Genomic DNA, 72089 nt, shown 5'->3' on the forward strand with positions numbered 1-72089 from the left:
CATGCTATCAGATAGAAGACACTATTCCCAGAGGAACAGGGGAGGAAGACAGAGTTTTGGGGTTTATCTGGAAACAGAATTGGTGCCATAAGAAAGGGAAGGGATTAGTCAGGGAACAGGAAGAAAGGTAGGGTCTCTACGGGCCCTGATGGAAGCACATGGCCGTTTCTTGTTATCATTGTTCTTAATCCTACAATTAGATTGTACAGATTTTCTGGCCCAGGAGTAAAATCAAATCAGTTTACTATGTCAAAGACTTTGAGGCAGCTGTTTTGTTACCTTTATCTACCAAAGTTTTGTTTCCCTCCCTGCACCACAACACCCCATATTTACTTAAACATTTCCTTTATTTAATGTCATGCTTTTGGCCATGATACAATAAAGATGTCACTGACTAGCAATGTGGTTTGGAGGGTAATGTTATAATATCTGATATAATCCCAGGATAGAGAGACTGTCATCCATTTTTCCCCATCTGCTACCAAACAAGAATTCCATTGGAAAGGTATTAAAAAGTTGTTTGCTTCATCCAACACATAATCAATAAAATGCAAGAATAAAATCATGAGTCTCTCCCTGATTGAAAAAGTAAAAGTGTTAGTCATGTCCAACTCTTTGGGACCCCATGGACTGTATAGCCCACCAGGTTCCTCCATCCATGGAATTCTCCAGGCAAAAATACTGAAGTAGGTAGCCATTCCGTTCTCCAGGGGATCTTCCCAACCCAGGGATCGAACCCAACTTTCCTGTATTGCAGGAAGCTGCTTTACAGTCTGAGCCACACTCCTTGAACCTCTAGTAAAAGCCATAAAAAGTAATATAGGATATTGTTTTCTAAATATGGCACCTTAAACCTATGTTTAATGATGTCTTTACCCATCACTTCATGGGAAATAGATGGGTAAACAGTGGAAACAGTGGCAGACTTTATTTTGGGGGGCTCCAAAATCACTGCAGATGGTGACTGCAGCCATGAAATTAAAAGACACTTACTCCTTGGAAGGAAAGTTATTACCAACCTAGATAGCATATTCAAAAGCAGAGACATTACTTTGCCAACAAAGGTCCATCTAGTCAAGGCTATGGTTTTTCCAGTGATCATGTATGGATGTGAAAGTTGGACTGTGAAGAAAGCTGAGCGCCGAAGAATTGATGCTTTGGAAGTGTGGTGTTCAAAAGACTCTTGAGAGTCCCTTGGACTGCAAGGAGATCCAACCAGTCCATTCTAAAGGAGATCAGCCCTGGGTGTTCTTTGGAAGGAATGATGCTAAAGCTGAAACTCCAGTACTTTGGCCACCTCATACAAAGAGTTGATTCATTGGAAAAGACTCTGATGCTGGGAGGGATGGGGGCAGGAGGAGAAGGGGACGACAGTGGATGAGATAGCTGGATGGCGTCACCAACTCCATGGACGTGAGTTTGGGTGAACCCCGGGAGTTGGTGATGGACAGGGAGGCCTGGCGTGCTGGGATTCATGGGGTCGCAAAGAGTTGGACACGACTGAGCGACTGAACTGAACTGAACTGAACTTAGGTTTAAAGGGCGAAACTCTTCAAATACTTCAAAATCCAAAGGGAACAATGGAACTTGGTAGAAGCAACAGCCCATTTCTACTTGTCACATACTCCTAACAAAGGAGTTGCTGCCAGGGAAATCACTGGATCCGAGACACTGGAGCCAAGAGCTCCTTCTCCCATTCACCTCCTGCTCACACCTACACAGGGTCAAGGAGATGAGTATCCACTCTCAGATAGTTTATTAATAAAAGATTCTTAAGCTACCTGACCAAATGCTTTATTTCAAATTTCTTCTCTCACCAGAAAAGGCATATGAATTTTGATACCAATCTAAATAATTAAGGGTTTTTAACATTTTTTCCGGTCACATATAAAAGGTTCTTCATCCCTCTGGCAAAATAGTTACCCTCAGGGGAAAGAAAAACAATATTTATAGAAGAAAAAGGATAAATGATGATGTGATATTAAGATCTGCCACTGGTTCATTCAAAAGGCCACTGCTTCTTGTTCAAGTTACCACATGAATCTATACTACTAAGGAAGAAAAATTTCCATGGCTCAATGATGAGATAATGCCAGTAAGCAATTTATTAAAGAGTCTGTCATCCATCACTGGAAATTTGGAACAATAATGATGCATTGAAAATAAGTATTCATCCCAGGTTACTTTTCCTCCTCACAAATTCCTTCAGCTCCAATATCTCTTCAGTAAATTAATAGAATTTTGGTCTTAGTCTTTTTGGAAACAAGCCCAGGAAGGAGAAGGCACCAGCAGCAGCTGTCACAAACCCAATGGTACTTATCGCTCGGCTGGCCTATAAGGAAAAAGGAATCAAAAACACATCTTATTCTAAAAGCATCTTAGTGTCCTAAACCTCAGCTTTAGCTTGTTTCCTAAATCAGAGACTCATTTTAATGTACAATGGATGAACTTAAAGGTGAATGCAAAATTAAAATTTTGTACGAAGATGAAATAAATTTATAATTATGACAAAGATATAAATACACATAGGTTATTTTTATAGCCTCTGACAGTTTATAAACTTATTATGCCACAATTCCTAATAATCATCATGGTACACCTGGACAGTATAGCATTACTGTTTTATACTATTTGAGAAGTTAAAAGTGATTTGCCCAAGGGAGGCAGTAGCACCAGGGCATTTAGATATCGTTTAGTCCTGAATCATGTGTCCTCCCCCTATACATCCCCCGCTCCTAAGCACATACTCATTTGGCTGGGTCTATACCAAGGTGAATAGTGTGTGCATCTATGTGTGTGCATTGGTCGAGGGAGTGTAGACAAGAAAGCAGAGTACTCACTCAAGAAGTCTATTAAAAAGATGACAGCATTTGGATGGACGTGTGTGTGCATGTGTGTGTGTGTTCCCTGACTTAAAGCTGTTAGGAAGATAATTCAGGAATGTGATCTGAGGTAAATACCATACACTCTTACTTGGTAGATACACTTTATATTCCAATAAACAAACTTCAAGATAAGTCACTACTAATGTTAACTATTATGGCAAAAATTAATTTCTCATGTAGACAAACAAAAATAAATCACTCTCAAGTTCAATTGTCCATAAAGGAGTTCAGACATTTATAGCTTTAAGGGTATTAATCATCATCCTGATGAGGGAACTGATGAATATTCATGGTTGCATGGCACTCAACTAATATTACCTTCCATCTGCAAGGGTTTGAGTGCAATTTTATGACCCAAAGGTCACATTCAGATACTTCAGTGTCATCAGGTATTTGGAAAACAAGAGTTGTTTTCTAAGAGTTAAGAGTCAGGCTTTCAAATAAAGCTAAATATTTTTCCTAAACGACTCTGGGGACCAGCCCAAATGCTGAAAAACCTGACCCAGGTAACACTGGAGTGTGCCCTCTGTCTAACCCATAGCCCTCCACCACTGAGCCTGCCACCCCCATATGCAACATAATGCTCCCTCCCTAACTGAGGCTTCCCTGTGGGGAACAGGCAGCAAGGGCTCTGGCCAGGAAAGCAGCACAAAGAGTATTCACTTCATTACACCACCCTGTGGTCTGTAGGGACATGGCCTATAATTGTAATCTCTGCTCTGCCACCATCCCTAGTTGCCAGGGAGAATGACATTGGCAAACAATGGAAAAATCCTATTTTAGTTTACAACTCTTAATTCTATGTATTTGGTTGGTTGGCTATTTCTTTTATTTGTAATTCTTAATTAGTTGCTACCTAAATTGTTTTCAAGCAGAATTCACTGTAGCAGAGAACTACCCATATAGGACACAGGGAGCAAAAATGGGGTGGGAGATACAAGATACCTGGCAGAATTCCAAAAGGGGGCAGAATCAATAATCAGACAGGGATCAAGGATTACAAACCAAGCCCAAACCTCATGCAATTCCAGGCAGATGCTGAGATCCCAAGGAGTCTGACACAGGAAAAGTGGCAGGCAGTGAAAAAACTGGAAGGTGTAATTGGTGTCTGTAAACAGAGGTGTCCAATGGCAGCAGGGGACAGCCCTGGGAAAACCTGCAGGATCCTGGGGGGAGGGGGACAGCTAGATGCAGTCCTAACTCACTGGATGTCTTTCAGCCACTAGAAACAGAACACGTGAGAGAAATCTCTACATCTAAGAGACCTGGGGAGAGGACAGACAACTCAGTCCTAAATCAAAATTCCCTGAGACTGCACAGGCAAGATAAAATTATAATAAACCACTTCCAGTGTGCAGTTCCCCAAATTCCAAACATTTATTTCAAGTTGCATTCTAAATGGAAAAATCCCACATAATTTGGACAATCCCTTAGAGTTATGTGTAACAGGATCGATCTGCAAGATTAAAAAAATCCCAGGATGTCTATGGTGAGCCAGCATGAACAAGAACTTTTTGTGACTGATTTAGAATTATCAGATCACCAAATCCTATCCTACACACTTTGTCCTATACAGGGCTTTCAGGTGTGTGTGTGGGATGGGGGGCAGGCATGATTCTGAGGATCTATACATGCCCAGTGAAATGTTAGCTACAGCTGAAGCAGCTGGGTCCGGGTACCAGTGAAGCTGGGTCACAGACAACTACAGTGGTTATCAAAAATCTCTCTTCCCCCAAGACTCTAAGGCTACAGTGCTGCAATGAAGCACAGTCAGGTGTACTGCGTGTCAGCTCGCACAGGCACACTCAAGGGTGCTGCCATAGTGCACAAAAACAGGCGTATTTAGTAACTTGTTTAGACTCACAGTGAGAAATGTTGATTTTAGGAATTTATAAAAATAAAGACAAGCCACAGGCTGGAAGAAAACATTTGCAAAAGTCATATTTGATGAAGGACTGTTTTCCAAAATATGCTAAGAACTCTTAAAAATATGAAAACAAGTAAGCAACCCAATTAAAAATGGGCAAAAGAGTTTGAGACACATCACCAAATATGATATGCAGATAGCAAATAATATATGAAAAGATGGTCAACATCATACATATTTAAGGAATTGCAAGTTAAAACAATGGTGATATCACTATGTACCTATCAGAATGGCTGACCTCCAAAACACGGACAACGCCAAATGCTAAAGAAGATGTGGAGCAACAGGAACTCTCATTCATTACCGGGAATTCAAAATAGTACAGCCACTTTGGAAGCTAGCTTGGCAGTTGTTTTTTCTTTTAACAAAACTAAACATACTCTTACCATATGATCTGGCGATCATAATTCTTGGTGTTTATCCAAATGAGTCAAAAATTTACATCCACAAAAAAGCTGCACACAAATGTTTCTAGCAACTTTATTCATAATCACCACAACTTGAAAGCAATCAAGATATCCTTCAGTAGGTTAGTGGATAAATACACTGTAATGCATCCAGAAAATGGAATATTATTCAGTGATAAACAGAAATGAGCAATCAAACCATCTAATGAAAAGACATGGAAGAATTTTAAGTGCATTTTGCTTTGTATGATTTCAACTATATGACATTCTGGGAAAGATAAAACACACAGCAGTAAAAAAAAAATTAGTGATTATCAGAGGTTTATGGAGAGTGAGGAATGAATGACAGGCAGAGTATAGAGATATTCAGGGCTGGGAAACTATCCTGTATGATATTGTAATGATGGATACATGTATTATATATTGGTCAAAACCCACAGAAGGTACAACGCAGAGTGAACCCTAAAATTAACTATTCGAGGAGAGGAAAATTCTTTTCTTTACCCATCTTAAGTTCTCAGCTGAGGTTCTGTAATAAAAGACAAATTAACAAGAGGAAAATGAACAGCAGTTGATTAACATGCACGTCTCATACACTCATGGTAGAAATTCAGGGAAGAAGTAACTCAAAGACATGGCTTAGAATTCAGACTTATAGAGCATCTTCACCAAAGAAAAATAAATTTGTAGAGAAGTGAGGGAAAAGTGGTTCCTCTTCCAAGGGCGACAACCTGTGGGAAGGTAGGAAACTAATGGTATATAGAAGCCTGTGAGTAGTTTGTTAAGTAGATTCCTCTAGTGCCCTCTCCAGGCTGCTAAGGGTCTTACATTAAACACGGGTTGTCCCGGGTGATTACCTTTTGTCCTTCCTGGTAGAGTGGGGAGGCAGGATACCTTTGAAAGTTTCTGTCCTACTTTTAGAAAAATAGGGGGAGGGCAGCGAGCTTTATTTCCTTCTGCTCCTACTCAATTGCTTCTCAATTGCTCAAAATAATCCTTATGCCAAAGTAACATATTTGGGGTGGTATGCTCTGGTTTCCTTCAGTATGAACTCTGGTTGATAATGATGTATCAATGTTGGCTCATCTTATATAACAAATAATCCACAGTGCTATGGGATGCTAACAGTGGGGAAGGATATGTGTGTGTGTGTCGGGGTGGAGGGTACAGAATATGTGGGAATTCTGTATACACTTCCAGCTCAGTGTTGCTGTGAACTTAAAACTCTAAAAAGCAAAGTCCATTAATTTTTTTAAAAAATACAGAAAAGTACAAAGAAGAAAAGGATAGGGCCCACAATCCTTCCACCTTTCTAATCTTTTTATCATTTACCGTTTTTTGTTTAACTGGGAAATAGATGGGGAAACAGTGGAAACAGTGAGAGACTTTATTGTGTGTGTGTGTGGGGGGGGGGGGCTCCAAAATCACTGCAGATGGTAATTGCAGCCATGAAATTAAAAGACTCTTACTCCTTGGAAGGAAAGTTATGACCAACCTAGACAGCATACTAAAAAGCAGAGACATTACTTTGCCAACAAAGGTATGGTATGGTAATGAAAAAAAAAAAAATACTGAAGGACGGGGGCATTAAGACAGACAGAAAGACATGGTCTTGACTCTGCTTCAAGTCCCTTCTAGCCCCAGATTCATGACACAAAATGTTCTCATCTGTTTGGTCATGAACTTTCTGAGTGACCTTGGGTAATTCAATTCCCTTCTTTGTCCTTCAGTGTTCTCATATATTCTTGTTCTTTTCCATTTGTTTGAGGTCTGAAAACTTGATCAAGACTGGGTAGTTATTATCTTCCCAACGTAAGAAATTTTTATTTCTCCTAAAGAAAACTCACCTGCTCTGAAACTCCTTCTCCGTATCGAAGCAAAGTCACAAAATGCTCACAGTTGTTGACAAGTATGTCATATTCCACCTCTTGCCCAATAACAAACTCTGACCGTTGGATAACTTCTTCAACAGGGAGAGGGGGGTATGTATCATCATATTTATTGTTTATTCTGTATGTGTCTTTTCCAACAACATCCTTCAAAAGCTGCATCTTCACCAGGGCCTTTCTGCTGAATAGAGACTTGGCACTTGTAAACGATGGGGAGATGCCATCCTCTATAAGGAGAATTCTGGTTAGCAAAACACAACAATCCAGCCCAGTGAACTCCAATGCCATCCTAAGTTATCCTCAAACCAGAAACCACTTAATCTTACTAACCATCAACACTCATTCTCTAATTTACCAATAACACTTATTCAATACTCTAAGACTAAGAATATAAGAAAACTTTTTGAAAATTTCTATCTCCCCATTGGGCTTCCCCGGTGGCTCAGCAGTAAAGAATCTGCCTGTCAATGCAGGAGACATAAGAGATGAGGGCTCGATCCCTGGGTTGGGAAGATCCCCTGGAGCAGGCCATGGCAACCCACTCCAATATTCTTGCCTGGGAAATGCCATGGACAGAGGAGCCTGGTGGGCTACAGTCCATGGGGTTGCAAAAGAGTCGGACACGACTGAGCGACTAAACAACAACATATAGAACAAACTGGGTGTGAAAAATCTACTCATTCTTGAGGTGTAAGTTCTCTATCAATTAGTATTATTATTAGGGATCTTGGCATATGTTTCTAACATAGTACAGAGAAGATCACTGCCCCCTTTTTCTATAAAGCCCCTGTTTTTTGGTATCAGAACTTTTCTAAATTAGTATGCTTGGGCTTAGCAGCAGAGTGTTAAGATTGATGCTCTCCTCTTACAACTAAGCTGCACTTCTTACAGCTACCTCTCTGCTTTTACACTTATTCTTTTAATCAGGCTTTACTTTGAAATCTGCTGGGGACCCTAAGCATTTGACAAGGTCAGTTGGGATCAGCTGGGGCCCTGTCTTTGTTTTGCTAGTTCCTTTAGCCAAGAAACTAAGTCCTAAAACTAAGCCTAATGCAGTAGGCACTATCCACTCTATGTGGTCCTTTGCTGTGCTCCACCCACCTGTCACAACGCCCTGTGCCCCACCACTCCATCTTACTGCCTCTATTGGTAAGCATTTGCCTGTTGCTAAGTCGCTTCAGTTGTGTCCAACTCTGTGTGACTCCATAGACGGCAGCCCACCAGGCTCCCCCGTCCATGGGATTTTCCTGGCAAGAGTACTGGAGTGGGTTGCCATTGCCTTCTCCCAAGCATTTGCCTAAACAGCCCCAAATCTCTGTATCCTGACTTGCCATGGTTGTTATCTGAGATTGGAAAAGTGATTCCTTAGTGTTCAGCTTTAAAGCCAGGCCCTAGGCCCTCTCTAGCTGCCCAAGATTGCTATGCTTGGCCATTGTTGAAGTAAACCATGAGATGAAAGGCTGCTATATAACCAGTGTTTAGACACTTTTCCTTTCAGTAATGACTAAAAGCAAACTTTTTTTCCTACTCCTCTTTTTTTTCACTCCTTTGAACTCCTTTTCATTGGAGTAGCATTTTCAATACCTTACATATTCCAAATTCTTACACAGTACAAGTTCATAGAACACGTATATCCTAGTTAGAATTACTCATCAACTAGTTTGAAGCAATCAATTTATTGATGACAAAATCAAAGTGTGGAGAGAGAAACTGGCTTGCGGAACATCACACAAGTAGTTAACAGAAACAGGAATTTAATTTCAGTCAAAGCTCAGTGCTTGAACCATATCAGTATGGAGCTTAAGATGTGAAAAAAAGGAAACAGCACAAAAGCCTCATATTGTTTTTTAAATGTGAAAGCTGCAGAGATAATATAAAGAATTCCTTAGTATTAATCACTAGACTCTACAGAATGAATAGCTCTGTATCGTAAATGCCATTTTATTTGCCATTTCCATTTCCAGTATTCCAGAACAAGTGGCAAATAGCTCAAAATCTCGCAAAAATCACTTCATTAAAAGTTCTCAGAAGCTCTCAAGATAGTAAAACTTCAACCTGTAAACACTTCTTTTTAAAGGTATCTTGAGGGAAAAAATATTCTAGGCTCTTTATTTGCATACATTTTTCTTAATAGCTTGTACTCATTTCTAAACATGTAGAAAATACAGAAAAATACAGCATAAACACTAAATATAAATTACCTGCTATCCTGCCAGAAATAACTATCATTATTAATGTATTTACACTGTCTTTATCACTTGCAAATATACATGTATGTGTTTACATTAACATGTATGTGTATATATATGATTTCTTTGCAAACTCGATACCATATTACACATTGCATTTTTAATCTGTAATTTGCCAATAGTTATCATACCAGATCATCTTTCATGCAATTAAAGATATCTAGAAATTACTTTCAGCTGTTAAAGTGGCCACTGTTTTAGTCTGCTTAGCACTTCATCCTACCACTACTTCTTTCTTTCTAGAAAAGACTCTGTCTAAGCCAGTCATACTGTCCCATTCCTGGACATAGTGATGGTTCCGTAATGGACAGGGGACCCACACCAGACAATCAAGAGTCATTCTCCATGATTTTTCTAACTTTAGCAGACAAAGAGTATCTCTCTCCTGTGGGTCACCAGCCTACAAGGATGTGAGCCTAAGGATGCCTAGGGTCATCAGTTCAGCTTCTTAGACATAGCCTGGGAAAATAAATAAAATATATACAAAAAGAATGCAGATGTGGGACAAAGAGTTTTGATAGTGTTTAAACTTCTAGATCCAGGTATCCCTGAGACCAGCCTCATCTCTTCCCTTCCTGTAGTTTACTTCAGTAAAGCAATGAATTTGCCTTTTTTTCTAAACTAATTTGATTTATTACTTGCGACTAAAAAGTTCTACCAAACACAAAATCCTAATATCTGAGGCTAAATCATAATTCATTTAACCATTATCTTTTTAATCTTATTAATCCATTGTCTATCTTTTTTTACCCACCATAAAAAATCAATAGTTACTTTTTTCCCATTGTCCTTTTTTTAAACCATTATAAATGAGATAGCAGTGAACACTCTAATACACAAATCCTAAATAAGTTCTCTAAAAATATTTCCCAAGAATAGATTCATAGAGGTAGAATTACAGGATCAGAGCATGGAAACTCTTTTAAGACTCTTAACGTGCATGCATGCCAAGTCACTTCAGTCATGTCCAGCTCTTTGTGATCCCATGGACTGTAGCCCACCAGGCTCCTCTGTCCATGGAGTTCTCCAGGCAAGAAGACTGGAGTGGGTGGCCATGCTCTCCTCCATGGGATATTCCCGACCCAGGGATCAAACCCATGTCTCCTGCAGTTCCTGCGTTGTAGGCAGATTCTTTACCACCCAGCCACCAGGGAAGCTCAAGACTCTTGACACATCTTGCTAAATTGTTTTGGGGAATGATTTTATCAACTTGTATTTCTATCAACAATATCCTGTGTTCATTTCATTATACCTTTATCAACACTGATTTTCATTTTTTAAAATTCTGCTAATGTGAGAGGCATAAAATCTATCATTTTATAATTCCTAGATGACTTAAAAGCTGAATGCTTTAAAAATGGGTCTTGGAGACTTTCATCTTCTACAAACTGTTCACAATCTTTTATCCATTTGTTTGTTGGGATTTGAGTATTCACTGTTCCCTCGGAGGAAGAAACTCTTGCCCCAAATATCATGTGCTAGGTTTCCTCACCTCTTTCAAGTTTTCTCAAATGTTACTTTCTCATGAGATTTTCCCGACCAGCTAATTTCAAACTGTAGCAACTACAACTCCCCAGAACTTCCTATCCTGCTTCTATGATTTATTTTCTCCATATCACTTATCTCTAATCTAACATTGCTTTCTGTATTCTGTTCATACTCCCTCTCTCAGGCTCTCTGTCTCCTCTCTCTCTGTCTCTCTCTCTCTCTGTCCACTAGAATGTAGGGACTGGCTTATGTATCCCTAGCATTTGAATAATATTTGGCATATAACAAGAAAAATCTATAAATAGATGTTAAGTGATTGAAATAATCTACTTGTATTATATATAAAGACACTGACTCTTGTCACATTTGTGGCAAATATCTTCCCCAGTTAATTCAGTTCAGTTCAGTTCAGTTCAGTCGCTCAGTCATGTCCAACTCTTTGCAACCCCATGAACTGCAGCACACCAGGCCTCCCTGTCCATCACCAACTCCTGGAGTTAACCCAAACACATGTCCATCAAGTCAATGATGCCATCCAACTATCTCATCCTCTGTTGTCACCTTCTCCTCCTGCCTTCAATCTTCCCCAGCATCAGGGTCTTTTCAAATGAGTCAGTTCTTTGCATCAGGTGGCCAAAGTACTGGAGTTTCAGCTTCAACATCAGTCCTTCCAATGAACACCCAAGACTGATCTCCTTTAGGATGGACTGGTTGGATCTCCTTGCAGTCCAAGGGACTCTCAAGAGTCTTCTCCAACACCACAGTTCAAAAGCATCAATTCTTCGGCGCTCAGCTTTCTTTATAGTCCAACTCTCACATCCATACATGACTACTGGAAAAACCATAGCCTTGACTAGACAGACCTTTGTTGACAAAGTAATGTCTCTGCTTTTCAATATGCTGTCTAGGTTGGTCATAACTTTCCTTCCAAGGAGTAAGCATTTTTAATTTCATGGCTGCAATCACCATCTGCAGTGATTTTGGAGCCCCAAAAAATAAAGTCAGCCACTGTTTCCACATCTATTTGCCATGAAGTGATGACACCGGATGCCATGATCTTAGTTTTCTGAATGCTGAGCTTTAGGCCAACTTTTTCACTTTCCTCTTTCACTTTCATCAAGAGGCTCTTTAGTTCTTCTTCACTTTCTGCCATAAGGGTGGTATCATCTGCATATCTGAGGTTATTGACATTTCTCCTGGCAATCTTGATTCCAGCTTGTGCTTCCTCCAGCCCAGCATTTCTCATGATGTACTCTGCATATAAACAGGGTGACGATACACAGCCTTTACATACTCCTTTTCCTATTTGGAACCAGTCTGTTGTTCATTTACTTTTTGTGTTTTTTTTTTTTTAATCCATAAGCTTAAAATCCTAATGTTACTTGGCTTTTGTGATTTCTTCAATGCCACTTTAGCCTTAGAATTGTTCATTCTTGTCCAGTCGCTAACTCGTGTCCAACTTTTTGGGACCCCATCGACTATAGCATACCAGCCTTCCCTGTCCTTCACTATCTTCTAGCATTTCATATGATGTACTCTGCATATAAGTTAAATAAGCAGGGTGACAATATACAACCTTGATGTACTCCTTTCCCAATTCTGAACCAGTCCATTGTTCCATGTCCAGTTCGGACTACTGCTTCTTGACTTAATACAGCATACAGGCTTCTCAGGAGACATGTAAGGTGGTCTAGTATTAACATTTCTTTAAGAATTTTCCACAGTTTGTTGTGGTCCAGACAGTCAAAGGCTCTAGTGTAGTCAGTGAAGCAGAAGTAGATGTTTTTCTGGAATTCCCTTGCTTTCTCTATGATCCAATGGATGCTGGCATCTGTACATCTGGAAGTTCTAGGTTCACTTACTGCTGAAGCCTAGCTTGAAGGATTTTGAGCATAATCTTGCTAGCATGTGAAATTAGTGAATTGTATGGTAGTTTGAACACTCTTGGGCATTGCCCTTCTTTGGGATTGGAATGAAAACTTAATTTTTCCAGTCCTGCGACCATTGCTGAGCTTTCCAAATTTGCCCACATACTGAGTGCAGCACTTTCACAGCATCATCTTTTAGGATTTGAGAAAGCTCAGCTGGAATTCTATCACCTCCACTAGCTTTTTTCGTAGTAATGCTTCCTAAGGCCTACTTGACTTCACACCCCAGGATGTCTTAGAATATCCTTCCAAAATCCTAGATCAGCTGGATTTACCTAGTTTCTACATTATATTTCTGGTTTGTTTTATAATTTTGTTCATGATTACTTCTTGTAGCAAGAAAGCTAAAAAACTCCCAGGAACTTCAGAAAGCAAAACTTACCTAGAGGTGCTATGTTGATAACATACCCATCACCCAAGTACAGTGCCCAATGTTGATAACAAGGACGAAACACTTCAATCAAATCCCCTGGCCGAGGATTGCCAGGATAGCTCAAACTAAAGCAATCATTAAATGCCATCTGCAATGACAGACACCAAGATCTAGCTGATGTGACTTGCCAAAAGAAAATCAGTTCAAGGCTTCTATAGAAACATAACAATACAGACTTTATTGGGACTGCATCCCTTATTAAATATTTAGACTCACACCACTGTCCTTTGAATGATTCCAACACAGAATTATGTGCACACATACAGGCAAGTGGAGAAAGAATCTGTCTTCTATTGCTTAATTTTCTACAGCAGTGCTTCTCATACTGATTAACCCCAGGGCTCCTTTGTTATAATAAGCATTTCATAATTCTCTCTTTAAATCCAGAAATTCGTGGATAATGTAATTTACCTATATACAAGATTTCAAAAATTAATATGATACCCTATTTGGAATAGAAAGGGGAAGTAAATTTGTAATAATACTTGTTTTACTGTGTAAATGCTGAGTTCATGAATACCCAAAAATATAATAAAGCACTTATAATAAAATACATCAGGGTTTAGAAGTAGAAGATCAGAGTCTTTCAGCCTTTCATATAGCAACATAGTAAAATCAAAAAGAAGAGGTTTGTAGACACTAACATTCTGTGCAAAAAAAAAAAAAGCAAAAACCTTTAATTGCAAAACTTACTCTGTGTTTTAAGCAGACACAAGTTCCAGGCTCAGAAGAGTGTCCAGTCTGATATCCAGGCATACTGTAAGACACAGGACCTTTCTTCCTTGTGCTGAACTGTGCTGTGCAGACTTAGGCACACTTGCGTCCGCCTGAAACCATATACAATTCCCCGTGTCACTGTCCTTTGAAGTAAAAGTCTTTTGCTTTATCTGAGTCTCCCAGACCTCCCCTGAGTCTCAAGAGGCTGACTCAAGGGTTAATGATTAGGTGTATGGCATAAACCGAGCACTTCCCTCGTGGCTCAGATGGTAAAGTGTCTGCCTACAATGCGGGAGACCCAGCTTCAATTCCTGGGTCGGGAAGATCTCCTGGAGAAGGAAATGACAACCCACTCCAGTGTTCTTGCCTGGAAAATCCCATGGTCAGAGGAGCCTGTAGCCTATAGGCTCCTCAGTCTATGGGGTCGCAAAGAGTCAGACACGACTGAGTGACTTCACTTTCACTGTTCACGGCATAAACCAACACAACTCTGTAAGGCAACTATTCTCCAACTAAAACTAAATTTAAAATAAGTAAAGAAGTAGTTGGCACATAACAAGTAATATATATGTCTCAACTGTCTCAATTAAACAGCTAATCTTTGGGATATTCCCCACAAATATTTTTTGGTTATAATTTCTATTCAAAAAAGGAGTTAATGAATTTAAAAGAAGAGTTAATGATTAGGAAATGTGAAAAGGTAGAAAAAAGGAATAGCTGTTGAGTGGGGAAACTGGTAACAATTTAGACTATAAACCAGCCACATGGTAGAGTCACCAAACTCCTAGTTCCCTGAAAGATAAAGATCTCACATTCCTAAATTGTTTTTACAGGTGAAAACTACTGACCTCAAGCATATAGACCCCCAAATGGTTGAAATCACAAGATTAATCATCTTTGAAACTTCACATTGGATACTATCCAATATAAGAACTGAGCATAAGCTGATCACACAGCCTGTGGCCCCTCCCTCACCTTGCCTTTAAACACCCTTCTCTGAAAGCCATTGGGGAGTTCAGATCTTTTCAGCATGAACTGCCCATTCTTCTTGCTTGGCACCATGCAATGAATACTATACTTTCCTTCACCACAACCCAGTCTCAGGAGATTGACTTTGCTGCATGTCAAGCAAGAGGACCCAAACCCAGGTTCAGCAACATACCCACTAAATATCAGTAAATGCTCCTTGTTACTGTGACAACCACAAACACCCTCCAGATTTCCACCACTCCTCAACTGCCCTGCTTACTGTCTAATTCTTCATTTTTGAATCCAAAACAAGTGCAAAGTAGTTGAGGCAGAAAGGAGACAATTTTGAAGTTTGGGAAGTTCATCATATTAATGTGTATGTCTGAAAATTCTCAGTTTGGTGATTTTTTTCCTTTGAAGAGAGTATTTTTAAGAAAGAACATATAAGTCTCTGATGGGTGATTTTTATGGAACATTACATTTCCTATGTATAGCACTGAAGCAGAATGACTCAGTAAAAGGAAGTTATGTACATTCACTGATAATCAAAAAGGGATTTTATGCTATATCCATGTTGAACATCTAATTGACAACAGAGTATTCCTCGGCATCTCTCACTCTAATGTAGATACTCATTTACAAAATAAACCCCAGTGCCAGAAAGGGAAACTTCCAAATCATCTAAATTATAATTATAATAGCATAGGCAAAGGACTTGGGAATACAGACTATTATTTCCCTGGCACGCTAAAAGTCTTTTTTTACAACAATTAATATTGGGAGGGTGTTTTCTCAAGTATTTGTATGCCATCTGTTGAAAAGTTCAATCATCACCCTGTCACAGAAAGGAGGCCAAATGCAAGCTGTCCATCTGTTGAAAAACAACTATTAAAACAACTTTATGGAAACCGTTAAGTCTAACCACCCTCTCAAATATGTTTGAGTCTTATTAAAATGGCAGTTCAAAATTTGGCCACATGGGCACTAAAAGGAAAAATAGATACTACACTATGATATAAACAAACACATTTCCCATGAATAGGAAGCAGCAAGCACACACAGCTGCCTGTTAGCATTCAGAGACCTAGCCAAGCTTACAATAATAACCACCATTTGAACAGAAAGTACTTTGTAGTATAACATGTTTTTTTTTCAAGTGCACTATCTCAATTAACCCTAATTAATTTTTTAAAAAATCTACCATGATTTGACTTTATTATGTTATTATCCCATTTTACAGCTAAAATGATAGTAGCAAATGCCAATTTCTGAAAAATACTCACTGAAATCCTTGAATTATAAAACATGGAGGGAAAAAAATAACTGGCTTACGTGTGAGAGATATGATTTCTTGCTTCAGGTCTTCTCCATGACTTCTGTCACTTTGAGACTTATATGCAAAATATAAAACTATAAAACATAAAGAAGAAAAACAGATAGGAGGAAATCCTCAGGCTCCAGGGTAAACAAAGATTTCTTAGACTTGATACCAGAAGTGTGCATATGTGTGCTCAGTCATGTCCAACTCTTTGCGACTCCATGGACTGCAGCCCGTCACGCTCCTCTGTCCATGGGATTTCCCAGGCAGGAACACTGGAGAGGGTTGCCACTTCCTTCTCCAGGGAATCTTCTCGACCCAGAGACCGAGTCAGAGTCTCTTGTATCTCCTGCATTGGCAGGTGGATTCTTTAGCACTGCTCTACCTGGGAAACTGATACCAAAAGTACTATCCATAAAAGGGAAAACTGACAAATTTGATGTCCTCAAAATGTCAAACTTTTGCAACACAAAAGATCCTGCTAAAATGACAAAAAAGATAAGCTATGGAGCAGAAGAATATTTTTGAAAACCACATATCCAAGAAAGGACCAATATCAAGAACATAAAAAGAACACTCAAAACTTAACAATTGAAAAGACTACAGTTAGAATCTGAGCAAAAGACACAATGACACATTTTGTCAAAGAAGAGACACAGATGTCAAGCAAGCCATGTTACATCATTAGCAATTAGGGAAATTTGGATTAAAACCACGATAGCACTACTTACCTATCACAATAGCTAAAATAAAAAAACTGTGACCAGAGAAAATTCTGGCAGGGATGTAGAGTTACTGAATCATTCACGCAGTGCTGGTGAAAATATAAAATGTTGCAGTCACTCAAAGCAGTCTAGAAATCCCTTTAAAAATGTAACTCATAACTACCATGTGTGCTTGCATAAGTTGCTTCAGTCATGTCCGATTCTTTGCAACCCCATGGACTGTAGCCTGCCAGGCTCCTCTGTCCATGGGATTCTCCAGGTAAGAATACTAGAGTGGGTTGCCAAGTCCTCCCCCAGGGGATCTTCCCCACCCAGGGATGGGACCCATGTTTCCTGCATTGCAGGCAGATTCTTAGGAAGCCCTTATAACTACCATATGATCCAGCACTTGCACTCCTACATATTTATTCCAGAGATTGAAAACATGAGACTTATATTGACTCAAAAACCTGTATAAAACCTATACAAAAACCTATTATAGCATAATAGCCCCAAACTGGTACATCCCAGATGATCTTCCATGGGTGAACAATAAACAATTTGTGGCACATCCACAGCATGGAACATTACTAAGAAATAAAAAGGAACAAACTGCTGACGAATGCAACAGCATAACCAGGATGAATCTCCAGAGAACTGTGCTGAGTGAAAAAAGCCAGACACAACATTATATATATAATTCCATCTATATACAACATCCTTGACATGACCAAATTACAAAAATAGAGAATGAATAGTGGTTGCCAGGGGTTAATGAAGTGGTAAAAAGGAAGTGGGTGTGGCTATAGAAAGGCAACATATGAGAGATGTTAGAGGTGGTGGAATACTCTGCCTCTCCACCTGGTCCATGTCAATAACCTGTTTGTGATACTGCAGTGTGGTTTTGCAAGAAGTTGCCACTGGGAAAAAGCAGGCAATGGTACAAGGGATCTCTCTGCATTATTTCTTACAACTGCATGTGAATCTACAGTTAGCTCAAAATAAAAATCTTTAACAGAAAAAGAAAATTCACTGTATTTTTTCCCACAGAGAAGAGGATCAATATGTGGAAATTATACTGAGACAGCTTTTAGCTGTATATGAGGAAAATTCTTCTTACATTGAAGGTGATCTAACAATGAAATGGAGGACCTTGTACAGATAGCAGTCCCTGTCACTGAAGATCCTTAAATACAGTCACAGTCAATAAAAAGAAGATTTCCATGGGAGGTGGGGAAGATGGTGGTAGGGAAAAGAGGCCTCCCAAGTTCTCTTTGATCTCCAGTGTTCATCTCATTCTATTTCCCAGTAACTGTGCAATCCTCAAACCAACCCCACAAAGTAGATATAATTATTTCCCCCGTTTTAAAGATGAGGAACCTGACATTTACCACAGTTCAGGGACTCATACAAAGTCACACAGTGGGAAAGGGCAGAACCCACATCTGGACTTAGAGTAGCCGACGCCTAGTTCAGGCTCTTCTTCATCCCAAACTGCTTGTCCCCATGTGAGCTGTATCTCCTCCCTAACTGACCTTTGAGATCGGGTGACATTTGTGACCTGATGATTACCATCACCTTTTTACAGATGAGGAAACAAGAGACTCATATGATTTAAGTATCAGAACTAAAGTCACACAGATAGTGACAGAACTATAATTCAGTCCCAAGTCTCTTTGTTTTCCAGACTGCATGCTCCTTCCTTACATCACTGATTAACATCATTGACCAAAGGAACTGCTACAAAACAAAATTTCATCTTTTCCCTCTCCTCAAATATCCATCAGATAAAGAGGCTGCAAAAGCATACAGAATGTGTATTTCATAAAACAACATAGGAGGGTTTTAAACATTCATACATGGAACCAGTGAGTCATCGGAAGTGGAGCCTTAGGGAACCCCTGCTCTTCTGCAGGGGAGGTGTCAAGATGAGAAGATTCTAGATGCATTTAGAAGGTTCCCAGACTCATATCTTAGAGAAATGTCTAAAACCTGTCTGCTTGAATAATTTTATTTTCATGGCCATCCACCCATTTCATTCAAGCCCAAGTATGTCATGTCGTGCTTCTGAAAGACAATAATTCAGAACCAATTAAAGATACATTTTTAAGTCGTCTGCTGAAAGCTGTGTGTGTCACCTTTAAGGTAAAAATTTTAACAGTTCATTTTAACAGTTCATCTGCACAGAATTGTTTGACTAGTTTATAATAAAGAGTGACAAGAAAGTAAGTCTGTAATCTTTATGCAAGAAATTTCCTTTTTCAACTGCCAAAACAAGCTGCCCTGTTTATAGCTCCCTGTAGGTCCCTGGGGCTACATCAAAAGAAATAACAGGCCCCTGCACAGAGAGGGACTGGCTGATTAACTGCTGCTCATGTCCATGGAGCCACCTGTGCTACAAGAATACTAACAGCACTTTTTCACAAACTACTCCCAAGGATGCTATCGGCAGTCTGAAACATGATCACAGCCTATCCTTATATAAGTCCAAAAGTCTCCCAATTCAATTTGGACCCTTTCCCACTCCAGCAGCACATTTCATCCATAGCCCTGCCACATTGAGATGGTTCCACAAATCTCCCTGTTCCCAGATTGGCTACTTCACAAACTCTCAGAGCTGCAAGGATCCTTGGTCCAACATCCTCTCCCTACAGCTGAGGGTTCCACGTCCCAGTATGATGAATCTTCCTCAGCCACTGCCCAGTCATTCCTTGCCTGGAACCCCTCCATGGATCCTCATGTTGAGTCTGCATCGCACCCTGTCTGTAATCTTGGACTCCTTATTCATCCCTATGTTCTAAGCAAACCAGACCATTATTCCTCACTTTCACCTGGAGTTACGTTGCTAATAATGAAATTTCTACTTGGCATTTGCTGATCATTTCCAAATGACCCACTCTTAAAGGTCCAGATCAGATACCATCTCCTCCACAGGGTCTTCCTCCACTCAGCCAGAACTGACTATGAGCTTTCAAATTACCACTGCTCCTTTCTCTAACACCCACTATGTTTCCTACACCTGCATCACTTATTGGTGTCTAGGGAATTTTCTGCTCCATGCAGAGGGCCGGTTCCTGTTTATCTCTACACCTTCAGTTTCCTGCAGAGCTTATCTGGCTCAAATAACTGCTCAGAATGTTTAATAAATGAAGGAATGAGGATTCCAAGCTCGGGGAGAAGAGAATGGCTGGGCTTTTCCAGCACATAAATTACATTAACAGTTCTGAATGTCAAAGTGATATCACCATTGGTTGTTCCAAAGCCTAACAGAGCATAATAATAAAGGTTTATATTGTAACTCATTTCCATGAGGATCTGATGCCGGAAAAGACTGAAGGCAGGAGGACAAGGGGACAACAGAGGATGAGATGGTCTGATGGCATCACCAATTCAATGGACATGAGTTTGAGCAAGCTCTGGGAGATGGTGAAGGACAGGGAAGCCTGGCATACATGGGGTTGCAAAGAGTCTGAGCGACTGAACAACAGCAGCAACAGTGATAAAGAACTCGCCTGCCAATGCAGGGTACATAAAGTGATGCGGGTTCCATCCCTGGGTCGGGAAGATCCCCTGGAGGGCATGGCAACCCATTCCAGTGTTCTTGCCTGGAGAATCCCTTGGACAGAGGAGCCTGGCAGGATACAGTCCATAGTGTCGCAGAGTCGGATACAACTGAAGCGACTTACCACCCCCCTGCGCACCCCACGACCACCACCACCACCCTCACCTCACACACACACACAAGGGATAGAGGCTTTGGTAAGCAAGACCAGGTCCAGTCCCTGTTTTGCCATTTGATAGCTGTGTGATTTGGGAAAGCGAGTCTCTCTTTCCCTGTGGCCTCTTTAAAAAAAAAAAAAAAAAAGATGTGGGTGAAATTACATGCTCTCCACTGGTTCTTGGGGCTCTCGTCTGACAGTAGGTTCAGCAAGGCTGTCTGGGGGCCTAGCAGGCTTCCCTCCCCATCCCTAGGACACCTCACTCTGACGCCGGCTTGGTGTCCCCTCCAGTGGCAGCGGCGAGGGTCCTGAGGTCCTGCCGGCCTCACCGCTGCTGCCCCTCCCGCTAACGGCCCGGGCTCCACTCCACCTGGGGGGAGGTCAAGGCGGCAGTGGCCGTCTACCGGTAACCAGGGCGGCCTCCAGCGCCAACTCCACCCTGCCGCGCGGAGACTTCCTGGCGCCCCGACGCTGCCGCGCACGCACGCTCGCCGCTCCTGCCGCCCGCCCAGCCGGCCGGCCCCGCGCAGCCGCCGGAGTACCCTCCGCTCGCTCGCCCCCGACTCCGCACACGTCTCTATCCCCCAACGCCGCACTCCTGGGAGCCCCACGGAACACCTGCCCTCCGCCCGCACAGGCACACACACAAACCCTACAGCCGAGGCGCAGCCCCAGCGCGGGAACTAACCAAGGAACCGCGCCCCTCCACTGCGACGTCCTGGCTGGTCAAGGCACGGAGGTTGTACAGTTAACTTGTCTTGTTGAGCCCAGAAATGTTATAAGCATGAATACACACTGCATCCGCTCGAAGTGCGCCCCCCGCCCCCCAGCTCTATACAGACCCTCGGAGTCAGTAGAAAGGGTCCTGGTCCCTGTGCCCCAAGAAAGCACCTCAGTCTAAGCTGGGGGTGGGGGGAGGGTAATGGGGAAAGGGGTGGGGAAGGAAGCAGTGACCTTAAAAAACCTTCCTCCTTCCCACCACACATGGTGTATTCTGTGAGCCCGATCCTGCGCCCAGGACTGTGGGGACACGCATGGACCCCCCACCCACTTTGGCCTCCTCCCTGTCGCCACCCTGCAGCCCAGGATCAACTTCAGAAGTGGGCGGAGTGGGGAACGGAGGAAGGAAGGGTGCACAGGTCCCCGTTTCTTCCAGTGAGGAATTTACCTGGCTCCAGATGCGGCCTTCCTTAAAGAAGAGGCTCTAGGAGGCAGCCAACTCCCCTCCCCCACATCCCCGCCCCGCCCCTGACAAGGGTCTGCTTCTATTTAGAGGAGTAGAGCAGGTCTTTTATTCAGTGTGACCTGGGTGCATGTGACAGGGCAGCACCTATCTGACTCTCTTTCAGGCCATAGGCCAACAGAGGCCTCCAGGAATAAAGCCATGAGAGTTTAAAAATAAAGGTGGGCGTGAAGAGTATCCATTTTCTCCTTGCTAAAAAAGGGAGGCCAGGAAAACAAACCAGCTAAGTAAGGAAGGCCCACAGACTGCTAAGTGAACCTTCTGGAGCACAGCACAAGGACTTGCCTTCAAACAAGTCGTCCTAACCTAGATTTTTACTCTGATATAAGTGGACTCTCAGCTAAAAGACAGGATTTTTTCCCTACTGATTCAAAGGCTGAACTAGCTCTCTAATTTTATGTTGTTTTGTCCCAGTGGAATAAGAACTACCTAAACATGCAGCCGCCTTTATAAAGGAACCAGGTTCTGTGGTGAAGGTTAAGGGTGAATCTGCAGGTTTTGACATCGAGGTCTGGCTTTGACATCTTTGGAAATTAATCAGTAGACATTGAAAACACGTGGAATCTAGATATATGTATTGATAAAGTAGAAACTCGAACACTTGAGAGTGTAGCTTTATTTTTATGAGTTAATATTTTTCCTACCTGTTCCCTGTTTAGTGTATTTTTAGAGTTATAAACTGAATTAGATATACCTTTCAGTGTTCTTTTAATATGTCAAAAAGAGATCCATAAACATGCATTTGCTTTATGTTCCCCAACTATTTCAATTGAGTCATCACTGAAGGCTGTGGTTCATGATTTTATGCAGGAGAGTTATTGTGAGCATTTATAAAGCCATCCTGCTTATGAGCTAAATTTATTATGTTTGCCAGGTTAATCTGTTTTCTCTAATCGGACACTTAATCATCGGCTCTCCTCCTTGCATTATAGATTCATGAATGTGAACCAAGGAGGGTTGCTCAGTCAGAACAAAATGATAAATTATCTTTTCATTTTTGGGGGGTATTTGTGATTAAATGCATCATGATAGAATTAAAATGAAATAAATCTTGTAATTTTACTTCTAGATCCCTGCCAGGTATAGATAAAATGCATTCGGTTAAGAGTAAATTCAATTTGATGCCTGAATGGAATTTGTAGGAGAAACAGAGAAAGCTTTGTTGTTCAGGAGAACTCTGAGTTCTCTCTTCCTTTCTACAAATTGGAGAGATACTTAATCACTCCTCATTGGTACTCTACGGATGAACAGTACAGAATTAAAATTTCTATCCAGAAAGAATGAGGAATTAGTGTAGGGTAGTTATAGCCAGTTTGCCTGAATCCAGAGTTGTAGTCCTGGGATGTCAAGGGCTATACATGATATGTGATGGGACCAGGTATTAGATTACAACCAAATAACTCATTCCCATTATTTTGGCTATTATATTAAGTGAAGCACCGCATGGATGACACTTTAAGTTGCTGCCTAGTTAGGTGAAAGGGTTGAAACATATTGAAATAACCATAATGGAGATACTTTTGTCATGTTTGTTGTAAAATGAATAAAGTCCAGCAAAAGCCCAGTGTTAACAGGAATCATTATTTGCCTTTTTAACATATGTACTCTAAAATCAATTGGCAATGTGTGACGTTACTCCTCAAAAGAACTCTTGGTTTGGTTTGGTTTTAATAGAAGAAGAGCTAATGTACAGCGTTGTGCTAATCTCTGCTGCACAGCAAGGTAACTCAGTTGTACACATGTAAACATTCTTTTTTATATCCTTTTCCATTATGGTTTATCACAGGATCTTGAATATAGTTTCCTGTGCTATACTTTAGGACCTTATTGTTTATCCAGAAGAACTCTATTTTTTAATGCATATTTTACAAGTAGCAAAGCACTTTCCTATTCTTTCTCTCGTTTGAGCCTGACAGCAAATGCATGATTCCTCAGGTTCTGGAAGTCACTCTGAGGCCTGAGCCATGGAGTTCCTCACTCAGGGCCTCCCCCTGGGAAGGGTCCAGATCAGGTCTCTTAGTCAAGAGCTCTTCCTCACAGCCTAGATGTCCACTGACAGATGAATGGATAAAGAAGTTGTGGTACATATACACAATGAAATATTACTCAGCCATAAAAAGGAATGAATTTGAGTCAGTTGAACTGAGGCAGATGAACCTACAGCCTGTTATACGAAGTGAAGTAAGTCAGAAAGGGAAAACAACTATCATATATTAACATATATACATGGAATCCAAAAAGATGGTACTCATGAACCTGTTTGTAGGTCAGGAATAGAGACGCAGACATAGAGAACAGACTTGTGGGCACAGCAAGAGAAGGAGAGAATGGGATGAATTGAGAGAGTAGCACTGAGACATATACATTACCATATACAAAACAGACAGCTGGTGGGAAGTTGCTGTATAACACAAGGAGCTCAACGTCGTGCTCTGTGACAACCTAGGGAGGTGGGATGGGGGGCAGTGGGATGAAGGTTCAGAAGGGAGGGGATATATGTATACTTATGGCTGATTCACATTGTTATACAGCAGAAACCAATAAAACATTGTAAAGCAATTATCCTCCAATTAATAATGAATTTTAAAAAGAGCTCATCCTCTACCCTGACTCCCTCTTTTGTTAGATATTAAAAGCAATGTCTTCCTTTTAGGTGAAAAAACTGCAAAAACAAAAGGCCTATACAAATACACAGTGAATGAGACTTCATGCAAAAATGATGTGATGATCTCATGACCTTAACTGAGATACTTGCTGAAACGACGCAGAGGTTTTTGGCTACAAGAGCATAACAGATGAGAGTGGAGACAAGCATATACTTCCAATGCAGCCCCCAAAGTCAATGCTGCAAAAAATAAAAGCTTTTTTCTCTACTTGACTATCCAGGCAACATGTCTGCTCAGATTGCATTTTGGTATGGAGTTCTTGAGCCTCTCATTCAATGGGTTTTGTACATTCTTGGTCAATATGGTTGGAACTAGAAATCTGTTTCCCTACTGAGTCCTTATGCAGTACATATCCAGGCTATGTGATGTCTCTGCGACTCTGTTTCCCAATGGTTATGTGCATGTGAAATTACTCAGCTTGGTGTGTTAAGCTGAGCCAAGTGTCTGAGGCAGTTAAGGGGACTGAATGATTGGAAAACAAGTGGAGAAAAGGAAGATTTAATGGAGCCCAGGTCAGAGGCACAGAAACCTATCAGCAAGTGGCAAGGAAGGAAGAACAGGGGCATGCCTTCTATAGAGGAAGTTGCCTGTATTCTGCCCAGGAAAAGGACAGTGGAAAAGCCCTGGACAGTGAGTTAGGAGTCTTTAGTTCTAATCCCGGAGAAGGCAATGGCACCCCACTCCAGTACTCTTGCCTGGAAAATCCCATGGACAGAGGAGCCTGGTAGGCTGCAGTCCATGGGGTCGCTAGGAGTCGGACACGACTGAGCGATTTCACTTTCACTTTTCACTTTCATGCATTGGCGGAGGAAATGGCAACCCACTCCAGTGTTCTTGCCTGGAGAATCCCAGGGACGGGGGAGCCTGGTGGGCTGCCATCTCTGGGGTTGCAGAGTCGGACACGACTGAAGCGACTTAGCAGCAGCAGCAGCAGCAGTTCTAATCCCAGTTCTTCCACTTGCTAGCTATGTGACACAGGGTATGTTCCTTAAACCTGAGCCTCAGTTATACACATAGGAAATGAGAAAAGAAATGACATAGCCTTCCATGTTCACAGATGTACAAAAAGATCTTTTAATTATACAAAAAAAAAAACCACCTGAATATAAGAAAGAGTGCATTCAAACAATGATTGGTCAATAGATGTGACACAGGGGTGTCCTTGAAACTGACACATTTCACCCTACTCAGGAAGAGAAATGGCTAAATATCTACATAATATTCCTGTTCTTGCTTTCCTATTTGCTTTTTTCTGTTTTAAATGTAGATCAAACTGTCTTATTTATTAATTGTAACGTTTATATACTATAAATATCTGTCCCTTAAAAGTGATACTGACAATGCAGTTAAACCTTTATTGTCTTTTATTAGTCTAATAAAGAAAAGCTCATCACTAAAAAGAGGCCACAAATGTAAATGATTTCAGGGACTTTGCCCTAAGGGGAAATCATACAAAGCGTTTGGGAAAAGGGAGTTCTGACTCAGTCCTCTATAAAATGGTAAATTTCTGAACAAAATCTTAAAGCACAAGTGTTTACAGGACTCTCGGTGACAAGAAAAATGGTAGTAAATGTGCCTTAGCACTAAAATTCCGGTATCCATGGAAACCTGTGAAGTTCTGTAAGTGCAGGCACATGGCCTATGTGTTTACTGAAGGTCTGAGGCAGTGATGGGTGGGTTACTGTGTTATGAAAAGCTGACAGATTTCAGGGAGCTGCTCAGCACAGCCCTCTGCTAAACGTAATTACAGAGAAATTCAGAAATCTCAGTCATTACCAATAAAAAAGATGTTTACATATTTACATTTACTTATATCTCTCAGAATACAGGAAATTAAGTCAGATTTTAATTCAGAAAAGTCTTGAGAAACCATCAGAATTTCCTTCTTCCCACATATTTGTAGCTACTTTAGAAATTATCTAGATTTTCCATGTGGTCATACTCAGATATTTCTCGAGTGTTGGGAAAAGTCACAGTTTTTATCAAAATGATTATTCCTAGGACTTTAAATGTGTTCCTGGTCAGTGTGTATAATGGCTTTAAAGGCAATGAACATAATAATATTGGAAAGAAAGAATTATCTACAGATTTCTGAAGTGCTTATTTAACCAGGGACCAGGAACCAAGATTCTAATTAAACAAGAAAACAATACTATTCATATCCATAGAGGCGTATTCTTACAGTGCTCTATTTTTTTTTAAACCCACATACCATCTCATTTAGTACGTATATCAATTTAGTGGATATTATTATCTCCATTTTCCCTTGAATTTGCAAGACCTGGATTTTTTTTTCAAATATTGTTCTAGGTTTTATTGATTTAAAAATGATCTGTATTTTGGTTATGAAAGTGTTAGTCACTCAGTTGTCTGACTCCATAAAATGGAGTGACCCCATGAACTATAGCCCACCAGACTTCTCTGTCCATGAAATTCTGTAGACAAGATTACTGGAGTGGGTTGCCATTCCCTTCTCCAGGGGATCTTCCAAACCCAGGGATCAAACCTGGGTCTCCTGCATTGCAGAGATTCTTTACTATTTGAGCCACCAGGGAAGCCGGTACATTAAAACAGGTAAAATTATTAATGAGTTTTAAAAACACAAACACAGAAGTTTTCTAATAAAAACATTTCTTTTCACGTTTGGTTCTCTGAAGATATGCTGTTCGATATTCCAGCCATATTAGTGGCTCCTGGATGCTTGAAATGTGGCTGGTGTCACATGTCAAAATGGTAATATCTGAATATATTCAGTTAAGTAAAATATGACCTTAATTTGACTTGTTTTTACTTTTTAAATATACTTACTAAATGCTCTAATGAAACTATCCAGAGCCTTCCAAAGACGTCTATTTTTGGTCATTTCCAGCCTCACTCAGTCTCAGAATTGACTTGCCATATGTTTCATCAGAATAAGGAGATTAGAAGCGCTGATTGTTTCCTTGAAAAAGAAATCCTTTCAATCATATTTCCTTTCTTGGTCCAGTTTCTTTTTCACCCATGTGATTCTCCATGGCAAAATCTCAGTAAGCAAATCTTTCTTACATCTTCTCCTTTGTTGTTGCTTCCAGGGAGGCAATGAGGCCTTTGCATATGCTATTCCCTTTTCCTGGAGCACTCCTTCTCACTCCCACCCCCAATATCTGCCTGACGTATTCCCTCACTTCCTTTAGGTCTCTCAAATATCACTTTATCCACCTATATATAATATCACTCCATCACTTCCCAGACCCCATATGCTTCATAATTGTTCATCATAATTCTTAACTCTAGTTGATATATATTTATTATTGGTTGTCTTTCCTCCTATAAGCAGGGACATTGTTTATTTTGTACATATGAACCCCCTATCATAGTACAGTGCCTGGTGCATAATAAGCTTTCAACAGTTTTTGAGTGAATACTTCAGCACATGAATGATATCAACCCCTCTGTCAGTGTCTCTGAAATTCTCTGGGCTTTCTTGTTGCAAGATGGCTACAGCAGCTCCTACCATCATGTCCTTACATAACCACGTATAGAAGTAAGAAGCAGTGGGGAGAGAGCCTTTTCCTCCTGCACTGCTCTCTTAACAGGGAGAAAACAGGGAGAAGAATTTTTCTAGAATCTTCCAGATTTCCCTTCATATTTTATTGACTAGAACGGGGTCAGGGGTTACTTCTATTTGCAAAAGAGGCTGAGAAAGTGAGTATTTGGCTTTTCTAGGCTTTTAAAGAAGGACACAGGCAGGTGAGACTCATATGACTAATGAAACCACCATGCTGATAAAATTATGTGCTTCATATACTCCGGTTATATCACACAGCTGATTAGAGACTTAGCAAACCATGCGACTTAGTAAACCAGAAGCACTCAGTAAGTGCTTTCACCCTGTAATGCCTATTTCTTCCACCCTTCACTTCTTGAAAATGTAGCCATCTATATGACTTATCTTTCCAATTTAATTACAGTTCATTAAATGAAAATATTTTCACATAATTATGTGGAAAAAATTACACATGTAATTCTGTTAGAGAAGGTTGGTAGAAGGGTATAACAAGGGAGAGAACTGAATTGTTAAATAAAAGAAAATGGCCAAAGGGACAAGACCAGAAGAGCTGAGAAAAGGTCTGCTGTGTCAGTGGTGGGAGTTGGGGAGTAAAGACAAAAGCCAGAAGCCATCCTACTTGATATCACATACTTATTCATGATTTGCAAAAGAATAAGACCAGGTTTTGATGTAACATTTGGACATATCTTTCTCTCTTTAAATAATGTGTCAAAACTTGGTTCTTGGCAGGTTGATAACTATAACCCAGGACAGTGTCCTTCAAGTTCCAAGGGCATCTGGAAAAGACTCAGATTCTGATGCCAGATAAGCTCTCCTCTTCACGTCATTTATGAGCAATCAGTGGCGTAATGTATCAACTAGAGAGTGAAGACATAATTCAGGTCTTATATGTAGGGCAATAGATGAGAAAGCAATCTGTACAGAACACCAAGTGAGGAGGGAGAGAGGAAGCAAGGAAAGCCTTCTTACCTTTTCACCTCAAGCACTTTGCGTCCCCTGCATCTAGTTCTCTGGTGCAAAAGAAAATAATGGCTCTGAATCTCAGAGCCCTAGAATCAAGTCTGAAAATGTGGACCTGAAGATTACAGATGCTAACACTCCCGGACTTTCGAGTAAGTCCTGTATAATATGATCATAAGACACTGTGTAACCCCACTGTTTTCTCTTGCAGCCTTTTAAAGAGTAAGCAGGGAGTTTTTGTTTTGTTTTGTTTTTTGTTTTATGTTCTGTAATGATAGTTATGATGACATGTGACACAGGCATTTTGAGCTATGTGATATTTGAATGCCTAGCCACTCGGATCTCTTTTTCAACAAAGCATGGATGGGAAACCGGTAAAATAAAATTAATAAAAAATGAGCACTAGCTGTGAAATCTTTTGTCAAATGTGATATCTGGGATAAGCACCCAGGCCTGTTGCCCTCTGGTTCACATATAGTACATTTTATCAAATTGGCATGTTCTCCAGTCTATTAGCGGAGAAGGCAATGGCACCCCACTCCAGTACTCTTGCCTGGAAAATCCCATGGATGGAGGAGCCTGATGGGCTGCAGCCCATGGGGTTGCGAAGAGTTGGACACGACTGAGCGTCTTCACTTTCACTTTTCACTTTCATGCATTGGAGAAGGAAATGGCAACCCACTCCAGTGTTCTTGCCTGGAGAATCCCAGAGACGGGAGCCTGGTGGGCTGCTGTCAGTGGGGTCGCACAGAGTCGGACACGACTGAAGAGACTTAGCAGCCAGTCTATTAGAAAATGGCTTTCAGTTCTTTTTGTGGAATAATCAACAAAGAAAAGAAAGAGATACTGGATATTAAAGGTGAACACTTTGCCCTTGAGTTAACTTGATTTCCATCAAATTCTAGTGCTTGCTGTGTATGAGCCTCTGGCCAGGCTGAACTCTGAAAGGTAAGAAGGACAGATTGCCTGGAGGTGGGCTTCAGCTCTGCCACGTGTAGTATTGTGATTGTGGCAGATTACTAAATCTCTGTTCCCAATTTTCCCAACTTTTATGAAGACCTATCTTTTTAGATTAATGTGAGGATTAAACAAATTAATAAATAGTAAATACTTAGAAAGTGCTGTTTGCTAAGTTGCTTCAGTCGTGTCTGACTCTACGCGACCCTATGACTCTAAACTACCAGACTCCTCTGTCCATGGGGTTTTCCAGGCAAGAATACTTGAGTGGGTTGCCATGCCCTCTTCAATACTTAGAATAGCACCTGGCAAATGCTATGTAAATGTTAGCTATTATTGTCATTGTCCCTACCCAAAGTAGACATGTGGTCAGTGAGTAGACACTTGGAAGGATATAGTGGAGGCAGATTTTTGACTAAGTAGATTTGAGGACACAAGGAAAACATAAATATTTTGTTTCCAAATAAAAAAAGAATTGCAAAAGAAATTATAGCATGATATTTACTTCCATATGTCTTACTTACAAAAGACATTACCTTACGTAAAATGGATCACAGATGTCCATATATCTCTAGCTGGGACTATTCATAAAACTTGACTGCCTGGAAAATTATGCATATTCATGTGTATATGTAAAATTAGACATAAAACAGTGACTTCAAGTCACTGAATTACCTGGAAAATTTATCCAGAAACCAGTCATTCAACTCAGGAAATGAAATTGTTGAAATCAAGTTTTTGGCTCAGGTGACCCTTTTCTTTTTTTTCTTCTCTGTCCACACTTATCTGATTGATTGCCTTAGGACCACAAAACCAGCTAAACAGGGAGGTATCTTCTGGGCTGCCTGGAACAGCTTCCCTCCCCACTTTTTTCTTTATTTAACAGATTACTAATCTTAACTCTGCCCAGGGCGGCCTGAAGCTCTGCTTCTTAATGTTAAACTTTGAGTGATTGTCTGTGGCTTATTGCTACAGGGAATGACAAGAATCCTCAGACTACTGATTCTCAGTATCTGACTTATCCTGCTAAGGCTGTCCTTTTAGAGGCCAGAACCTGGGATTTTGCATGTAAACTACAGAGCTGTTATATCCGAAGCAAAATGACCTGCAATGAGCAGAAGGGCACAGACATGTAAATGCGTGGATGTTTCCTGATGGGGCTGCTGCAAAGGACGTCTGCCTGCAGGTCTTTGCAGTAGGTACCTCAGTTCAGTTACTCATTCATGCCTGACTCTTTGTGACCCCATGGACTGCAGCACACCAGGCCTCCCTGTCCATCTCCAACTCCCAGAGTTTACTCAAACTCATGTCCATTGAGTCGGTGACGCCATCCAGCCATCTTATCCTCTGTTGTCCCCTTTTCCTTCTGCCTTCAATCTTTCCCAGCATCAGGGTCTGCTCCAGTGAGTAATTTCTTTGCATCAGGTGGCCAAAGTATTGCAGTTTCAGCTTCAGCATCAGTCCTTCCAATGAATACTCAGGACTGATTTCCGTTAAGATGGACTGGTTGGACCTCCTTGCAGTCCACGGGACACTCAAGAGTCTTATCCAACACCACAGTTCAAAGGCATCAATTCTTCTGCACTCCACTTTCTTTATAGTCCAACTCTCACTTCCATACGTGACTAATGGAAAAACCATAACTTTGACTAGATGGACCTTTGTTGGCAAAGTAATGTCTCTGATTTTTAATATGCTGTCTAGGTTGGTCATAATTTTTCTTCCAAGGAGCAAGAATTTTTTATTTTCATAGCTGCAGTCACCATCTGCAGTGATTTTGGAGCCCCCCAAAAATGAAGTCTCACTGTTTCCATTGTTTCCCCATCTATTTGCCAAAAAGTGACGGGACCAGATGCCATGATCTTTATTTTTTGAATGTTGAGTTATAAGCCAACTTTTTCACTCTCCTCTTTCACTTTCATCAAGAGGCTTTATAGTTCTCTGCTTTCTGCCATAAGGGTGGTGTCATCTCTGTATCTGAGGTTATTGATATTTCTCCTAGCAATCTTGATTCCAGCTTGTGCTTTCTCCAGCCCGGCATTTTGCATGATGTACTATGCATCAAGTTAAATAAGCAGGGTGGCAATATACAGTCTTGATGTACTCCTTTTCCTATTTGGAACCAGTCTGTTGTTCCATGTCCAGTTCTAACTGTTGCTTCTTGACCTGCATACAGATTTCTCAAGAGGCAGGTCAGGTGGTCTGGTATACCCATCTCTTTCAGAATTTTCCCCAGTATGTTGTGGTCCACACAGTCAAAGGCTTTGGCATAATCAATAAAGCAGAAATAAATGGTTTTCTGGAATGCTCTTGCTTTCTTGATGATCCAACCCAAGTTGGCAATGTGATCTCTGGTTCCTCTGCCTTTTCTAAATCCAGCTTGAACATCTGGAAGTTCACAGTTCATGTACTGTTGAAGCCTGGCTTGGAGAATTTTGAGCATTACTTTGCTAGCGTGTGAGATGAGTGTAATTGTGCGATACTTTGAGCATTCTTTGGCATTGCCTTTCTTTGGGATTGGAATGAAAACTGATCTTTTCCAGTCCTGTAACCACTGCTGAGTTTTCCAGATTTGCTGGCATATTGAGTGCAGCACTTTCACAGCATCATCTTTCAGGATTTGAAATTGCTCAACTGGAATTCCATCACCTCCACTAGCTTTATTTGTAGTGATGCTTCCTAAGGCCAATTTGACTTCGCATTACAGAATGTCTGGCTCTAGGTGAGTGATCACACCATTGTGATTATCTGGGTCATGAAGATCTTTTTTGTACAGTTCTTCTGTGTGTTCTTGCCACCTCTTCTTAATATCTTCTGCTTCTGTTAGGTCCATACCATTTCTGTCCTTTATTGTGCCCATCTTTGCATGAAATGTTCCTTTGGCATCTCTAATTTTCTTGAAGAGAGCTCTAGACTTTCCCATTCTATTGTTTTCCTCTATTTCTTTGCACTGGTCACTGAGGAGGGCTTTCTTATCTCTTCTTGCTATTCTTTGGAACTCTGCATTCAAAGGGGTTTATCTTTCCTTTTCTCCTTTGCCTTTCAATTCTCTTCTATTCACAGCTATCTGTAAGCCCTCCTCAGACAAACATATTTCTTTTTTACATTTCTTTTCCTTGGGGATGGCTTGATCCCTGCCACATGTACAATATCACAAACCTCGGTTCATAGTTCTTCATAGTTCATAGATCTAATTCCTTGAATCTATTTGTCACTTCTACTGTATAATCGTAAGGGATTTGATTTAGGTCATACCTGAATGGTCTAGTGGTTTCCCCCACTTTCTTAAATTTAAGTCTGAGTTTGGCAATAAGGGATTCATGGTCTGTGTCACAGTCAGCTCCCAGTCTTGTTTTTGCTGACTGTATAGAACTTCTCCATCTTTGGCTGCAAAGAATATAATCTGTTTTTCATATTGACCATCTGGTGATGTCAATGTGTACAAGTCTTCTCTTGTGTTGTTGGAAGAGGTTGTTTGCTATGACCAGTGCGTTCTCCTGGCAAAACTCTATTAGCTTTTGCCGTGCTTCATTCTGTACTCCAAGGCCAAATTTGCCTGTTATTTCAGGTATTTCTTGATTTCCTACTTTTGCATTCCAGTCCCCTATAATGAAAAGGATATCTTTTGGGAGTGTTATTTCTAGAAGGTCTTGTAGGTCTTCATAAAACCGTTCAGCTTCTTCAGCATTACTGGTCTGGGTGTAGACTTGGATTACCGTGATATTGAGTGGTTTGCCTTGGAAATGAACAGAGATCATTCTGTTTTTGAGATTCCATCCAAGTACTGCATTTTGGACTCTTGTTGAGTATGATGGCTGCTGCTGTTGCTGCTGTTAAGTCGCTTCAGTCGTGTCCGACTCTGTGCAACCCCATAGACGGCAGCCCACCAGGCTCCCCTGTCCCTGGGATTCTCCAGGCAAGAATACTGGAGTGGGTTGCCACTGCCTTCTCCAATGCAAGCAAGTGAAAAGTGAAAGGGAAGTTACTCAGTCGTGTCTGACTCTTAGCAACCCCATGGACTGCAGCCCACCAGGCTCCCCTGTCCATGGGATTCTACAGGCAAGAGCACTGGAGTGGGGTGCCATTGCCTTCTCCTGCTGCATTTCTTCTAAGCGATTCTTGCCCATGGTAGGAGATATTTTGGTCATCTGAGTTAAATACACCCATTCCAGTCCATTTTAGTTCACTGGTTACTAAAATGTTGACATTCACTCTTGCCATCTCCTATTTGATCACTTCCAATTTGCCTTGATTCGTGGACTTAACATTCCAGGTTCCTATGCAATATTGCTCTTTAAAGCATCTAATTTTACTTCCATTACCAGTCTCATCCACAACTGGGTATTGTTTTTGCTTTGGTTCCATCTCTTCTTTCTTTCTGGAGTTATTTCTCCACTGATCTCCAGTAGCATATTGGGCACCTACCGACCTGGGGAGTTCATCTTGCAGCGACCTATCTTTTGCCTTTTCATACTGTTCATGGGGTTCTCAAGGCAAGAATTCTGAAGTGGTTTGCCATTCCCTTCTCTGATGGACCACATTTTGTCAGAACTCTCCACCATGACCCGACTGTCTTGGGTGGCCCTACACTGCATGGCTTATAGTTTCATTGAGTTAGACAAGGCTGTGGTCCATGTGATCAGATTGGTTAGTTTTCTGTGACTGTGGCTTTCAGTCTGTCTGCCCTCTGATGGAGAAGGGTAAGACGCTTATGGAAGCTTCCTAATGGGAGAGACTGACTGAAGGGAAAATTGGGTCCTATTCTGATGGGCGGGGCCATGTTCAGTAAATCTTTAATCCAATTTTCTGTTGATAGGTGGGGCTGTGTTCCCTCCCTGTTATTTACCAAGAAAAACACCTATTTCTGCTTTATTGACTATGCCAAAGCCTTTGACTGTGTGGATCACAATAAACTGTGGAAAATTCTGAAAGAGATGGGAATACCAGACCATCTGACCTGCCTCTTGAGAAACCTATATGCAGATCAGGAAGCAACAGTTAGAACTGGACATGGAACAACAGACTGGTTCCAAATAGGAAAAGGAGTACGTCAAAGCTGTATATTGTCACCCTGCTTATTTAACTTCTATGCAGAGTACATCATGAGAAACGCTGGACTGGAAGAAACACAAGTTGGAATCAAGATTGCCAGGAGAAATATCAATAACCTCAGATACACAGATGACACCACCCTTATGGCAGAAAGAGAAGAAGAACTAAAGAGCCTCTTGATGAAAGTGAAAGAGGAGAGTGAAAAAGTTGGCTTAAAGCTCAACATTCAGAAAACGAAGATCATGGCATCCGATCCCATCACTTCATGGCAGATAGATGGGGAAACAGTGGAAACAATGGCTGACTTTATTTTTGGGGGCTCCAAAATCACTGAAGATGGTGATTGAAGCCATGAAATTAAAAGATGCTTACCCCTTGGAAGGAAAATTATGACCAACCTAGATAGCATATTCAAAAGCAGAGACATTACTTTGCCAACAAAGGTTCATCTAGTGAAGACTATGGTTTTTCCAGTGGTCATGTACAGATGTGAGAGTTGGACTGTGAAGAAAGCTGAGTGCCGAAGAATTGGTGCTTTTGAACTATGGTGTTGGAGAAGACTCTTGAGAGTCCCTTGGACTGCAAGGAGATCCAACCAGTCCATTCTAAAGGAGATCAGTCCTGAGTGTTCATTGGAAGGACTGATGCAAAAGGTGAAACTCCAATACTTTGGCCACCTCATGGGAAGAGTTGACTCATTTGAAAAGACTCTGATGCTGGGAGGGATTGGGGGCAGGAGGAGAAGGAGACAACAGAGGATGAGATGGCTGGATGGCATCACTGACTTGATGGACATGAGTTTGAGTAAACTCCGGGAGTTGGTGATGGACAGGGAGGCCTGGCATGATGCAATTCATGGGGTCACAAAGAGTCGAACACGACTAAGCGACTGAACTGAACTAAACTATGGTGAAAGTAATGAAGATTATGGTGACCTCCTTCAAAAGGTCCCAAGTATGCACTGCTACACTCAGTGCCCTCAGCCCAGCAGCAGGCCACCATCAACCCATGCCTCCACCAGAGACTCCTGGACCTCAGGACTGTTTAAACACATCTTTAATTACTCATGTTAAATGGTAGTATGGTCTGCCATGAATATTAATGGTGACCATTGGCTATGACGCCTAAACTATTTGGAAACAGCACTAATGTCTCCAGAAAGCCTGTAAACTACTGGGGAAACAAATACATAAAAGAGTAGAAGCAAATGTAAGGGGAAAAACATACAAAAACCGCTCTCCTATCCAGGAAACACCCATTGCTTTACTGGGTTACCTTTTCATGCCTGCCTAGCATCACTTTTCTGGGTTTAACCTTCATGGCGAACCAGAATTGTTTTTAAGGCAGTTCTGATTATGTCACTCTCCTGATTAAACCTTTCTCTTCCACCTGTGAGAAAGTGTAAATTCCTCAGCCCTTCACTTCCATCTTGATGTCAGATTCCATTATACCTTTCAGACTTCATCTCTCACTTCTACTTCTCTCTGCCACCCTTCCAGCCCCAGTCCCTACACCATATGTTTTAGCTACAATGAACCACTTAGAATTCCCTGACCATGACACATGTCATCCATTATGCCCTTACGACTTCTGTTTCAGTGATAAAAGCTCCTCATATCTCAAGGGGTAGTTTAAATATTACTACACAAAAAACAAAGCAACCTGTCCCTCTTCTTACAATTTCTGTATAACTTTCTAAGACAGTACTTGTCAGAGGTGCTTTGATCTCTTTCCCAGTTGATTGTGAACACCTCAGAATCAAAACTATTGATAGTTTTATAGTTCATTATTCATATTTTGTTCCTAATACCTAACTCAGGACAGCAGATGTATGAATAGTGGTTAAATTAATTTTAGTGGGATGAAAATATGAAGGAGCTTGTCTTTGTTTTATGTTCTGTCTCCCTACCATCATTTGGCACTTCTCCCCAGGGATTCATTTTGCTAATCACAAGTGCCAGTTCCCATTGCTCTGATACCACATCGCAGCAAAACCTCAGATGCCAATGAAAGTAAGGTGACTCTCACTAACTCCTCCAGGGTAAATGAAGGATGTTCTGTGGAACCTGCTAACACAGAATTATAACCTGATAAAAACAGCTGCCCTGTCTCACCTGCTGTCATCACTACCATTCCAGAAACTGCTTGCAAACTCGGCTTTCTGACAACTAGAAGCTGTTCAGCATCCTCCCTGCTGATTTGCTTTCTGGCAGAGCTGAAAAGGCACCAGCTTGTAGTCAGAAGGCCTGAATTCTGGTCTTGGCTCTGCAGCTTGAAATGCATATGACTTCATGTAGGACACTGAGAGCTGTGTCTCTGTTTCCTTGTGTTCAAAACAAGAAAAGGATCCTTTCCCCATTCCTACTAACCTTGCTGGACTCTTATGAAGTTTAGAGAATGTAAAGAATTAAAAATCCTTTTACAAAATAGTAAACTCATCAGATAGCATATTAAAAAGCAGAGATATTACTTTGCCAAGAAATGTCCATCTAGTCAAGGCTATGGTTTTTCCAGTGGTCATGTATAGATGTGAGAGTTGGACTGTAAAGAAAGCTGAGTGCCGAAGAATTGATGCTTTTGAACTGTGGTGGAGGTTCTTGTGAGTCCCTTGGACTGCAAGGAGATCCAACCAGTGCATCCTAAAGGATATCAGTCCTGGGTGTTCATTGGAAGGACTGATGCTGAGGCTGAAACTCCAATACTTTGGCCACCTCATGGGAAGAGTTGACTCATTGGAAAACACCCTGATGCTGGGAGGGATTGAGGGCAGGAGGAGAAGGGGACAACATAGCATGAGAAATCTAATCACTTACTAATCTAATCAGCAACTGGATGCACATGAGTGTGGGTGAACTCCAGGAGTTGGTGATGGACAGGGAGGCCCGGCATGCTGCAATTCATGGGGTCTCAAAGAGTCGGGCATGACTGAGCAACTGAACTGAGCTGAACTGAAACTCATCAGAGGAATGGTGGCGGTGGTTGTGGTGGTTTAGTCACCAAGTCGTTCATGTTTGACTCTTGCAACTCCATAGACTATCGCCCACCAGTCTGCTCTGTCAATGGGATTTCCTAGGCAAGAATATTGGAGTGGGTTGCCATTTTCTTCTCCAGGGGATCTTTCCCACCCAGGGATCAAAGCCAAGTCTCTTTCATTGCAGGCAGTCTGGTGCATTGAAGGTAGGTTCTTTACAGCTGAGCTGCCAAGGCTTCCCCATCAGGGGAATAGGGGGTAGTAATACAGTATTATTTATAGTTTAGCCCTGGTGGTCTGGTTTTCCACAGTGGTGTTCTTTAGGAAAATCAAATTAAGTACAATGTCTAAAATATAGGAATTTCTACAAAAAGGTCAAACTGAATACAATGCCTGATGAGATAGCCAACAATTTATCCATCCACCTGTTGATGGATATTTGGGTTGTTTCCAGTTTGGGGATATTACCAATAAAGCTTCTGTGAACATTCATGTACAAGTCTTCGTGTATGCTTTCTTTTTTCTTGGGTAAATAACTAGGAATGGCATGACTGGATGATATATTAAGTGTAGGAATATGCTTTTTTTAATGACTGTACAGAACTCCTTTATTTAGCTGTTCATAATTTTTAAACAATATTCCATTGTTTAAAATTTAAGACCTTTCTGATTTTTTTACTATTGTAGCAAGTAATATATGATTTTTTGGTTGAAGAATGTGCTTATAGATATTCAACTTGAGGGAAAAAAAACACCTAAAATACTGAGTAAGAAGGCATTGTGAAGGAAACCTGGAGATGAAGAGTAGCTGTTAGATAATTCTGGATTTTTCAGTGATTGCAAAGCAAGCATTTTGTGTTGTTTACTGGGAAGCAAAGGGGCATGAGACTTTAAATGAACCAAAATTTGAATTTAAAGTTTATTCACTGTTTTGTTGTCAAGTTTATAGAACCATGATTTCATCATAATATTCCTTATAAACTTAGGTGTGGTCTTTTGTTTCTGGAAGCTATAATTAGCCATCTGGTATACTTTTAACATTGTGTTAAATTAAAAGACCTTTAAACATATAACTATAAATAAATAAATACAATGCCTGAAATGTATTCTGTGATCCAGGTAAAAGACCAACCTCTACCTCCATAACCCGGGACCTTTGCTAGGCGATCTCCATTCAAAGTACATTAGCCAGTTGTCACCACAGCACCATTTATATGTAAGACCACATGTGCAGACTCAGTTTAGTCACAGGAGACTAGAGACCAAAGAAATGCCACATCCTAAAAATACCTGTGCACCCATTAGAGAGGTAACTGGCTAATCTGTGCAGACATTTCCGATGCTATTCCTTGCATAATGAGGTGGTTCTATGTCATTAGACATAGGATAGGACATAAAGTCTTATTCTACTTAGAATAGGACTATAAATCTATTTTGATTAGAGTCATGAAAAGTCATGTGTGATAAGTGATAAGGAAAGTTGCTGTAGAGAATTGCTAACAGAATAGCTAATAGAATTCTCTGGGGAGAGTAGCTAATAGTGTGATCAGTGTGTTCCAGGCACAGTCCTCTGGGCTTGTCCTGCATTCTCCTAACCCACAGTCCTTGGAGGCAGATTTCCCTGACAGTCCTATTTTATGAAGAAAATGAAGTCATATACTCAGAGAGTGTAGTGCAAGGATTCAAACCCATTCTATAGTCTGGATGCTTAACTCTCAGTCAGGTCCTGGTCTGTGTGAGGTCCACTAGCAGCTAGAATTTCCATGAGGATTATTAAAAGTTATTTGGGTAGAAGTGTCAGGTGTTCATTTACTCTGTATGGTTTCTCTGTACAGTCAACTTCAATAAATTGAGGTGAAAGGAAACACGTGGATGCTTATTTTTTTAGATTGCTGTCAATGGCTACTTGCCTATCCAAAAATTTCTCTACTTCTTGTTCAATAAAGACTCCCACTTTTATATGAACTGGCAATATGCCCATGAACAACTTAGAATGATCAGACTTCTCTAATGCATGTATAATGATGTTCTGAGCAGGGAGAGGGTAATGGAAGCATTACTATGGAGTAATTTCGTGATTTTTCCATAAAAGGGTGTTAACACAGCTAGGAGGTGCACCTTCTTTCATCCTGCTTCTTCCTTTCCGTTGCCTGAGCCACACACATGGCGAGCTCTCCTGTAGTTGGGTTGGACCATGAGTGCCTTCAAGTTGAAAGCCAAAGGCAGAGAGAAAGAAGAGTCTGACTTTCTGATTATTCCTGTCAATACTGAAGAGCCTATTCTACTTCCTTTTCTATTAGAAGACTAAACCCTGAGTGCTTCCTGTTATGTTGGTTTTCCTTTCATACAAAATCAGAAGTAATCCTAACTGTTAAAGATTACTTGGAAACTTTCTAGGTTTGTCTCTGTCCCATAGACGTAACACTCTAACACTCCAACTATGCAAAGAAATTGTATAGTTAATTCCATTCCCTTTGCTTGGTTTTTAATAAAATTTGGAAAAAAAAAGATGTTTTAGGTAGAAAAAAACTGAATTTATTGATTAAAATGAAATCTGTAGGTTCACTTCTTTTCCTAGCTCTAATTAAAATAAACCAGCCAAGAGATATTGGATTTGAATCCAACAGAGAGGAACCATCTTTCCTCTTCAGTGCTCCAGAAGACAGGTATGCGGTGGGAGGTTTGTCCTTCCTTAGACTGTACATCAAATATATTTTCTATACTATTGTGATAAATCTTCTAAATCATCCACATTGAGCCTGGTTGTGTGAACTGATTACTGCAGGCCAAAAAGTCTAGCTGGAATTTGTCAGGGTCTAGGATAAATCACTGGAGAAGGCAATGGCACCCCACTCCAGTACTCTTGCCTGGAAAATCTCATGGATGGAGGAGCCTGGTAGGCTGCAGTCCATGGGGGCGCTAAGAATCGGACACGACTGAGCGACTTGACTTTCATTTTCACTTTCATGAATTGGAGAAGGAAATGGCAACCCACTCCAGTGTTCTTGCCTGGAGAATCCCAGGGACAGGGGAGCCTTGTGGGCTGCCGTCTATGGGGTCGCACAGAGTCGGATATGACTGAAGCGACTTAGCAGCAGCAGCAGGATAAATCACAAAATGTATAAAACCCAAGGCATTTCAGCACATTGTGAAACTTATCCATTGAAAGTGCTCTGAGGAGACCAACTTCCTGTGTCCAATGGCCCCAGTGACCCCAGTGACAATTGTGAAAATTATATTTTTAAAAAGTAAAACTCCTAGAAATGGTCCTAAGGGCAAACATTGTTTCTTTCCACAAATTCCAATTCTGTTTTTAAATTCTTAAATTATATTCACCTTTTGTCTATTACATTTCCACCCTTTGACTTGAATGCAAGAGTCTTAGAGCCTAATGAATGTACTTCAACAAGTAAAATGCTTAGCAAGATGAGTAGCCATAGTAAGAAAATAACCAAAAACTAACAGCTCCCATCATCACAAGAACCACCATTGTTACCACCTCCACCTCCAGGGTGCTGAACTTCTCCTCTGTGCCCCTCTTCTGCTTGGTCTCGTCTGTGTTTTACCTGAATTTATCTTAAATTGTTCCACACTGTGGAGCAAAACTACTTTGCTCTGTCTTATTTGATCATAACTCCTTCCTTCGCTCTTCTGATTCTCCAAAACAAAATGAAATCTTAATTGAAATTTCCTGTGGTGCACGTGCGCTAAGTTGCTTCTGTAATATCTGACTCTCTGTGACTCTATGGACTATAGCCCACCAGGCTCCTCTGTCCATGGGATTCTCTGGGTAAGAATTCCAGAGTGGGTTGCCATGCCCTCTTCCAGGGGAGTTTCCTGACCCAGGGATCAAACCTGTATCACTTGAAATGTCTCCTGTATTGCAGACAGATTCTTTACTGCTGAGCAACTGGGGAATCCCAAAAGTTCCTGTTAAAAAAGTTGAAACACGATTTTGCTGTACTTAACTACCACTGAACCCCAACTCAGGCATTTGAATAATTATTTTCTATTTTTTTAATGATTAAGTGTTGACTAACTTCACATTAAATTAATGATTAAAGCAAAGCTCATTAAAGTGCAGATATAAAAAGTTTTGTTTTGATTGCTTTTGAACAGTAGGAAAAATTAAATTTATTCATCTCAATATTCAAAAAGAAGGTAGTATGAAAATACATATGAAGAAAGTCAAATGATCTTAATGTGCCAAAATAAATTCTTCTATTTTATAAATATTGGCATCTTTTATGAGGAGGTGAACAGGAAAGCATTCAGTTGTCAAGAAGAGAGGATGTTGCATTTTTCTAAACTTTAATGGTTTTCCAGTGAGTAAGGTTTACTTCAGTGGAAACTTCAATGGAAATGGAAGAATATTCTATTTGTTCTTGTGGCAGGGGTAAAGGAGATGAGACTATGGTCACATTTTAGGAACAAATCAGAGAGAACTGGAGAATCTGAAAAACAGACATTAAAAATTAGAGAATTGTACCAGGACCAGGAGTTTAGAATAATGGATAATATGCAAACCCCAGTAATCATTTGTAGGACTTTTTGATGTTAATTGAGATTGTACACAAGTTTTTTTTTCTTTTTGGAAGGATGTAGGGAATAATAATAATTAATAATAGCAACAACAAGAACTACAACAACTAACACTGAATGTTTAAAATGTGGATATAATCTTCTAAGTTCTTTTCAAATATAGCATCACAGAAATGCTGTGAAGATGTATTATTAAGCCTCTTTCTTAGATGAATAAACTGTGCACCTACAAAAGTTGGGAGACAATGCTCCATGAGTCTCTCATGTTTTTGTACAACTTGTGAACAGAGGCACTGGTGGGTTTTTTCCCAGACTATCTATTCAGAAATGTTTGTATAGCAAATAGGCTGGGAAAATAGAGATAACATCTCCCTCAGGTGCAAAGGGCAAGTTTGTTAATTGTCCTGTGTAATACAGATAAATCTTTCAGAACAAAGTTCAGGCAGGCTTACTGCCCACTATAAAAGATTCAGGTTCCCTACACTTGAGGTTCCTCTCTTGTGGACACAATCCATGGCATGTGTAGGCATCTCTTGCTCTCTTCCTATCATCCTATAAGAATTGGGGCTGAAGGGACTGGCACAGATGCTGGCGCTTTAGCCACTGCTGTTGCCATGAGTACTTAAGTTCTTTGTCTCTGACTCAAAAGTCTCATATCTTCTTCCAGTATCCATGAAACTGTGACAGGGCTGACTTGTTGGATGGCAAGTGGGGAAACATCTCAAACTCCTTACAGTTGTGATAAGAGGTTGACAACTTATCTAAGGCCACTCTGCTAAAAAGTTGTAGAGCCAGGAACTGGACCAGCATGGGTAGTTCCACTTCCTAGCATGTGCTCTCCCCCATCACATTCAGTTCAGTTCAGTTCAGTTCAGTCACTCAGTTGTGTCCAACTCTTTGCGACCCCATGGACTGCAGCATGCCAGGCCTCCCTCTCCATCACCAACTTCTGGAGCCTACTCAAACTCATGTCCACCGTGTCAGTGATGCCATCCAACCATCTCATCCACTGTTGTCCCCTTCTCCTCCTGTCTTCAGTCTTTTCCAGCATCAGGGTCTTTTAATGAGTCAGTTCTTCCCATCAGGTGATTAAAGTATTGGAGTTTCAGCTTCAGCACCAGTTCTTTCCAGTGAATACTGAGGACTGATTTCCTTTAGATTTGACTGGTTGGATCTCTTTGCAGTCTAAGGGACTCTCAAGAGTCTTTTTCCAACAGCACAGTTCAAAAGCATGAATTCTCCGGCACTCAGTTTTCTTTATAGTCCAACTCTCGCATCCATACATGACCACTGGAAAAACAATAGCTTTGACTAGATGGACCTTTGTTGGTAAAGTAACATCTCTCCTTTTTAATATGCTGTTTAGGTTGGTCATAGTTTTTCTTCCAAGGAGCAAACGTCTTTTAATTTAATGGCTGCAAGTCACCATCTACAGTGATTTTGGTGCCCGCAAAAAATAGTCTCTCACTGTTTCCATTATTTCCCCGTCTATTTGCCAAGAAGTGACAGGACCGGATGTCATGATCTTCGTTTTTTGAATGTTGAGTTATAAGCCAACTTTTTCACTCTCCTCTTTCACTTTCATCAAGAGGCTCTTTAGTTCTTCTCTGCTTTCTGCCATAAGGGTGGTGTCATCTGTGTATCTGAGGTTATTGATATTTCTCCTGGCAATCTTGATTCAAGCTTGTGCTTCTTCCAGCCCAGGATTTCCCATGATGTACTCTGCATAGAAGTTAAATAAGCAGGGTGACAATATACAGCCCTTATGTACTCCTTTTCCTATTTGGAACCAGTCTATTGTTCCATGTCCAGTTCTAACTGTTGCTTCCTGACCTGCATACAGGTTTCTCAAGAGGCAGGTCAGGTGATCTGGTATTCCCATCTCTTGAAGAATTTTTCCCAGTTTGTTGTGGTCCACACAGTCAAAGGCTTTGGCATATTCAATAAAGCAGAAGTAGATGTTTTTCTGGAATTCTCTTGGTTTTTCAACGATCCAACGGATATTGGCAATCTGATCTCTGGTTCCTCTGCCTTTTCTAAATCCAGCTTGAACATCTGGAAGTTCACAGTTCATGTATTGCTGAAGTCTGGCTTAGAGAATTTTGAGCATTACTTTCCTAGCGTGTGAAATGAGTGCAATTGTGCAGTAGTTTGAGCATTCTTTGGCATTGCCTTTCTTTGGGTTTGGAATGAAAACTGAACTTTTCTAGTCCTGTGGCCACTGCTGAGTTTTCTAGATTTGCTGGCATATTGAGTGCAGCACTTTCACAGCATCCTCTTTTAGGATTTGAAACTGCTCAACTGAAATTCCATCATCTCCACTAGCTTTGTTCATAGTGATGCTTCCTAAGACCCACTTGACTTCGCATTCCATGATGTCTGGCTCTAGGTGAGTGATCACACCATTGTGGTTATGTGAGTCATGAATATCTTTTTTGTATAGTTCTGTGTATTCTTGCCACCTCTTCTTAATATCTTCTGCTTCTTTTAGGTCCATATCATTTCTGTCCTTTATCGTGCTCATCTTTGCATGAAATGTTCCTTTGGTATCTTGTGAACACCAGGACCCAGGAGAAAGGAGCAGTGACCCCATAAGAAACTGACCCAGAAATGCCCATGAGTGTCTAGGCGTCTCCGGCAGAGGTGTGGGTCAGTGGTGGCCTGCTGCAGGGTTGGGGGCACTGAGGTCAGCAGTCCATGCATCAAACCTTTTGAAGGAGGTTGCCATTATCTTCATTACCTCCACCATAGTTTGGCCTCAGCTCAAGCAACAGGGAGGGAACACAGCCCCACCCATCAACAGAAAATTGGATTAAAGATTTCCTGAACATGGGCCTGTGCATCAGGAGTTTCCCCCTCAGTCAATCTCTACCATCAGGAATCTTCCATAAGCCTCTTATCCTTATCCATCAGTGGGCAGACAGAATGAAAACCACAATCATAGAAAACAAACCAAACTGATCACATGGACCACAGCCTTGTCTAGTCCATTACATTAAAAGACTCTAAGTAACATAATAATGTAACTGAAAAATACCTTGATATAGTACATTGAATTATTTTATATTTTGTATTTACTATGATCAACAGAATGTACTTTGCTTTTACTTATTTAATTTGTTTTTCTCCTAATTACAAAAAAAAAAAGACTCCAAGTGGTCAGAAGACATGAAGATTATATTCAAATATGTGTTACATTATATAAAAGTTAATAAAATATGTATGTATCCTTAATAAATCAGTCCAGCTATATTTGATATAAGCTGACTCCACTCAATTTTAGAGTGAAAAAAATGTATCCAAAATCATTGGCATAATTTGATATCAGGCAGAAAGGCTCTCCATCCTGACCCAATGGTAATAAACCTCCCATTCTCTACTTTCATAATTATGCAAAGATGTAATTTTAAATACTCTATTGTGCATGAAGCTCCTCGAATTCCCTCAGTAAAAGCTAATGCTACATTTCTCTGAAATCAGGAACATTTTGCATCTCTCTCTACAACACAGTAGAATGATTAAAAACATGGACTGTGGAGCCAGACTGCCTCAGTTCTAATCTTGATCCTGCACTTCTAAGCTATATAACCTTGGGCAATTATTTTAAGCTCATTGGGGCTTAGTTTCCTCACCTCTAAAATGGGAGTAATATTTTTGACAGCATCTTTAGGTACAGTTATGATAAAGCAAATGAATCTATGTTACTGCATCGCTATAGCTTATGAAAAAACCCACACATTTTCTATGAAGATGCTTTGACTTCTGTTTATTGGCCTTGCAACCTACAACATGAAAGCCTTGTGCTACAAGATTCAATGAGTTTATCCATTTAAAGCACTCTGAATACTACCTGATACATCATTAAGTTCTCAATAAATATCCACTGACATTATCCATTTCTTGTTGTTGTTTAGTTGTTCAGTTGTGTTTGACTCTTTGTGATCCCATGGAGTGTAGCCCACCAGGTTTCTCTGTCCATGGGATTTCCCAGGCAAGTATACTGGAGTCAGTTGCCATTTCCTTCTCCAGGGGCTCTTCCCAACCTAGGGATCGAACCCACGTCACCTACGTTAGCAGGTGGATTCTTTACTACTGAGCCACCAGGGAGGCCCTCACCCATCTATTATGTCTCTTTTAAATTCTCTCTGACTTAATGGCTACATGAGTGTGTTACCTGAGAGTCTCAGGCTTTTGCAATTGGTAAGCATAGTTCCATCTATTCTACCATCTATTCTATTCTGATGTGATCTATTGATCAGATCAATGACTCTGATCCTCTGCTTGATTATTTTAGAAATGCAACGGTAAATCACAGTTTCTTCTCAATTATCCTCAAGGCTATTGTCATGTTTCTTTAATCAAGTTCTGATTAGAAATCATCCCCTCAGTTAGCCTGAGCCCCACTGTTCCTCAGAGGTGTTACTTGGATTTGAATACCACTGCCGTCACAGGAGACCCAGTGGAGCTGGGAAGCTACCATGTCCATTGTTGATGGATAAGGAACAATTTGACCTAAGAGATCCCTACCATCACCCTTGTAAAGTGAAAAGGACGGCACACCTTCTGTGTGATATGTGGGTGAAAAAGAGCCCCTTAGCCAGGTGGCTCCCACACTTTGAGTACTTCAGAACTCAGGGAAGGAACAACTGCCGCGCATGCATGTGTGTGCTGTGTAAGGCCAGCAAAGTGGCTCAAGATGAGTTTCCTCACCACCACACTGTCTCCAGGACTGATAGTCTTCTCTGGCTCCATTCCTGAGTCTGGTTCCCGCTGACACACTCTTTTTTCCTTTATGATACATTTTTTTCCAGGGGTGCATTTTGTCTTATTCCATATATAAGTCTGAATGGAAATGATAGGTGTAGTTCAAGGTTTTTTCCAAAAGAGGCTACCAACCTCTCTGTAAATCAGTGTATATGTGGACATAGAAAGATACTTTTGGAATGACCAAAATTAAAAAGATTTACTATACCAAATATTGTCAAGGACATGGAGCAACTAGAACTGTCATATATTGCTGGTAAGAATGCAAAACGGTGCAACCATTGTGGAAGACTGTTGGGCAGCTTCTTCAAAAGTTAAGCATTCATAGATCACGTGATGCTGCTGTTCCACTCCCTGCTATTTACTCAAGGTAAATAAAAGCATATGTCTGCATGAATAAAGATTTGCACATGAATATTTATAGCTTTATTTGTAACAGAAATTGGAAGCAACCCAAACTTCCAATGACAGATAAGTGGATAAACAAATTGTGATATATACATATATATATTCACTGAATAAAATATTTACATATACATATAATATTTACTTATATTATAAATATATTATATTTATAGATAATATTTATACTATCTATCAGATCAGATCAGCTGCTCAGTCATGTCTGACTCTTTGCGACCCCATGAATAGCAGCACACCAGGCCTCCCTGTCCATCACCAACTCCCGGAGTTCACTCAGACTCACGTCCATCGAGTCGGTGATGCCATCCAGCCATCTCATCCTCTGTCGTCCCCTTCTCCTCCTGCCCCCAATCCCTCCCAGCATCAGAGTCTTTTCCAATGAGTCAACTCTTCGCATGAGGTGGCCAAAGTACTGGAGTTTCAGCTTTAGCATCATTCCTTCCAAAGAAATCCCAGGGCTGATCTCTTTCAGAATGGACTGGTTGGATCTCCTTGCAGTCCAAGGGACTCTCAAGAGTCTTCTCCAACACCACAGTTCATACTATCTATATATATTATATAAGTATTTGTACTATATATTTATACATTTACTCAGGTTTGATCCCTGGCTTGGGAAGATCCCCTGGAGGAGGGCCTGGCAACCCACTCCAGTATTTTTGCCTGGAGAATCCCATGAACAAAGGAGCTTGGCAGGATCAGTCCATAGGGTTGCAAAGAGTAGGACACGACTGAAATGACTTTGCACACACACACATGCACACACTTACTATATTATATATATATATATATTTATATATATTCCATGGAATATTACTTAGCAATAAAAAGAAGCAAACTGTTGATACACACAACAGTGTAGATGGATCTCAAGCTAATTATGCTGTGACAAAAGCTAAACAGAAGAGAGTTTGATGATCCCATTTATATAAATTATAGAGACTGCACCTAATCAATAACGACATAGAGCACTCCTTGTTTTTTTGGAAGCTGGGTTATAACATCAAGAACGAGTGAGAGGAGGGGATTACGAAGGGCACTAGCAAACCACAGTGTTGTGGATATGTTATGACTTTGACTTGACTTTCATGGATGTTTACATTTGTGAAACATATTAAATTGTTCCCTTTAAATATATGAGGTTTATTGTATGTCAATCATACCTCAATAAAAGCTACTTTTTAAAATGGATATATAGAGAAATTGTGTTAGATAACTTTTTCCTCCAGAAACATCTTGCTTCTCTCCACTCCTACAGATTCAAAATACTCTGCTGAAAATCCATTTCTTAGTGTTTCTTAGGCGACCAGAAATTAGCTCATTCAGGGCAGACTTGGACTTACTCACCTTTGGGTTCTTCATGAACAACCTTAGCACAGTATCTTGCCTACATCACAGGCACTAAATATTTACATATGAAATGAGTAGAGAATGAATTAACTAATTGAATACTTGATTATCAACTTTAACCATCTTTACATAACTATTGTTTATATGCAGGTCTACAATTGATAACTTTCATCTGTCTAGGATAAATGCCTTTTTTGGACAAGCCAATATTTCTCACTCCAGACTCTTAGGCAGCTAATCTTTGTTTGAGGAAGATCTATGTGTACAAAGGAAGCAATTCATAAAAGAACCCAGGGAGCACTATTTTTTCTCCTCAAATACAGCATTGAACTTGCCTCTTCAGTGTCTTTTCAGCAGAGTTAAAATTTAGAATTGTAGTTGAAGACCTACTGGATTCAGCTGACAAAATGTCAATCAACATTCAGGAACCTCACTGTAAATAGAAAAATACTTAGAAATAAGAAGAAAGCTCTGAACCAATCCTGAGCCTGACATTTCTCTAGCTGTTTGAAACTGGTTAGATCAGTTCATCATTCTTGGGCTTAGTTTCTCAGTACTCAAAACAAGGGGATGAAGCAAAAATCGCTCATGAAATTTTCCTGTCTCAACATTCTGTGATCTTGTGATTTTCAAGAAGGATCTATTTAGGTTGGACCAGGGTTTAAATGAACTGTTTGGGGGAGGGAACAAAATGAGGTAGGCAGTTGAGGGATTAGGTAGAAAAGGAAAAGGTTAAATCTGCAAAGAATATTCACAAAATTCTTACACATGGTTGGAAATATTCAGAGTCAGTTCTCTGCCACTGAACTTTCTACTTGGAGTATACCTCGCATATCATATCATATTATAATTCCTCTTCTAGGAAAAACACAATAGTTTTAGCTTTGTGTCCCTTGTGGATAAATTGTGTAATGAAAAAACACGGTGTTTTCTTCTAAAGGAAGCATGAGCCGAGCTACTCAGTTGGCAACTTTTCTGTGCCTGTTTCATATCCAGGGACAACAGGCAAAGATTTGGCATAATCTATGTTCAATCACTGTCAGAGACTGGAATTGCATTTTCTGCCCCTGCTTCTGCTTGGCAAGAGTCCTTTTTGTGCTGATGCCTAATGGGATGCAGTCTTCAGAACAGTGATTGATTGCCAGGTGCAAGCATCATTAAGGCAGTGCAACTGTGGGCCACCCCATCCCCACAGTGGAGCAAGAAAAGCATGCATTTTCTATGAGAACACTGTCTCTTTCTTTGGCTCTGCAGCTCAAGACAGAAATACCCTAGAGTTAAAAAGAAGTAATAATAACCTATGTATATACTGAGCAAGCTGGGCTCCTTCATAGAAACAGAAAATGGGTAAAACAAGCTACTATCAGGACTTAGGGGTGATTTTTAATTGTAAGATAAAAGCATAATGCTTGTTTTAAAAGACTGATGAACTAGTGGTATCTTCACTATGCTGTGCTTATTTAGCCAAATAAATGTGATGTGTGTATAACACGGTCATATCTCAACCATTTGCTCTGCCTTAAAACCTCTCTCTGTCTGGGGGAAAACATTAAATAAAAAACAAATCTAGCTCTGAAAGTTTTGAAAAACATTCAAGGTTTGCTAAAGATTTGAAGAAGAGAAAAAGGAAAATTGAATGAGTAAATATAGAGCATAACTTCCTAAAATCTTCTTTATCCATCTGTTCCCCAAAGCTTCACTTGCCTTCCTCCCAAAATGAGACAGCCCAAAGTCCCATCTTACCACCTCTAAGGCCAGAATCTCTTGCAGCTATGTGTTTCTTTCTCTCTCTTCTGTTTATGGCATCCTGAGTTTGGGAATATAGACAAGAAGTTTCTGCCACTGGACACTTAGCTCACCACCCAAGGGCAGTCCTGGACAGAGCAACCAAATGAAAGTTTCTTTTCTGGATAAGGAAGTAAGGCCAACTAGGAGGCAGTGGTTCATGGCAAGGAAGGGGTACTGAGGGATGGGTCTTATGAAGAACACTTATTCTTCAGAGGAGAAAATTCTTAATAAACCTTGGATCTTGCTTCTTGGATGAACTCCCCAGTCTATAGTTTTCTATGGTCCATATCTCTATCTTCTGGGAAGATGGAGGCTCAAAGATTTTTGCAGTCAAGAATTTTTAAGGCCAAGCTTACCCTATAGTTTTTGTTTTGTTTTGTTTTTAGCAATGTGTTTCCTCCAAAAGGGCTTCCCTTGTGGCTCAGCTGGTGAAAAATCTGCCTGCAATATGGGAGACCTGGGTTCGATCCCTGGGTTGGGAAGATCCCCTGGAGAAGGGAATGGCTACCCACTCCAGTATTCTGGCCTGGAGAATTCCAAGAACTGTATAGTCCATGGGTCACAAAGAGCCGGTCACAACTGAGCAACTTTCACATTTACTTCCTTCAAAAGCGCTAGGCTTCTGATCTGGGTGTTCCCTGTCAATTCCATCAATGACCAATGACCATACCCTAAGTTCCTTCCTGGACTTTGAACTCCAGCTGGCTGTATACCTTTATTTTTTCACCTATGCTGAATTCTCTCAAACTAATAGCATTCTTAATCTGATCTGTGCTATAGGACTGAGTTTCTTCATTAAATTGGTAAGTTTTTACAGACTTTCTCAAAGGTTCAAAGCCTTTATGTTTCTTCCAGTTTGGAATCCAGAAGCAGTGAACTTTTCAGACCTAAATTTCTACATCTCTATCAACTTTTATTTCTACTTTCAAACCAGCCAATTCTTGTACAGCTTCACTTCTTCTTTATAATACCTCACTAAATGCACTAAAACACACAATGGACGTGAAAACATTCCTGCTTTTTCTAACCTATTGCCCTAGAACTAAAAATGTAGAAGACACTTGTTCTAGCTTCCAGGTCAATGAAGGTGAAAATATTACCTGTCATTTTGCCACTGTATAACATGATATCCGTTTCCTCCCCAGCAGATACTTGACCATTAAGTCAAATCTAAATATTTTAGGGTTTTGTTATAGCAAAGTCCCACTCATGGGATCAGTTTCTGATTGGTGTTGGAGAGATAATCCAATAATCCAATCCTGCCAACAATAATTCAATCCTTCTATATAGGAGAGAGAGAACACAATCTACTATTGAGTGAACACTAAAATATTTATATGCACAAAAGGTAAAAAAGTGACTACAAAGTATGAGCGGAGTTTCAGTCAAATTTATACAGCAAAATGGTGGAAAAAAGCAATTAAAGCTTTTTTATCTTCTTGAGAGACAAAAGGGCTGAAGCTTGTGACAGTCTCAGTTCATCTCATGAGAGGCCCCTAAGCTAAGGTTATGTGGCTCATGGCTTTGGAGATGTCTCTATATTATAAAAACTGTAGCCTGGGCTTAATGGAGATTTGTCTTTATTCCAAAGGTTAGAGCACAACCTCAGATTCAGTGCATCTCAAAATACAAACAAATACTAAGAGGAGAAAGGGGGAAATGGTCTCTTTGCCCTTTGTACATAGAGACAATAATGTTCATTTATCCTTACAGTAGGGTCATGATATTGAATTGATGTAACATAAACAATGGCTCCAAAAATCTGGTTTTTGTTCACATTAATAGTCCAAGGTAGATGTTCCTGGTCTGCAGTTTGGACCGTAAAGTCATTCAGGCACCCATGCTGGCAATGAATCTGCCGTCTTTAACTTGTGATTTATAAGATGGGCCTGGGGGTTGCCATCCCGGCTAGCCGTAAAAGGGAAAGAGCATGGAGGCGGCACTTTTGTTTTTTTAAAAGCCTTAACTTGGAAACCATACCCATCACTTGTGTTCACATTCCACTGACTGAGTCATATGACCACCCCTATGAGTAAAAGAGGCTGGAAAATGTGGTCAAACTCTGTCCACAAACATTAATTGCCAGAGAAAATTAATTTGGTAAACAGCTAGCCACCTCTATTATAAGACATTAGACCAAGAAATATGGAAGGCAGATTATAGGAACCTATAGATAAATTGGAGAAAGGCAGTGCCTTTTAAAAGTGCTCACTTTTTAGGTCACCACAGAGCACTGAGGTGAGCTGCCTTAAGGGGGTGGGGAGAGGGAGGTCCAAGAGGGAGGGGATATATATATACATATAGCTGATTTACTTCATTGTATAGCAGAAACTAGTGCGACATGGTAAAGCAATTATACTCCAATTAAAAAAAACAGGGGTCACCTTTTTCATTGCTTGTATAGCCTCCCCGTCCACCTGGTGGATTCTACCTCTACTTCTACCATTCTACTTCTACCTGGTAACACCACAGGTAGGACTACTGCAACTGTCTTTGCTGTGCTGAGGTCCTCTAGATCATTTAGAAATCCGTCTCAGTCTGGATGAACTCAGTGCTAAGAGAGTCACCCACAATTGCCCTTGCCCCGACCTGTTCTAAGTGGATCTGTTCTAAATGGTCTGAGCTCTGAGTTTCCAAGAGCTTAGATTTCCCTGGCCAAGCCTGTCTCTGCTTCAATCACCAGCCTCAGCCTAGAGTCAGATATGTTATATTTTTGCTAGCCTTTAGTAAGCTTGAGGATTCCCACTGCTTCTCTCCAGGCATTTATTCAATGCTAAAAGTAAGAGTATTGAGAGCAGGGGCCTTGCTGGTCTCCACGCATCATAGAAGCTTCTCAGTAACAGCTACCGAAGCATTTTTATTTGGAGATATGAATGACCCCCAATCTATTCCATCAGTTTCCCATAGCTTTCCTCTTTCTTACTTGTAATAACCGTATCTTTTTATTTTCCAAATGTTGACGTTTTGACACGTGACCTTGATGACACTGAAGGGACTGCTGTCCCAGGCCTAGCCAGTTCCTAGAGGTAGTAACCACTCTCCTGGGAAGGTCCTTTTTGAATGCAAACCAACCAATCCAGAGCCTACATCCCCAGCCACTTCCTTTACACTCAAACTCCTGGCTGCTATTCATCTGTTCTAACCATCCCACGTCCAGTGAATTAGTCAGGGTTCTGCTGAGACAGAAATAATGGGATGTGTGTGTGTTTGTGTGTGTTGTGGAGAAAGAGAGGGAGAGAGTTTATTTTAAGGAATTGACTCATGTGGTCGTAGAGATGTGGTAAATCCAAAATCTATAGGCAGGTTGGTAGGCTGGAAACTCAGGGAAGAGTTGTAATGTGAGTACAAAGGCAGACTTCTGGCAGAAATACTTCTTGCTCAGGGGAGATCAGTCTTTGTTCTAGTCAGGCCTTCAGTTGATTTGATGAGGCCCACCCACATTATGGACAGCAATCTGCTTTACTCAAAGTCCATGGATGTAAACTTTAATCTCATCTAAAAAAAAAAAAACAAAAAAACACTGTCACAGAAACATCAGAATAATGTTTGACTGAATATCTAGGTACCATGGCTCAGCCAAGTCAAACCTAAAACTATCAGAGCCAAATAGCAGATAACTGGTGACAGCCCCTAAATCTTGGAGCCTGCTGAAATTATTCAACTAGCCAATTTTAAGCCTGTTTACCCTGATTCACCCTTTGTTGTTGTTGTTTTAGTATAAGTCATATCTGATTCTTTTGTGATTCCATGGACTGTAGCCCACCAGGCTTCTCTGTCCATGGGATTTCCCAGGCAAGAATACTAGAGTTGGTTGCCATTTCCTTCTCCAGGGAATCTTCCTGACCCAAGAGATCAAACCCATGTCTTCTGCTGGGTAGGTGGATTCCTTACCCCTGAGCCACCAGAGAAGCCCCCTGATTCACCCATTCTATCCTACAAAAAACACAACAAAGCCTCTTACTTCTCTCCATCTGACTCCTAATTGACCCTGCTGCTACTCCATGTGGCCCAGCTGATTATAGGGAATCTGTGAATACAACAAATTTCTTCCCTTGTGACAATCACGTCCATGTCTATGTGTCTCAGCATATATGATTAAAACAAATCTAGGAACCCTTAAAACATCACTAAATAGGGTACTCCTGGTCTTTTTCTTTGGTAGAAGTTTTATTCCTGGAAAATCATCTCATATTCTGGAACTTAAAATCCTCAGCATTCCTTTTGCAGGTTGAATGGCTTCATTCCCCTTATTCTAACGGGCTAGGTCTTGCCTCTGAGCTTTATATCTTCAGCTTGGCAACATAGTGGTATCTGGTACCCCAAGTATAAGAGCAAAACTAACCACTGTGAGCTTCTCTTCCTCCAAGAAGAGTTATACCCTGAGGTCTAACCATACTCATATTGACTCCTGAAGCCATGCTGAAGTCTCCATCCCCTGTACCTTTCAAATACAATGAACTCATTCTCCCAATGACCTAGCTTTTCTGTAAGAAAGATTTCTGTGTAGTATTCAGACTCCATCCTCAACCCTTCAAATCCAAGTTTATGTTTTTAATAATCAATGGTTCGGCAGGGAAATATTGGTTGCTACACTTGAACTGTTCATTCACACATACGCTTTCCTAAGAAGACACATCAAATCTAATTAGATAGCAATATCTGTTTCCAGTAAGTACCCTGAATGTTGTCCACTTTTTTTTCAAGCTACTGCCTCTACTTTCAAAATTAGATGCTGATTCTTGTTTTCATGTGGTAATATATTTAGACTTTTCTCTATCATACTGAACTCAGCTTTCTGACTGAAAATTGTGCCTTTTTCCATCCTCTCCTTCTCAGGAGAAAAGCTCCCTCAGTCCAAACCCAAAGAGAATCTGCTCCTGTGGTCAACCTTGGGAATTGCTCTGGGTCCTAGATACTTAGATCACTCTTATTAAATAGTCTCTACTTTTCTCCTTTCTCTCTTATTTTCTGGCCATTCATCCATCCTTCCATCTACTAATTCAGTAACCCATTCAAAATTATTAAAAATTACCATATGACAGAGGCTAGGCTAGACTATGAGACTAAAACAGGGTCTACATCATCAAATCTACGATATAGTGGTTGGGAACAACTTTTAGAAAAAGAAAAATAGCATAGAATGTGGTGCATGCTATAAGAAGTAGGAACAGCACACAGTGGGAGTCTGTTAGTGACTAGCTGCCTTCCTGCCTACCTCCTTCATTTCTCTGATTCCTCTCTGATCTTCTGTGTTATCCTCCACCAGTTCAGGTGTCAACTCCTAAGCCTGCTATGTGCACCACTTCTGACGCCTTCTTCTATTCACCCGTCTTTTCTCTCTCTTTTCCTCGCCTATGAAATGAGATTCCACAAGAGATTATTAAAATGTGATAGGCATTCCATGGGTAGAGATTTAAAGAAGATTTTGAATGGCTCTCAGTGTGGAAAATTTGTATCAGGATAATGAATTGTCTGTATACAGGTATACTCTACTGTAGAAGACCAGATGAAATGAAGTGCCTGTTATAATTGCTTCCTTTGGGAAATTCTATGAGAGATAGGACAAAGTGATATTACTAATCTATTGGCCCAGCACCATGAATTTTAAAATGTTTATGTGTAACAAAAACAGACAACATTACAGTCCCACACACATATGAGACCTGGACCAAAGTGCTGGAAACTACAGTTACTTAGTGTTAGTCACTCAGTCATGTCCAATTCTCTGTGACCCCATGGACTATGGCCCACCAGGCTCCTCTGTCAATAGAATTTCCCAGGCAAGAATACTGGAGTGGGTTGCCATTTCCTTTTAAAAGCAAATACTTTTGCCTACATCATCAGAGCCATATGTCGATAATATGAATGATCAGGCACAGGTCAAAGCCTGCCAACTTGGGATGCCCCAGTGTTTGGTGGCTGCATGACTGGCCCTCACAGAGATGGAGGCAGGCTGTCCAAGAGTGCTAGTCAGAAAGTCTTTCGTTTATTAATTAACTTACTTATTCAGCAATTATTCATGAAGTGCCTACCATGTGCCAGGTACTCGACTAAGCTGAAGATACAACCATGAACCTTAAGGATACAATCTGAGCCCTCTTGGAGCTTACATTCTAGTAGCTACTAGGAATAGCTGGAAGCAGGCAAAGCTAGAGGGTAGAAGGATGTGACTGTAGTATTTCTATCATTGAACTTTGGCAAGTCAGGTACTAAGTGCTTTACTTCATTCATTCAATATACTTCTCATCATCTTATGGTTAAGTTTATTATCCTCACCCCTTTTATTTGTTTTAAATTTATCATCCTCATCTTACAGAGAAGGAAACTGAAGTTCAGAGGATTTCAGTAACTCACCTCAGTTCATATCGTTAGTAAGTAGCTGACTTTGTCATAGCCTGTACTTAGCCACTATGCCCTGTGGGATTCCAAAATGAGAAAGCTGAATCAATGGCCCAGTGAGGGGCCATCTTCCTTGCGTTAGACCTCAAATCTCTTCACTGCCCCTCTCCCACTTCATGGACTTGCCTTGCCCCTCAGGGCTAGCCTTCCTGCATTTCTACTTGTAGGTAGTCTCCAGCCTGCACCACCCTTAGCTAAGGTGCTCCAGCTCTCTGGGGAAATGCATTGCCTTAGGGAGTGCAGCCTCAGGACCTGCAGCTCTGCAGGTTTACCTGTCATTAGTTAGGAAAACAACACAGAGCATCCCATGGTATCTGTATATAATGCTCCTAGAGATAGATACACTATCAGATGCATCTGAGGCTCCAGGGAAAACAAAGGCGAAATCTTTGATTTTTCCCCTCTGCTATAATCTAAACCAATAATGCTATTGAAGGTAATACACAGTTGTATCAGGAAATCCTTTTTCACTTTGTGCTGAGCTTGGCTAATGGAGAAGTAATATAGCAAATGATTTTTTTCTTTCTCTGCCTTTGTTAGCAACTAAAACCAGAATGACTTATTTTTTTCCTCCTGACTTCATTTAGGGATTTAAAAACCTTTTGTTCTAGTTCTCTACAAAATCCCATTGTATTTTTGCAGGAAAAGCCTCTCTCCTGCTTTATAATCTTTTGCTATTGGTAGGAAGGAACATGGAATAATGTTCCAGGAGAAAAGCCATCACCTCTGTCACTTGACAAGAACTGAAATGAGAGGTTTTGACAGATAACAAATTGATAGTGATTGGGGGGAATTATTTAAGTCATGAAGGGCAAATATGAAGGGTAAGAATTTTTCAGTTTACAGGCATAAAGCTAAAACGAACCCACAAGTTGCTTGACAGCCATATTTTCCGGTGTTTTCCAAAACACATCTCTTGTACTCCAGGCAGAAGGAATGCTATCTAGAAGTGACATTTGTTGACTAAAAAAAGATGTACAACTTGAGAGCTGTGAGTTAAGTTTTATTTGGGGCAAAATGAGGACTGCAGTCCGGGAGGCAGCATCTCAGATGGCTCTGAGAGACTGCTCCAAAGTGGCAGTGAGAGAAAGTCAATATATAAGGTTTTGGTGAAGGCTGAGTTCAATACCATGAAGCACTCAATTTAGGTTGAGTGCTAACAAAGGTTTTTTTGTTAGTCATGAGGATCTGATGTCACCATGAAGGGATTTAGTATTTCTCTAGATATGAGGAGATGCAAGGATTGAAATCATCAAATCTGTTCCTAAAAACATTCAACTATCTAAAGACCTGTCCCATCAGATTCCCTGGAGCACAGACTGCCTCACTCCACCCTGAACTCCCCCAGGGGTTGTTGAAAGTCAACAGCTATGGCAACACGGGGTTCAATCTCCATAGAGGCAGGTGGCAAATGCCTTGTTCAGTCATTGGCAATGCTTTTGGTAAGTGCCAATTTGTAGTTGATGCATTCTTATTGCCTACAATGCAGGAGACCTGGGTTCCATCCCTGAGTCAAGAATATCCCCTGGAGAAGGGAATGGCTATGCAGTCCAGTATTCTGCCTGGAGAATTCCATGGACAGAGGAGATTGCAAAGAGCAGGACACAACTGAGTGACTAACACACTCACAGTATTATTCAAGGCTTCCCAGGAGGTGCTGGTAGTAAAGAATCTGCCTGCTGATTCAGGAGTCACCTGTTTGATGGCTGGGTCAGGAAGATCCTCTGGAATAGGAAATGGCAACCCACCCCAGTATTTTTGCCTGGAGAATCCCATGGATGGAGGAGCCTAGAAGATTACAGTCCATGTGGTGACAAAGAGTCAGACATGAATGAGCATCTGAGCACAGTATTATTCAACAAGATCCAGAGAATGTAAGAGTTAGAAGCAAATTCTGAAATCCCCTAGTCCAAGGAGCTTGTTGTCTGTTGGGGAAACCAAGGTCCAGAGAGGGACACTGCTTGGCAGACATAAGCAAAATAATCAGATTATACCCTGGGCCTTGAATGTCCCTCAGTCGGTTGTCTTCATGTCTGTTACCTCTACTGCTGTTGTTTAGTCTCTACATTGCATCTGACTCTTTGCTACCCCGTGGACTGCAGCCTGCCAAGCTCCTCTGTCCACAGGATTTCACCTGCAAGAATATTGTACTGGGTTGCCGTTTCTTTCTCCAGGGGATCTTTCCCACTCCTGCTGTTTCCGTATAATTCCTAGACTTGTGGCAGCTAGGAACTGCTCTCAACCAGACCAGCTGTATCCAGCTCTTTGTGTGTGTTGGAGGAGGAGGACAGCTCTGTAAGAAACACTTAAAATAGTTTAATTATTAATGGTAAAGAAGAGATCTCACAGCTGCTGCTGCTTCTCCTGAAGGCTCATCATTCTCATGTTTTAGTGACACCTCGTTTATCAAATAGCACAATAAGATGATAACTTCAAAGAATGAAAAATACTGACTTAATCTTACAGTATCAAAAAATGTCTTTTTCTTTTAAGAGAAAAATGTCAAAATGAAATACATGTTTCCATAATATAAAATTATACTCATCCCTTTAAAACTATCCTTTTTTTCATGATACATAAAATATTAAAAGGGCCCAGCTGCAAACTTAACCATTGGGAATCTATGTATATATACACATCTTGAGGACTTCCTGGAATAATTTTGGCTGGAAGTGTGTTAAGGAAAGGAAGAAGAAACTGAGCTTACTTTCCATCTAAAAATTAATTTTAGAAGATAGTTATAACCATACTTCCTTTTTAATTAGGTGCATAAATTTTTAATAAAATTAATAAATAGCAGCCACAGAGCATCACTGCCCAAAAAGTGGTCCATTGTCTAGTACTACCATAAGACAATTTGTTAAAAAATGGATTTTGTGGTAAAATGAATTTTAAAAATGCAAATAATGTAGTCCCTTGAAAATGTATAATCCATATTAGCTTTTTATGGCTCTGAGGTGTCCTGCTGTCAAGATAAATGCATTTTCTAAGCTATTTTAACACACAGTCTTTTTAATTTTTCATGGAACACACTCTGGAAAATTATACCACAGATAATACTTTTTAAGAGATCAGTAAGTATTTAAAATTTTTTGAATACATTGAAAACAGAGAAGTAAAGGCAAACAAATTAGTCTTTGCTTCTGGTACTGACAGGTCTAGACTTGTACTTTAAACAAATATGAAAGTGGGCATAAAACATGAAGACAGTGTTTTCAGACATTGGACAATGGGCAGCTCAAGAATTTGACTCCTAAGAAAAGAAATATGCATTAAGTGAGCCCTTGATGGATGGATGGGCTTTAGCCTGAGTCACTCTCTGGGTGGGGGAGGGGAAGCCCCAGCAGAGCAGTTTCCCTGAATTGACAAGAGAGCAGAGATCAGAGCGGGGATGCTGAAGGAGCTGGGACTTGGGGGCCAGGGTACCGGGAAGAAGGAGTCACACAGAGAAGGAGTTCGAGAAACCCACCTATTGGTCTCTTATCTTCACCTATATATGGTTCTTACAAGGCAGCCCAGTGAAACTGGCAGAAAATAGCTACAAGGGTTCTGTGAGCTTTCAGGAGGTTTTGGACTTCCCATAGAGCTTGACCATCTCAATTGAAGAGACCACTGAAAACTACTGGTTCCCAGAGAGATCAGGCTCTCCACTAAGGACTGCACTGGACCCCATTTGACGATGATGAAGATGATTTAGTCACTAAGTAGTGTCCGACTCTTTGTGATCCCATCGACTGTAGCCCACCAGGCTCCTCTGTCCATGGGATTCTCCAGGCAAGAATACGGAAGTGGGTTGCCATTTCCTTCTCCAGCAGATCTTCCCAATCCAGGGATCGAACTCAGAGCTCCTGTGTTGCAGATACGTCACCACTGAACCACCAGAGAAGCCCTAGACCCCATCTAACAAAGCTTAAAAACAAGTCTCCAAGGGAATTTGCTGATCTGGCAGTCAATTATTCCTGCCATAAAAAAATTCAACACTGTTTCTTGGAAGAAAAGCAGCCAGACTCTTAAAAATGGAGCCTTGCCAATGTCTGACATATAATTAAAAAATTAGATAGCTATCTTTAAAAGCCAAAAAGGTGTCTGTCACCCATAATAGGGGGGAGTATGTGGTAGTCAATAGCAACAGACCCAGAGATGACTGAGGGGTTGAAATTAGCAGACGGATGCTTAAAACAGCTCCTCTGTTTAGGCTTATAGATTTCATGGAAGATAGACATAGTAAGTGAATAAATAGAAACAAACTGAAAACTCCCAATAAGCTTGCAAGTACATAATATTCCTTTTAACAAAGACTTTTTAAGTCATCTAATTATTAATCATGTTTTATAGTAAAGTTTTCAGTTTTATTCTATACTTGAATTTTGTAGATTCTGAGGATTTTAAAGAAACTTCACAGAAGTTTTAAAAAAATCCTATAAGCTGTGTCTGAAAAAGACATAGAAATTATATCCAGATATAAAAAGTAAAACTTGGATGTTAATGGCAAGTTATAAATGATTCATTAGCTGGCTAACTATGGGGAGCCAAATAGAATAGTTTCTTAGTGAGAAGCAATGAAAGAAAATATTTCAAAACTAAAATACGAAGCAAGAGCAAGTCGTTCATAAAGACAGTCCACCATAAAAAAGAAGTTTCATAAAATTCCATCTTTAATCACAGCCAGTTCTTCACATTCCAGAAGATGTTGGCCTCCCTGGATTTGATCTTTCCACATTCTGCTGCCTGTCCGACTTTTAGTTGACAGGCGGAACTGTTAACTAAAAGCTGACAGTCGAACTGTCAAAGTTTGTTAGCTGACAAACTTCTGTCAAAAATCTTATAAGATCTTTTAGATCTTGAATAAGAAAGGTCAAAAATGTACTGCCAACTGAGGAGTGAGTGTGTGTGTGTGGAGGTATGAGTGAAGAGGAGTTGTGTTCTGTAGCCTGTAGATTGTCCTCGAAGGACTGAAGTTTTACTTCTATTCCTAAACACTATGATACATTGATATAACAAGGACGGGGTAGAAGGACTGGGCAGAACTATGGTTCATCCTGAAAGGGGTGGTATATGAACTCTGACAGTGATCTACAATCACTAGCACATGGTAATAATAAAAAGCAGATGGTCTTTTGGCTGGTTTTAATATTTTTAAAATTCTCTATAGGGATTATTTCCACTACTCCCTCCCCCACAACTTATCCCACTGCCTGAATACTTTGCTTGTTACTTTCATAGGGCATCCTATATTTAATTAGGCATTAAACAGTCAATTGGAATAGTGTTCTTACTCGCTTTGCACTACAGAAAACTTCATTAAAGGACTGAGTTTATCTCCAGGGCTTTGATCTGTATTATATGGACCTATTTTAATTGTCTTCACCAGATAAAATGTTCCCATGCATAGATTCTAAGAATGATTTTATAGAAAATCTGGTAAATTTAATAGAGTTCTATTTATATAGTAATATTGAAATGATTTAAAAATTTACTTCACTTAAATCTCTAGTGCCTTTCTATCCTTATAGACAGATATATATGGATGTTATTATTTTCATATGATACATGAATAAACTAAGGCCCAGAAAGTGACTGTCTAAAGTCCCAAAGTTTCTTAATGCCAGTGAGGGAACTAGATAGACTCTAGCCCTCTGTTACCCACCTGTTTTCTTTTTATTGAATTATACTATGTCACATATATGTCTATGGAGAAAGAAATATCAACTCACTCCAATATTCTTGCCTGGGAAATCTCATGGACGAAGGACTCTGGTGGGCTACAGTTCACGGGGTCACAAAATAGTTGGAAACCACTTAGCAACAAAACAACAACAATGTTGCTTACGTTATACTTTTTAACCCCCCACAATGCTTAATATATTGTATTTCCAAAAACCAAGAACATTCTTCCCCGTTCAGCTCCCATTACAAGAACATTCTTCCCCGTTCAGCTCAGTTCAGATGCTCAGTCATGTCCGACTCTGCGACCCCATGAATTGCAGCACGCCAGGCCTCCCTGTCCATCACCATCTCCTGGAGTTCACCCAAACCCATGTCCATCGAGTCGGTGAGGCCATCCAGCCATCTCATCCTCTCTCATCCCCTTCTCCTCCTGCCCTTAATCCCTCCCAGCATCAGAGTCTTTTCCGATGAATCAACTCTTCGCATGAGGTGGCCAAAGTACTGAAGTTTCACCTTTAGCATCGTTCCTTCCAAAGAACACCCAGGACTGATCTCCTTTAGAACGGACTGGTTGGATCTCCTTGCAGTCCAAGGGACTCTCAAGAGTCTTCTCCAACACCACAGTTCAAAAGCATCAATTCTTCAGCACTCAGCTTTCTTCACAGTCCAACTCCTCTCACATCCATACATGATCACTGGAAAAACCATAACTTTGACCAGACGGACCTTTGTTGGCAAAGTAATGTCTCTGCTTTTCAATATGCTATCTAGGTTGGTCATAACTTTCCTTCCAAGGAGTAAGTGTCTTTTAATTTCATCACTGCAATCACCATCTGCAGTGATTTTGGAGCCCCCAAAAATAAAGTCTGACACTGTTTCCACTGTTTCCCCATCTATCTGCCATGAAGTGATGGGACCAGATGCCATGATCTTAGTTTTCTGAATGTTGAGATTTAAGCCAACTTTTTCACTCTCCTCTTTCACTTTTATCAAGAGGCTTTTTAGTTCCTCTTCACTTTTTGCCATAAGGGTGGTGTCATCTGCATATCTGAGGTTATTGATATTTCTCTGAGCAATCTTGATTCCATCTTGTGCTTCTTCCAGCCCAGCATTTCTCATGATGTACTCTGCATAGAAGTTAAATAAGCAGGGTGACAATATACAGCCCTTATGTACTCCTTTTCCTATTTGGAACCAGTCTGTTGTTCCATGTCCAGTTCTAACTGTTGCTTCCTGACCTGCATACAGATTTCTCAAGAGGCAGGTCAGGTGGTCTGGTATTCCTATGTCTTGAATAATTTTCTACAGCTTGTTGTAATCCACATAGTCAAAGGCTTCGTAGTCAATAAAGCAGAAGTAGGTGTTTTTCTGGAACTCTCTTGCTTTTTTGATGATCCAACAGATGTTGGCAATGTAAACTCTGGTTCCTCTGCCTTTTCTAAATCCAGCTTGAACATCTGGAAGTTCACAGTTCATGTACTATTGAAGCCTGGCTTGGAGAATTTTGAGCACTACTTTGCTAGCGTGTGAGATGAGTACAATTGTGCGGTAGTTTGAGCATTCTTTGGCATTGCCTTTTTTTGGAATTGGAATGAAAATACCTTTTCCAGTCCTGTGGCCACTGCTGTATTTTCCAGATTTGCTGACATATTGAGTGCAATACTTTCACAGCATCATCTTTTAGGATTTGAAATGGCTCAACTGGAATTCTATCACCTCCACTAGCTGTATTCATAGTGATGCTTCCTAAGTCCCATTTGACTTCTCATTCCAGGATGTCTGGCTCTAGGTGAGTGATCACACCATTGTGATTATCTGGATCATGAAGATCGTTTTTGTGTAGTTCTTCTGTGTATTCTTGCCACCTCTTCTTAATATATTCTGCTTCTGTTAGGTCCCTACCATTTCTGTCTTTTATTGCACCCATCTTTGCATGAAATGTTCCCTTGGTATCTCATATTTTCTTGAAGAGATCTCTAGTCTTTCCCATTCTATTGTTTTCCTCTATTTCTTTGCACTGATCACTGAGGAAGGCTTTCTTATCTATCTTTGCTATTTTTTGGAACTTTGCTTTCAAATGGGTATATCTTTCCTTTTCTCCTTTGCCTTTCACTTCTCTTCTTTATAGCTATTTGTAAGGCCTCCTCAGATTGCCATTTTGCTTTTTTGTATTTCTTCTTCTTGGGGATGATCTGGATTCCTGTCTCCTGGGCAATGTCACAAACCGCTGTCCATAGTTCATCAGGCACTCTGTCTATCAGATCTAATCCCTTGACTCTATTTCTTGGATCTTCAGTTTGTTCCATTACTGATGATGTGCACTTTGATCAGTCGATTAGAGTCTGCCAATCCACTGTAAAATTACTATTTTCCCATTTGTAATAACAAGCATTTTGAGGTACCTTGAAACTATGTAAATATCCTCTTCTTCCCCACACTTTCAGTTGATTCATTTACTGACTCGTAATCAATGTGTATGTAACATAGCTTATAATTATTTACTATCATTGCTTATCTTGATGCTCTGTGTCCTTTTAATGTGTCTCCATCATCCTTTGAGCACTTCTTTAGCTTTCTAGCACAACCAGATGTTCTAAGTCCTGACATCTAACGTACTTGGACCCACCAGTTTTTATTCAGGATCAAGTTGATCAGAAAGGAAGAGAAAGGAAGAAGATGAGCTGGCAAGTTCCAGGCTCAGACAGACAAGCTAATTTCTGTTCTCATTAGCTCCTATCCAATGTGTGGAATTTAAAAGGAGACAAAATTGACTGCTAATCCTCTGCTAATAGGAACAGGAGTGTGAGGAAATTTAAAACCTTGCTACCTGTATCTTACAAAGGAGAACTGTGTTCACAGCTCCCTGAGACTGTCAGTTCCTTGGCTGGTTACTCACATCACACCTCTCATTCATTCTTCTGTGATGTTTAGCAACATATCTTTGAAACAGAGCAGTAACATGAACCCATTTTAAGATCCTTAATAGTGGAAGAACTAGTGACACAGTAATACTTTCCTAATGTCAGTTGTAGGAAGGTTGAATGAAGGAGTCACTGAAAAGGTAAACAAGCCTCAAACTCTGGAGTCTAGAGAAGAACCAGCGATGGAGAAAACTAAGACCTGTCCATAACCAAAAGGAGACTTGGGCTTAACAAGCTTGAGAAGCAGGGGACAGAGTGGCCTTGGATAGCTGCCTGTCACTACTTCTCCACTGTAAATATTTCCTAGAGATTATGAGCCGGGGCTGGGGGTGGTTGGGGTGAGGCAACACTTAGTACTTCCGTACTCTCAAAGGACCCGGTTTTTAAAATGAACGTACACCCTGGGAATAATAAAATTTTAACAATATTTCTTCTCTTGATAATGGCATTTTGAAAGTTATTCATTATCTAACTTTTTACATATCTGATATGACAGAATTTTTACTAAGTATGCATTATTTTGTAATCAGAAAAATGGCAGACATATAAGAAATAATAAAATAATGGATGAGGAACTAGGTAGTTTCATTAAAATATTCCATTTTTTTCTTTTTTCTGAAATATAATGTTATACTCAATAAAATATATAAATTTAAGTGTAGAGGTGCAGGATTTTTACATGTTTACACATGCCAGCAATCATCATCCAGATTTGGATAGAAAATATTTCTATCACTTAATAGAGTGTTCTCCTACCGCTTCGAAGCCAGTTCGCCACCGAAGTCAACACTATCTTGTCTCGTGTCACATAGATGAGGGTCAGGACACAGCCTTCAACTTGACCACTAATGTATAGTGCCAATCTATACAGGTCCCTCTCCCTCTGTGTCTGAGGAAATATACCGAACGACCTTTGTGAGTCCTTTCAGTTCTGCCATTCCAGGAAAGAAATGCTAAGTAAGGTCTTTTCCCCCAAGGGTCCTTTAAAAATGAACAGTAAAAAACTTCTCCTGACTTCCAAGCTAACTCCATCTACTAAGCCAGAGGGCTTCTGCATAAATTAGTTTCTAAAGCTGAATCAAGTGGAGTTTATTTAAAAGAGAAGATGATAATGATTAATTCTGAAATAGTAGACTAATGCCTAAACCATTCCTTTTTTTTTCTACTATTTACTAGAGTATGTTGCCCAGGTGGCTCACTGGTAAAGAATCTGCCTGTCAGTGTAGGAGACACTGGTTTGATCCCTGGGTCAGGAAGATCCCCTAGAGAAGGAAACAGCAACACACTCCAGGATTCTTGCCTGGGAAATCCCATGACAGAGGAGCCTGGTTGAGCTACAGTCCAGGGGATTGCAGAGTCAGACACAACTGAGCGACTGAACACACACACACATGTGGAAATCACTTTGGCAAGTAATTGGCTCAGCTCAGGAGGCAATGATTGTGAAATCAACACCAGCCCCTTGATCTAGTGAAGGAATGAAAGCCCATACTTAATCTCACTTACATGTGGAATCTAAAAAAAACTGAGCTCACTGATACAGAGAACAGATTGGTTGTCAGAAGTTTGAGTTGGGGATGGGCAAAATGGGTGAAGGCGGTCAAAACTTCCAGTTATAAAATAAATAAACCCTGGGAATTGTACAACATAGTGACTATAATTAATAGTTTTATATTGCATATTTGAAACTTGCTAACAGGGAATATCTCAAAAGCTCTCATCACAAAAATTTTTTTATAACTTTGTGAGGTGATGAGTATTAACTAGAATTATCTTGGCAATCATTTCAAAACATATACATATATCAAGTCATTATGTCATATGCCTTAAACAAATATGATGTTATATGTCAATTATATCTCATATAAGACTGGACGAAGAAAGAAAAAATGAAACACACATCCAAATGACTGTAATAGAAGGAAGAAATTCTCTGGACCTCAAGAGAGAAACCATGTTCTAAGAAGGAAGACAACTCACTTTCAGTTGGATACACAGAAACAGAGCTTCATCCAAAATGTGCTAATCTCACAGAAGATGATATGCTCCATTCTTCAGAGCATTCACAGGGTATTCATTTCTCAGCAAGATTAATGGTTCTGTGCTGAGGTCTTCATAGATTTTATGTGATTTATATCTGCAAGTAAATAACTCATCATTAGGAAAACCATGTTTGTGTAACAGACTGACATCAACAATTCCTTCATACATAAAGTCAAAAAATCAAGATAGAGAAAATCATGTGTCCATAGAAGCCTGCAAATCAGTGATTCCATTCACAACTCTCTAGGCTATGTTGTGTCCACCAAGAGGGCTCTAAGGTTTTCTTGTTGGGCTGGGCAGTAGGTGACATTTACCAATGCCACAGGAGCTCCTCTTCTCCTGGAGGAAAATAGTTCATCATAAATTCTGTCTCTTCCTTATATTGCTAGTGTGAGAGCTTCCTTCATGATCTGACATTTGTGTTATTGACTCTAAAAACACTGAGCCACCTGAGACCTCACTTTCTCCCCAATTTCCATGTCAAAAACCATGCCCTGAGATCTTCAGATTCAGATTCACATGGGATGCTCCTCTATGTGGACACAGTCCCTTTATGAAGGCAATGAATCAACAACTACATGACTGAGCTCTCCAGGGAAGATTGGGGAAGTACAAGTCACAAGGATTGATTTTCTTGTATCTATTTACTCATTTTAAATAATACAGTTTTTAAATTATGAACTCTAGATTACCCACAATTCAAATTGCAATATCTGAAACTCTTTATTACTAGTAAAAGGAAATCATTTCCTTTTTATTTAATAAATATGTACAGAACTCTACTTATGTGCTAGGAGTTGATATGCTATAAAAATGCAAAAGACAAATCATAGTTTCTCAGTATCATGTATCAGAATTCTTTGAACAGTTATCAAGCATCTTTTATGTCTAACACACTTTTCTAGATGCTGCTAGATTACTTTCCTGACAAATGTCTGTATAGTCAAGGCTATGGTTTTTCCAGTGGTCGTGTATGGATGTGAGAGTCGGACTGTAAAGAAAGCTGAGTGCTGAAGAACTGACACTTTTGAACTGTGGTGTTGGAGAAGACTCTTGAGAGTCCCTTGGACAGCAAGGAAATCAAACCAGTCAATCCTAAAAGAAATCAGTCCTGAATATTCATTGGAAGGACTGATGCTGAAACTCCAATACTTTGGCCACCTGATTCAAAGAACTGATTCATTGGAAAAGACCCTGATGCTGGGAAAGATTGAAGGTGGGAGGAGAAGGGGACAACAGAGGAGAAGATGGGTGATACCCTTCAACAGACATGGGTTTGAGCAAGCTCCGGGAGTTGGTGATATAGAGGGAGGCCTGGTGTGCTACAGTCCAAGGGTTGCAAAGTCAGACATGGCTAAGTGACTGAACTGAACTAAACTAGATGCTGGGGAAAGTGATTGGTGAATTAGAGACCCTTGGGGTCATCTCTTACAATTATCCCAGTTTTGGGTTGAATAAATCATAGTTCATAGAGGTTATTTAATTGTGCCAAGATCACATAGCTAATAAGTTGCAAAGTCCAGACAAGAATATTCTCTCCTAGATTAGTAGTTTTCCATGACAAAAAAAAAAAACAAACAAACAAAAAAACGCTTTCATAGGAATAAAAGCAACCTGACAGATGTTTTCCTGAAATGGATCTATGGCTTCATAGACTAGAAACTGTTGACTAAGGAAATTATATTATCTCATCTCAATAAAACAGTATAGATGACATTGGATCCATCTAGACTTTGCTCACAGAACCAGTTTGCACAGGTTGGATGGGAAAGTCTTCTCACCCAGATCAGTCCATTAGGAAAGACTACATATTGCTTAGAGCAGGACATTCCACTGTGGGATTCAATTTGCAAGAGTTTATTTATAATAAGTAAAAATTATAATATAAAAACACATAATATGACGTGTTACTGAAAGAAACGCTTGCTATGCATTGTGTAGTGGTGATTGTCAGCTACATAACTGGAATCAGAAATAGTTTGAAGCTAATCAGTGTTTATTTTCCTTCATTTTCTACCAATTTCCATCAGTTGAAATGTGACTGCTGTCACCATTCAGGCTCTCTGTTTACCCTCTCCTTTCCCCAGCTTGGGTATTGTTTAAAGAGGAAGCTAGCCCTCCTTCCTCAGGAGCCTGGTAGGCTGCAGTCCATGGGGTCGCTGAGGGTTGGACACGACTGAGCGACTTCACTTTCACTTTTCACTTTCATGCATTGGAGAAGGAAATGGCAACCCACTCCAGTGTTCTTGCCTGGAGAATCCCAGGGACGGAGGAGCCTGGTGGGCTGCCATCTATGGGGTCCCACAGAGTCGGACACGACTGAAGTGACTTAGCAGCAGCAGCAGCAGCCCTCCTTCCTCAGACAGCAGCCTAAATATGCATAGAATGACGTATTACTTTTTAAAACCTTGTTTTTTATGTTATTTATTCACTTACAAAACTCTGAGCATCTACCATGTAATTAAGCATCCCAGGTATCACATAGACCTCAGTTACAGCAAAGTAAGCAAGCTCTTTATAACAAGTATCACCATAAGGATAATCTCTGGGTGCTGGAGGAGAATTTAGGAGTCATCTCTCACCCAGACTTGGAGGTCAGGGAAATGAATTCTCTTTCATTCTGATTCTGCCACATGACTGCAAGACAGTTTGATTTTTCTCCCTTTGTTCAAAAGGAGAAATCAAGTTTCATAGAGTTTAAGTGACCAGCAAGAACATTGGAGGAACTGCTAAGTATGAGTTCTGTTCTTGGCACACAGAATACAGTAATGAATAGAGAAGATGAAATTCCTGTGCACAGCTTTTACATCACTATGAGGGAGAGAACAATTGAACAAATATAGTGAAGGACAGGGAAGATTGGCATGCTACAGTCCATGGGGTCGCAAAGAGTCAGAACAAACTTAGCAACTGAACAACACATGAAACATATTGGATGTTTATAAGCACTTGGAAGCAACTAAAACAGGTTACAAGGTGTAGAGAATGAGGTTGGCAGCAGATGAGGAGGGGGAGGTTGCTATCTTACAGAAACTAGTTGTGAAAAGTCTCTCTATTGAGGTGACTGAGATTTGAACTGAGACCTGAAGGAAGTGAGGAAAGAAATGGGAAATAGATCATGTTGGGCTTTCTGGGACATTATTTTACAAACAGGAAAGCCAGGAACAAAGCCTCGAACATTTGTTCCAGGCCACACAGCTAGTTGCAATAGCCACAGGTTTGATCCCCAGGTCAGGAAGATCTCCTGGAGGAGGAAATGGAAACCCACTCCAGTATCGTTGCCCGGAAAAATCTCATGGACTGAGGGGTTTGGCAGGCTACAGTCCATAGATTTGTGAAGAATAGGACACACCTGAGCACACATGCACACAGCTTCTAAGTGATGGAGCTGGGATTAGAACCCAAGCAGTCTCACCCATGCTACAGACAATATTCTTAACCATCAGTGGTAATTTAATATATGTGAAGAAATCAATAAAGATTTGGCCTTAATGCTATGTGAACCTCACTTACAAGGGATAATAATAGCTCCACTGGCTGTTGGATCTGGATTAGGGGATGGGTCACTGAAATATCACATGGCAGGCAGAGGTACAGGAAGGGTGAAAACCCTGGGCTAGGGAGTGCTAAGCAGCAAGCCATGGAAATTCACTTCTGCCAGAAAGTCCCACAGTCGAACATGAATCAGGGTGAGGGTCAAGGTCACAAAACCCAAAGCTGCCTGGGCACTAGAGACAAAGCGAGGGAAAGAGTGAGTAAAGTTTATGCTTCTGCCTCATTCCGTCTAAGAGATCAGTCATCTCTCAACATTGTGCTCCCTGCCTTTCTGGTTCTCAAAAGCGAAAAGTGTTAGTCACTCAGTCATGTCCGAATCCTTGTGACCCAATGGACGGTAGCCTCCCAGATTTCTCTGTCCATGGAATTCTCTAGGCAAGAATACTGGAGTGGATTGTCATTTCCTTCTCTAGAGATCTTCCTGATCCAGGGGTCGAACCTGGGCCTCCTGCATTGAAGGGGGATTCTTTACCATCTGAGCACTCAGGGAAGTCCCTGATTCTCAAAGGAGGTTCTTAATCCTCTAGGAGTCTCATCCGCAGGGGAGCCCTTGGTTGATGAGAAAATATTCCCTTTCTCCTTCCTATTTCATCCAATCAAGAGTGACT

At 40.5% G+C, this 72089-nt stretch overlaps 1 protein-coding gene across 19 annotated transcripts; it reads right to left on the reverse strand.

Moving 5' to 3' along the window:
* Nucleotides 1–2082: 2082 nt before the first annotated feature.
* On the reverse strand, nt 2083–21857 carry PLAAT1 (phospholipase A and acyltransferase 1). Of its 19 annotated transcripts, none has more exons than XM_010801239.4 (7): nt 21802–21857; nt 16942–17024; nt 16225–16302; nt 13900–14033; nt 13156–13294; nt 7067–7335; nt 2083–2332 (listed from the first exon to the last, which is right to left on the reverse strand). In XM_010801239.4, exons 4-7 carry the CDS (start codon nt 13960–13962, stop codon nt 2231–2233), a joined length of 573 nt encoding a protein of 190 aa, XP_010799541.1. In that variant the 5' UTR covers nt 13963–14033; nt 16225–16302; nt 16942–17024; nt 21802–21857; the 3' UTR covers nt 2083–2230. The 19 variants fall into 19 exon arrangements, with proteins under 19 accessions (XP_010799541.1, XP_059742052.1, XP_059742055.1 ...); XM_059886069.1 differs by having other exon boundaries at nt 16225–16603; XM_059886072.1 differs by having other exon boundaries at nt 21322–21825.
* Nucleotides 21858–72089: the final 50232 nt, after the last annotated feature.

The sequence above is a fragment of the Bos taurus genome, chromosome 1 (assembly GCF_002263795.3).
Source record: "Bos taurus isolate L1 Dominette 01449 registration number 42190680 breed Hereford chromosome 1, ARS-UCD2.0, whole genome shotgun sequence".
Lineage (NCBI taxonomy): Eukaryota > Metazoa > Chordata > Mammalia > Artiodactyla > Bovidae > Bos > Bos taurus.

Bases quoted from the DNA above. Each gene is read 5' to 3' on its own strand.
- PLAAT1 (XM_005201527.5), bottom strand. From the start codon at position 13,962: ATGCCTGGATATCAGACTGGACACTCTTCTGAGCCTGGAACTTGTGTC. The intron at 13,295-13,899 runs GTAAGTTTTGCA...CTGTCATTGCAG, and splicing joins GTGTCTGCTTAAAACACAGA to ATGGCATTTAATGATTGCTT. The intron at 7,336-13,155 runs GTAAGTTTTGCT...TTCTCCTTATAG, and splicing joins TATCAACATAGCACCTCTAG to AGGATGGCATCTCCCCATCG.